The sequence below is a fragment of the Panicum virgatum genome, chromosome 3K, assembly GCF_016808335.1.
Source record: "Panicum virgatum strain AP13 chromosome 3K, P.virgatum_v5, whole genome shotgun sequence".
Lineage (NCBI taxonomy): Eukaryota > Viridiplantae > Streptophyta > Magnoliopsida > Poales > Poaceae > Panicum > Panicum virgatum.
In genome coordinates, this window is record NC_053138.1 from 30,450,815 (window position 1) to 30,520,419 (window position 69,605).

General features: G+C 46.2%; 5 protein-coding genes, 2 long non-coding RNA genes and 3 other non-coding genes across 14 annotated transcripts in view; 6 read left to right on the top strand and 4 right to left on the bottom strand.

Moving 5' to 3' along the window:
• Nucleotides 1–2,242: 2,242 nt before the first annotated feature.
• Nucleotides 2,243–17,997, top strand: LOC120698915 (cysteine-tryptophan domain-containing zinc finger protein 5-like). Of its 2 annotated transcripts, none has more exons than XM_039982697.1 (12): nt 2,243–2,431; nt 8,243–8,315; nt 8,407–8,528; nt 8,606–8,926; nt 9,014–10,209; nt 10,312–10,661; nt 10,744–12,119; nt 12,186–12,346; nt 13,151–13,311; nt 13,958–14,112; nt 16,682–17,266; nt 17,533–17,997. In XM_039982697.1, the coding sequence occupies exons 1-11, from the start codon at nt 2,258–2,260 to the stop codon at nt 16,883–16,885; spliced, it is 4,293 nt and encodes a 1,430-aa protein (XP_039838631.1). In that variant the 5' UTR covers nt 2,243–2,257; the 3' UTR covers nt 16,886–17,266; nt 17,533–17,997. The 2 variants fall into 2 exon arrangements, with proteins under 2 accessions (XP_039838631.1, XP_039838630.1); XM_039982696.1 differs by having other exon boundaries at nt 16,682–17,171.
• Nucleotides 17,998–18,780: 783 nt separating this feature from the next.
• LOC120701649 lies at nt 18,781–18,886 on the top strand. Its single transcript, XR_005686212.1, has one exon. It is a non-coding gene; the product is annotated as a small nucleolar RNA R41 (small nucleolar RNA).
• Nucleotides 18,887–18,976: 90 nt separating this feature from the next.
• LOC120701664 lies at nt 18,977–19,058 on the top strand. Its single transcript, XR_005686226.1, has one exon. It is a non-coding gene; the product is annotated as a small nucleolar RNA Z155 (small nucleolar RNA).
• Nucleotides 19,059–19,191: 133 nt separating this feature from the next.
• Nucleotides 19,192–19,303, top strand: LOC120701677. The gene has a single exon (XR_005686238.1). It is a non-coding gene; the product is annotated as a small nucleolar RNA snoR100 (small nucleolar RNA).
• A 722-nt stretch (nt 19,304–20,025) lies between these two features.
• On the bottom strand, nt 20,026–22,546 carry LOC120698916 (probable esterase PIR7A). The gene is made up of 4 exons (XM_039982699.1): nt 22,109–22,546; nt 21,340–21,477; nt 20,525–20,832; nt 20,026–20,387 (listed from the first exon to the last, which is right to left on the bottom strand). The coding sequence occupies exons 1-3, from the start codon at nt 22,490–22,492 to the stop codon at nt 20,539–20,541; spliced, it is 816 nt and encodes a 271-aa protein (XP_039838633.1). The 5' UTR covers nt 22,493–22,546; the 3' UTR covers nt 20,026–20,387; nt 20,525–20,538.
• Nucleotides 22,547–23,287: 741 nt separating this feature from the next.
• LOC120698917 lies at nt 23,288–26,903 on the top strand. 2 transcript variants are annotated; one of them, XR_005685101.1, is made up of 3 exons: nt 23,288–23,445; nt 23,518–23,791; nt 25,696–26,903. It is a non-coding gene; the product is annotated as an uncharacterized LOC120698917 (long non-coding RNA). The 2 variants fall into 2 exon arrangements; XR_005685102.1 differs by lacking the exon at nt 23,518–23,791.
• A 695-nt stretch (nt 26,904–27,598) lies between these two features.
• LOC120698918 (pentatricopeptide repeat-containing protein At1g20230-like) lies at nt 27,599–30,219 on the top strand. Its single transcript, XM_039982700.1, has one exon. It carries the CDS (start codon nt 27,802–27,804, stop codon nt 29,800–29,802), a length of 2,001 nt encoding a protein of 666 aa, XP_039838634.1. The 5' UTR covers nt 27,599–27,801; the 3' UTR covers nt 29,803–30,219.
• Nucleotides 30,220–33,716: 3,497 nt separating this feature from the next.
• Nucleotides 33,717–36,174, bottom strand: LOC120698919 (subtilisin-like protease 3). The gene has a single exon (XM_039982701.1). It carries the CDS (start codon nt 35,807–35,809, stop codon nt 33,902–33,904), a length of 1,908 nt encoding a protein of 635 aa, XP_039838635.1. The 5' UTR covers nt 35,810–36,174; the 3' UTR covers nt 33,717–33,901.
• A 555-nt stretch (nt 36,175–36,729) lies between these two features.
• LOC120698920 (PHD finger protein ALFIN-LIKE 5-like) lies at nt 36,730–40,325 on the bottom strand. The gene is made up of 5 exons (XM_039982702.1): nt 40,198–40,325; nt 39,655–39,687; nt 39,323–39,545; nt 37,338–37,437; nt 36,730–37,243 (listed from the first exon to the last, which is right to left on the bottom strand). The coding sequence occupies exons 3-5, from the start codon at nt 39,448–39,450 to the stop codon at nt 36,944–36,946; spliced, it is 528 nt and encodes a 175-aa protein (XP_039838636.1). The 5' UTR covers nt 39,451–39,545; nt 39,655–39,687; nt 40,198–40,325; the 3' UTR covers nt 36,730–36,943.
• Nucleotides 40,326–64,534: 24,209 nt separating this feature from the next.
• LOC120698921 overlaps nt 64,535–69,605 on the bottom strand; it is a 10,385-nt gene continuing 5,314 nt past the window's right edge. Inside the window, exons 2-4 of one of the 3 annotated variants that reach the window (XR_005685105.1) lie at nt 66,006–66,942; nt 65,145–65,271; nt 64,535–64,626 (exon numbers count right to left, since the gene is read on the bottom strand). This is a non-coding gene — a long non-coding RNA (uncharacterized LOC120698921). Of the gene's footprint in view, nt 64,627–64,927; nt 65,272–66,005; nt 66,943–69,605 lie in introns of those variants that run through there. The other 2 variants (XR_005685104.1, XR_005685103.1) reach the window with 2 other exon arrangements.

The following is a 69,605-nucleotide window of genomic DNA, read 5'->3' on the forward strand; positions in this document are numbered from 1 at the left end:
TGTTCTATTTTTCTAACTTCAAACTTAGACGAATTAACTAGTGAGAAGACTTTCATTAGATCCAATCATATTATATAATTTCAATGTTAACGTTCGAGGTGATATCTCGCCCGCCGTATGTTGCTGGCTTGCTGCGGGATTTCTCAAATAAAATTTTAAGGTGAAAGTTGAAAGTAAAAAGATGCGCATTCAAACATGACAGACCTATGATTTTGCTTCCCGAATATCGTGCACAAAAGAAGAGCCAGTACATACAAAGAATATATCCAATTCCAATGCCTGCGCTTTTCTATAAATATCCCCGAACAAGTCTGCCATGTTTCCAGGTATAGCCATACATAGCATCTTTTACCAGGTTGTTGCATTCCGTACGTAATCACGAGGCATCCGTCACTGCCGTAGTAGTCACTTCCTCCGTTTCAAATTATAAGTTATTTTAAAATTTTTGAAGAGTCAAATCATTTCAAAGTTCGACCAAAATTATATAAAGAAATATAAAAATTTATGACATCAAATATGTATACTATGAAAATATAGCTAACAAAAAATTTAATAATACTTAATTGGTATCATAAATATTATTATCTTCTCATATAAATTTGGTCAAATTTAAAAAATTTTGACTTTCCAAATTTTTAGAATAACTTATAATTTGGAACAGAGGCAGTAGCATAGTAGTAAGTTATTACTAGAAACAACACGAAAAGATCAGCCGCGCGATGCCACACGTGCACCATGCACGACATGACGCGGCCCAACCACGGAGGCTCGCTTTGAATTCGTTCTCGCCGATCGCCGCCGCCTGCCCCGCCTCACATTTTTCCGCCTGGGCGCCGGCGACCCCCGCACGAGCGGCGGCGACACGTCACGCGCATCTAATGAGCCAGCTCGGCTCAGCTCGAGCCAGTTTGTTATCATAACAAGCTGGCTCGGCACAGCTCATTATCTTTACGAGTTAAAAATGAGGCTCGGCTCGGTTCGTTTAGCTAATGAGCCAGCTCGAATACAAGACAACAGGAACCATGGCCGCGGCCTCGTGCGGAGCAAGGACCTCGAGGAGGCACGGAGCGGAGCCTGGGTGCCGGGGCGCACCACTGGCTTGCCAGCCAGGTAGAGTTGCAGACGACATGCGAGGGAGGGGAGGTCGGCATGTGAGGCGACCGTGCGGCGCCGGCGGGGTCGGCGACCGTGCGGCGCCGGCGGGGTCGGCGACCGTGCGCCGCCGGCGGGAGGTGAGCGGTCGAGGGCGTCGCCGGCGGGGTCGGCGACCGTGCGCCGCCGGCGGGAGGTGAGCGGTCGAGGGCGTTGCCGGCAGGGGCCGCGGGCAGGGGCCGCGAGCAGAGGGACCGGACACCCAGGTGGCCGTGCAGCGCCGACAGCGAGGGGGCGCGCCGCCGGTGCGGCACCGTCCGGGCACGCGCGGCCGCGCAATCCTTGCAGCTGCCTTTTATCTTCCGTGCGAGCGTCGATGGGATGGAGACTACGGGAGCAGCGGCCGGCGTCATGCGAAGGAGGAACCAGGGAGGAGGGAGCAAGACGACGCGAGCGGAGCGGCGGCGGGGCAGGGGACTTCTTATTCGGGTGGATTGGACAGAGTTGTTGGGCTCTCAAAAACAAAAAAGACTTGTTGTTGGGCCGAGATTTATAAACTACAGCTATGCCGTCTAGCTCGTTTGAGCTCGCGAGCAACTTGCGAGCAGCTCGAGCTGGCTCGTTATCTCTACCGAGCTAAAAGTTGAGCTTGGCTTATTGACAAATGTGAACAAGCCGAGTCGAGCCACTAATGAGCCGAGCCGACCCAGCAAACTACTGAGCCAGTTTTTCGTCCACCTTATCCACATCCCCGCCGTCCGACGCGACGCGCACCCACCCCCTCTCCACCACGTGCGCGGAGGAAACCCTGAAAACCCGTGTTCCCCGGGGGGCCTCCTCGCAAAAGCGCCGACACCGTCGGATACGGGCACCTACCTGAGATCCCCACGAAATTAATTGTCTGCCCCGCCCTGTACTCCTACCGGAAAAACAGCCTCCTACTGGTATTTCTCCTTTTCTTTTCTTTTTGCCCTTGCTCTCCTCCTGACCACCTCCGAGGAAGACGCACATCACCACCGAGGGCGAGGGGGGGGTGGGGCAAAGGAAAAAATTAATAAAAAATCTAAACCGCAGGAAAGGACAAAAGGAGGGGGGGCGGGGGGGCGAAATACCCTAGGCCGCGCGCGATCCCGGCGGCGCGGCGCGCCTCCGATCGTCGGCGGGGATGGGCGCCGGCGCGGGAGAGATGCTGGGGCCGCACGGGGACATGGCGTGCGAGGAGGGGGAGCTCGAGCTGGAGGAGGGCGAGGCGGCCCCCGGCGGCGCGGACGGGTATGGCCGCTACGGTAACGGCGGCGGCGGCGGCGAGCTCTTTGATCCGGACGCGATCTCCTACATAGTAAGAGACGCCCTCCGCTCCTTGTTTCGGCTGTTTGTTTTTCCTTTCGGATCGGATGGGTGGCGGACGAGCTGGTGGTGTGCGGTTTCCTCCTGGTTTCTGCGACGTGCTGATTGTTGTTCCGGTCGTCGCACCGTTGCAAATTTTGTTTTTTTCCTTTCTCGTGTCGCGCTGATTGTTATTAGCTTGGTATAACAGCGCTGTCGAATTCAAGATCATTTTTTTTGCAGTGTAATACGAGGTGGTTACTGATTATTTTTCCCCCCTTCGAATCTAACATGGTTTATCGTGGTTGCCGGGTGAATGTGGCTTTTACGGTTTTGCCAGTTAATCGCTGGCCTCAGTGGGGGAATTGAGGAATTCAATTAACATGCCAGCTCTAGCTGGTTCGGGAGGAACCATGTAATGTATTGGACCCGGTGATTCAATGTGAACCAGTTCGTGGTTACTTACACAATCCTTGAATCGTAGTACTGCTTTAAAGCGATTTTTTGTACCCCTTTGGTGAACTAAGGAGCTTTCAGTGGGAGTATCTCTGACACAACACCTAAATTTCTGTTACTTGGAAGATGTTAGCAGGTGGTTGGCGGTTATAGCATGGTTTCGAGGTTGACTCACGGGCACATTGCGGTTTCATTTGCTTTGGAATGATTTATTGTTTCATGAGCTTTTGGGTAAAAACTCTGCAATGTTATGATGGATAGTGTATCAACAGGATGGAGTGATGAACGTGGTAGTTGATACTATTTTTAACAAGTACAAGACTTACTGTGCATAGCTCGTGCTGTTTTCTGGTTATGATTTGAATTTGATATCTTTCAATATTAGGTTTCCTAGATCATTTGATCCACATTCTCAATTGGGTAACAGAAGCATGCACCTAAGTTTTAATGAGGATAGAGCAAAAAGGTTTACAGTTTTCCTGTTCTTCTTGGCTAAATCCAGAACAGCTTCTTTTGTACCTTCTCGATGTACCCAAGTGGAGCTCGTGCTCCAAAATATATTTTTTTTTACCATAACACAACTTTAATAATACATAGTACTGTATGACTAATGAAGTAAAACTTGAAGTATTTTCTTTTTCTGATGGTAAATTGTATGAATAGATTCTACTATGGGATCGGTGAACTTTGCTGTATCTACCATAGTAAGAAGAACCGTATATTTGGTAGGCCACTGTGCTTTACGATTCTTAGGATCATACAAATCCATTTCTGTTGTCTAGATCGGTGCCGTATGAAGATATGTAAATTCTTCTCTGTTTTACTCTGATTTTTTCTGTGGAATTTATTTTATGTATTCTTATTTTTAATTAATTTTCCGTTTTTTATTGATGTAATTGTTTTTAGCTAAATGCTACATCCGTTCTTAAATATATGACACCATTGACTTTTTCCATTTGTTTGGCCTTCTGTCTTTTCTATAAATGTTTATACAAATACATAAATCTACAGTCAAACTTAATTTGATGATTAATCTAGTGGTATGTATTTCACTTTACTGAACTAATTGAGTAAATAAATATGGTTGGTCAAACTTTGAAAAAAAGTCATTGGTGGCATATATTTAGGAACGGAGGGAGTAGATTTGTGTGGGGGACTATTACTGCAACAGCAAAGTCACTAGTCTAAGCAAATTGGGTTAGGCTAGAATTGAAACCCAACAAGAGCCACATAAACCAAAGAGAAACAATGAACGAAAAATATATTGCAATAGAACTTAATAGTGATACTAATAAGTACTCCGTCTGTTCCAAGTTATAGGTCGTTTGACTTTTTTTGACCCCAAGTTTGATCACTCATCTTATTCAAAAATTTGTGCAAATATCACTTCTTTCGTTGTGGCTTGATTAATCAACACAACTTTTTCAAGAATGACATAAATTTGACTATGACTGCATAAATTTTTTGAATAAGACGAGTGGTCAAATTTGAGGTTAAAAAAGTCAAACGACCTATAATTTGGAAGGGGGGGGGGCTAGTTAAAGGGTTTGGGTTTCTATGTCTTTGTTGTTATGGCAAGTGGAGCCAATCCAGGGCCCCACGCGGTACTGTAGTATGTGTACAGTACCGCGTGAATAGTGCACAATCCGATTTGATTAGATTGATTTGGTCTATTAGGAAAGAGATAAGATAGATTGATTCGGTTAGGATATTGCTTAGGGGTCAAGTCAGTCGTCTCTATAAAAGAGACTATCATGTATCTCTTTGAGGCAAGCAAGATTAGAACCAAATACTTCCCAGAGTCTCCAACGTGAGGGCGGGTAGCCTCTAATCCTGCTATCCACCATATCATTTGGTATCAAGAGCCTTCGTTCCTGCGACCACCAAATCCCACCCAATCCCACCCATCGATCCTTTCCCTTGTGCCCAGATTGGATCGATTTCACCCCTGTTCTTCCACGAATTTCATCTAATTCCACCCTAGATCGCATTTGCTGTCATCTTTGACAACCACCATGGGAGTTCCCAAGTTCCACGTCCCAGACTTTGATGGTAGTTCCGATCCCTTGCAGTGGCTGCACCGCTGCAACCAAGGCTTTGATGCATGGAAGACTACAGAAGAAGACAAGATGTGGTTTGTCACACTCCGATTGACGGGCGTGGCTTATCAATGGTACTGCAAGATCGAGAGGAACCGTGGCATGCCGACGTGGGAGCAATTTGCCGGCAAAATCAGCCGCCGGTTTGCGCAGGTCCCAGCACCGGTCAAGCCAAATGCTCCATCAGGCACTGTGGCACCAGAGGCAACTGCTGCTGACACCAGTAGCCCCAAGGGCACCTCTTCCGGCAGCAGCACCTGGAATCGATGTCCTGCTGGCCTCCGCATCTCGGCAGCCGGCCTTTGCTTCCACCCCGGCAACCCCGATCTGCTCGCAACGGCAGACCCCAACTCAGCTACTGTTGGAGTTGCCACCTTCTCCACCAGCATCTTCACTCCTTGTGCCATCACCGGCGAAGCCTGCTGCTCCGTCATCGCCGCCAACAACCCCGGTGGCGCCTCCGGCTATTCATCCGTTCGCAGCCTCTGGTGACTTTCAAAAGCTCCTCTTCAGCGACTCCACCACCATGGCCGGCTGCCGTATTAATAGCCCGTCCTCAGGAGGAGAGGAGCGCACCCTGTTTCTGATGACACGAGGGAACCCGATGCCGGAGCCGATCTGCATCTTGGGGACCATCTTCGACTTCGGCGGGATCCATCCGCATCACGACTCCGGCCGGTCCATCGACAGGGGCGCCTCCGCCTGGAGAGGCACCAGGGGCACCACCGGACGGACGGCGCTCGCGCTTGCGCCCGCACTGCATGCACGTGCGCCGGCGCCTGCATCCGTCACTCTGCCCCGAGCACCCTGCCGCTGGAGGACTTTGCAGTCCTGTAGGCGCCCACCGTGTCGTCCTTGGGACGCTGGGAGCCTGGGACCACTATCAGCTCGACGGCACGAGGTACAAGGGCGTCGTGCTCCTATGCGGCGGCGGCACCAGCGAGTCCGCCATCACCACCACCGACGCCGATGAGGCCATTCCGTCCCGCTACCTCGACACCGGCGACAAAGCTGCTTTCCCCTTCGCGCTGCCCACCATCCGCACCAAGCTAGAGAGACGGCTTGGTTTTGTTCCTCTGCTGTTACTACGGCCATGGCTACTACACCGTCGCCGTCTGCAAGAACACCATTGGGGAATTGCAGCCTGTTGTTCTCGCAGCTTCTCTTGCCTTTGTTGCTCAACTTCAACATTGCATGGCAACCACCTTGGGCAGCATCCATGGCCATTTCCATCTGACAGCTCGAGGACGAGCTGTCTTCGAGGGGTGGTGAAGTGTTATGGCAAGTGGAGCCAATCCAGGGCCCCACGCGGTACTGTAGTATGTGTACAGTACCACGTGAATAGTGCACAATCCGATTTGATTAGATTGATTTGGTCTATTAGGAAAGAGATAAGATAGATTGATTCGGTTAGGATATTGCTTGGGGGTCAAGTCAGTCGTCTCTATAAAAGAGACTGTCATGTATCTCTTTGAGGCAAGCAAGATTAGAACCAAATACTTCCCAGAGTCTCCAACGTGAGGGCGGGTAGCCTCTAATCCTGCTTGTCGTTACCCTGTAGGAGGGATACCCACTCCTACTGCAGCAATGCAGGACCCGCATGGTCATCCGCGACTAACGCCATAAGGGGCGGAGCAGCCGGGTCCCACGGGTCAGGCCCTTACCTCACCGGGCCTACGACACCGGACCCGCTCCCCGCCTAGGGACGGGTCCGGAGACGCCACGTGTCCCTGAGGAAGGGAAGCTCCGAGCTGACAGCCGTGGGGGTCCGAGACCTCCCACGTCCGTCCGTACCTCCCACGCGGTAGAACCAACATACCACCCGGGGGGTCCGGAGCCGCCACGTGTCCCGCAGGCGCGGGTACAGGCTCGAGCGCGAGTCTTCCGCTGGAAGACTCGCCCACCCACCGCATTCAATGTGGGTGGTTCAGGCGTGTTCTGCCGCCACGGCACGCGCAACAGCCTTTGTTAGGTCTCACTGTGGATCGCGTATTACCAAGATACACAGTGCAGCCGTCTGTGCCGCACCCGCGCAGAGCCCCACTGCCGCATTAATTGGATACGACGGCACAACACTTTTCCATCATGCCGGCTACGCCGCAAGCTACGCGGCCCGTTCAGCTACGTGGCAGGCGGCGCCGCTAGCTACACCTCGCGCCGCTCCGACAAGACAGCGCCTGGACATGCAGAACGGGGGATTCCTGGAGCAGGCAAGGAAATCCAGGAGTATGATCTCCTTCGCCTGCAACGCCATAATGTATGAACAGTATGTTACTGTTACTGCATCGGTTGGGCCCACCTGTCGGGGACCCAACGGCCATGTACGCGCCTCCCTTGAGATATAAAAGGGTAGCGCTCGCTGTACACCACAAGCACACAAGAATTCACACAGACACACGCTGGACTCAGCTCCAACTCTTCAGTCTTGAGCAATACAACACACAGTGGACGTAGGGTATTACGCTCCGGCGGCCCGAACCACTCTAACCTGGCTGTGTTCATCGTGTTCTTGAGCAAGGTCGAACTAGTCGCTAGCTAACCCCTGAGTACTCACCCTCTGGGCTGAGGCGGGTGCATTCCGCAACCCGGCTGTGGTTTGCCACACCACGACACTGCTATCCACCATATCATTGTTCTGGCACGTGGATTGCTTGTTCCCATCTGTCTATGCAAAGACTACTATCATCGTGTGTTTTTATTCTAGAATTTGGTTTGTCATTCATAACTATGGCTACATTGATATTGCTCACTTTATTGTGCTGCTTGATTTCCCTGTGTGCAAGAGTAGTTTTTTTTGGGTTCAAAATACCATATTGTCAGCTATTCATAGGTGAAGTCCAGCTTTTAGTTATTATTAAGAGTGAGGGAGTTCATTATGCATCTAACGTACGTGGGGAGGTAACTCATACAAGCTTGTTTGGACTCAAGGGATTTATTTTTTTTATAAGAAAGTTTTGGGGTTCTTACCTCTATAATTATGTAAGTGGATAATCACTATTTTTAGGGCAGAATTATTCTTGCTGAGTTTATGCTTCACTGCTTCTATTGATAGTTCTGTGCCCAGAAAGAGTGCATTTAACTTTGTTGCTCCATGCCTACATATGCTTCAAGACATATGCTTTCTCATTCTATGCATACTTTATCTTTTTGGTATACACTCCAATGATACAGCTCTGTCCTTATGGAAATCAACTTTTAAACTTTTACGTACTCCTATAAAATACGGTCCTGCTGCTAAAAGAACAAAGCATGTTGTATCAATTTTTCAGGACGAAAAAGTTCAAAGATTGTTGGGCCATTTCCGTAAGAAATTTGATGGCCCAATAACTTTTGAGAATTTGGGTAAGAGGACAAAAAATTGCCACACCCTTTTTTCTCTGCAGAGTCATTGATCTTTTACTTGCTTATGTGAAAAATCATTCACAATACATAGGGCCGCTATATGGGAAAAGTGGTTCGTTCTTGCCAGCATACCTGGCCTTTCCTCAATATAGGAGCTCTGCAGATCCACTGAACTATGCCAGTGCCTCTAGATCACCATATTTGTCAACAGAGGTACACTTCTACAAAATTTATGTATGCTGACTTACTAGGATTACTGCCTAAATGTGACTATTACAATGTACTTTCAGGCTGCACAAAAGAACCATTTTGTTAAGACCAAATTAGACACCAGCAGGAAAAGTGACTACTATCAAATATCCAATGAGTGCAATGGTAATCTCTCAGGACAGATGTTAAACAGAGCAATCAATTATTCTGAGCAGAAAGCACCGAAAATACGTATCAAGGTGAATAACAATAAATGTTTGGCAAGAAGTACTGCTGCTATATACAGTGGTTTGGGCCTTGACATTTCCCCATCATCATCCACGGAAGACAACCTAGATGGGACTGCTGGGGCTCCGGTGCCTGAAGTTTTGCCTGATGAATCTCCACGTACCATTTTTGAGGTTAAGTTTTGCCCTACTTGTGTTTATCATGGTAAAGGATGATTGTTTTGAGAGTTAAGTAGTTAACGCATTGTGTTGCTTGAACAGATAATGACCTGCCATTTTATTCCTGGAGGTCACTTGCTCTCACCCCTCACAGGAAATGTTCTGGAACTGAGACAAAAGCCTAAAGCTGTGATAAAACATGAAGCACCTGAATTTCATGATGGCAAAGCAGAATTGCACAGAGGTCGGGGCCAAACAGCCTCTGCTAGGCTGGATATCAAAGATAAGAATGCCAAGGAAGTCAAGTATGATGAAAAGAAAGATAGGGTTCCCAAATTCAAGAGTTCAAAATGCAGAGTTAACAAGCCATCTGCTGTGAATAAGGGAACCAGGCCTCATGTGCATAATGTTTCAGATGATACTGGTTCAGATTTCTTACCTACAATCATCATAAAGACAGAAAATTCAGTCGAGTCTGAAAAATTTACTGGTGAGATTTCAGATCAAATGCAGGGATCAAAGAAGGGTCCGTTAAAAGGACACGTTAGTGACAAAAACAAAGACAGTAAGAAAGAACCTTCACTTGATCATAGATTTTCATATAAAAACAGTTATAACTCTGAAGAGTACAACAATCAACATTCTATCAGTTCTAGTCACCTTGAAAGCATTCCTAGCAAAACTTTGTCGCTGGAGAGGGACAAGGAAACAGCAGTGCATGTAAAACAGGAAGTATCTCAGTACAAAAGTATGGAAATGAGAAGCCTGTTTAGTGCAGAATCCGTGGAGTTGGAAGGAAATGTTGATAGAAATTATTCAGGGCCGATAAAAGGGAAGAACAAGAAAGTTTCCTCTTCGCAAGCTGCCCTGTCTGGGAAGAAGCTCAAGTTCAAGGCACAGAAACAATTGAATGATGACAGAGACAGAAAATCTCATGGTGAAGATCAAGATTATGCTTTGGACCATAGAATTGATTTGGCTAATTCATATCCAAAAGATAAGAGTGTGAAGCTTGAGAAAAAGACCATTTCATTTGGGGAGAATGGTAACAAATCAGGAGTTGGAAATGGTGGTGAGCTCAAGATCTCTACCTTGTTTGATAACAAATCAGATCCTTTGCCGTTAGTATATAGGAATGGGACTGCAGAATCATCCACAGCCCTGACTGTGCCAGCACCTATTGTAATAAATGAACAATGGGTGTGCTGCGACAAGTGTGAGAATTGGCGCCTTTTACCCTATGGGATGAATCCAGATATACTTCCCAAAAAATGGCGGTGTAGCATGCAGAGTTGGCTGTAAGTTCATCCATTTTATTCATTTCTTGCAAGTACTGTTATATGTGTTGTTTGATGTAAGGCTATAAGCATGATTATTTTGATATTTGCTACATACTGTAGGCTTGGAATGAATAGCTGCAAAATAACTGAAGATGAGACCACAAGAGCCCTTCGTGCTCTTTATATGGTTCCTGCACCTGAAAATAATATTAAGGATGGTGGTCATGATGCTACGGCAGGCATAGTCGCAGCTATTACTCCAACTTTGAATGGAAATATACAGTACATCAGTATATCGGGGAAGTTGAAAGGTTCCCATGATGGAGCCAATGTAGAAAATACTTTTGACTTGGCTGATATGTCAAAGCCCTCAAAGAAGCCACATGTTCCTTCCAGTAGAAAACCTGATGGTGTTGATTGCTTCCCTAAACTCAAGGAAAAACGGAAGATAGCAGAATCATCAGATAAAGGTGAACCACCTTAGTATTGTGATTTGTGAAGTTTACTAATACCTTTCTGTTATTTTGATTCTAATGGTTTACGTTTCTGCAGGAGAAATTGTTGAAAAAGATCAGTCAAATCCAATGAGGAGTAGTGTAGGGGTTGATCGTGATAACCTGAGAGCATCAAAGAAAATGAAGAAAGAATCCAATGGCCCTGTGATGAAGCATCAGCCCTTGGAGTTTGAAATAAACAAAAGTAGTCCTCCAGCCAATGTGATTCTGAAAGACATGCAGAAGCGTAGTGGTATTTCACCTGGCATGGGAAAGTATGGTTCATCTTCAGAAAACTCTGGTCTTCCAGATTCGTCTATTAAGAAGAGAAAATTGAAAAGAAGGCAGTCAAACCAGCATGATCATGACCCAGGGCATAGCAATGCCGACATAAATGTAAAACAAAATATTGTTGGAACTAGTGTTGTGAAGAAAAAACCCATGCCAGAACTGAAGTTGTCAAAGACAGATAGGACAGCGGCCCATTCTAGAGACACATTTGCTGAAACTGATGATGTTAGAATATCTGCTGACAGAGAGTGTTTAAGTGAGCAACATCAAGAAAATACCTGTTTCCAGTATCCATTGCTATCTGAAAGCTCCACAAGGAGGAATGCAGGTCATGCCCAAACATCTACAGCGGCCACTTCGAGTTCATCCAAGGTGTCTAACTCCCACGAGTGTAAAGTTGTTTCTCAGGAAATGAGGGCCTCACCTGTAGACTCAGTTTCTTCCTCACCCTTGAGAACTTCGGATAAGAATCCTTTGGATAAACATAGAAGCTATTCACGGGCAGAAGCAGAAAATGTGCATTCTCAGGAGTCAGGGAAGAAAGGTTCTTCATACTCCAACAGAAACACAGCCGTTGGATCTGATTCTGATCAAGCTAAGGCTCATGTTTCTGGTTTATTCAATGGAGACACAGGCCAGCATGTTCAGAATGATAGGGAGTTGCTGAAAGATAAACAAGACTTGACGAATGCATGCCTTATAAACAAGTGTTCTGGGCTCAGTATTAAAAATGTCCAGTTGAATCCTGAACGTAAAGTTAATCGAGATGCCCTGTCATTACATGATAAACGTGATCACAAGCAACCAACAGGCCGACAGAATGGGAAAACACCGCCCCATTTTGATTCAAACCGAAGCGACCATGCAAACTTGACTTATGGGGATATTAAGCCTGATAATATACTACATAGTGACCTGAAAATAAATCCATCTACAGTCAAAGGAAGCAAGCAGCATCAATTATTAAACAATGCATCAAATGGTGATGCCTCTTACAAGGAAAACCGAATAGAAAAGTCTGTTATTGAAAATTTGGAAACTAGGAAGCAAGTAACTGATGATGGTGATGCTTCAAATCTAATAAATGCTTCTGTTCTGCTGAAGGAAGCTCGAGATTTGAAGCACTTGTCTAAACGTCTGAAGGTTCGATTCCTCAGAACATTTCTTAATTCACTGTTCTTCCTGTTCAAATCATGTCTCTTATTGCAGGGAAAAGGGGATGACTTTGAGAGTACAAGCATGTGCTTTGAGGCGGGTCTGAAATTTCTCCATGTTGCTTCTCTACGGGAGGGTCCAACTGTTGATAGCTCCAAACAAGGGGATTCTGTACAAGCTATGAAACTATATTCTGAAACAGGAAACCTTTGTGTGTAAGAAACATACTTACGGCTTTATTTCTTTATGAGGCAGACCACAGTCAATCTATCAACACTTAAGTTGAATTATCAATTATTAATGATAGTTGTGCCTGTTTTCCTGAGTTTAACATAAATTTTTATTTTGTTTAACGGAAAGTTGATTAGATTGGTTGACAACCATTTTACAAATGATGAGTTTCTAAAGAGATATCTGTTATGAACTGAACCAAGCTTGGTTGGTTGAGGTTTTCTGATGTATGTTGGGTGCCATTCCATCTTAATAAAAAGTTGTCTAGCTCCTCCTAGACTGGTCTCTGAAAAAGTTGCCTAGCTCCATCTGATGTATGTGGTTCTAGACTTTACAGCATCTCCAAGAGACTCTATATCTTTCCTAGTTTACAAGAATAAGTGATTTTGGTGAAAAAATGCCCTCCAACAGGCTCTTCAATTGGATATCTAAATATAGACATCCTCTATTCCGGATTTCTCACTAGCCAAAGATGAAGAGCGAGAATGACTCTCTAGAATATGCACACGATATAGAAAAGCTGTTGGAAAACATAAAGATATAGAAAACGATCTTTACTCAAATGACTCTCTAAATGATGATTTAGAGAGTAGATTTTAGAAATGCTCTTGGAGATGCTCTTAGTATGTTAGAACTTCCATCCTTTGTAAGCCTTTGTTGCTGACGTGCCATAGTTTAATTTAATTGTCATTATGGTACTTATTTCTTTAACTCTTATGTGCATTATCGTTTGGTGCTTACGTGGTATGATTCACTAATATCTCTGTTGGCTTTGTTGTATTCAACAGATTCTGCGCTTCAGAATTTGAGCGACTTAAGAAAATGGCGAATGCTGCATTGGCATATAAATGTGTGGAAGTGGCGTATATGAAGGCAGCTTTCTTTAAACATCCTGGTGCAATTAAAGATAGGCATGCATTGCAGGCAGCATCTTTGATGGTTCCTCCAGGTTTTTTCTTTCACATACACTTTAGCTCAAGTATCTGCAATTCTGCATAATCATTTGAATATATCTGAAGCCATTAGGGTTGTTATGACCTGTTTGGTTTGAGGAATGGCCTCCTTTGGGTTATCCCAATATGGCAATATCCACTTGTTTTTATGGATTGACCTTATTATCTGTTTTATCGGAAATGTGGTGGATCCATTCTCAAACCAAACTGGATTTAGAATGATCATACATTCTTCAAACAAAGCTCGGAAAAGTAGGGGGTGATACAATTCTGAGGATCTGGTCTGTTTTATATTCTATCATAAGTTAGGAAACATCATTTTCAAGAACTTGTCTTGGAGAACTTATATTTTTGTGGTCTTGACTAAGTTAAGTGCTTAGCGCATTATGTAGTAAGTAAAGTAAGTTTCCTAATGATTCTCTAATTTCATCCTTACACATGTTTTGGTGAATCTTGTATCAAATTTTGATCACATCTCTTGCTCATAAAGGCAGATGCCTAATGCAGCTTTCAGCTGCATGAAACAATGTAAATCTTCATTTGTTTTGGAGTGAGATAAATTCAATTAAGTTTATCATCCATTTTTTTTGTTTATATGGTTAACATTCTGATTCTTAAATTTTTCTCTCTTTCTTTTTCTAGCCGAGTCTCCATCATCTTCTGCTTCAGATATTGATAACTTAAATATCCAGAGCACAGTTGCTAAGGCTGTTTCTGCAAGGGGTGTATACTCTCCTCAGATTGCTAGCAATCCCATATCTCGGAACAATCATCACTTGATGGGATTGCTTTCTTATGTAAGTTCTTGGTGTCATTTTCAGTTTTATCGCTAGGATTTGCCTGTGTGCTTAATCAAGAAATATGAACGCTATCCAGCAACTTGTTCTCTCTTTCTGTTTCTTTTAAATGCATCGATCATCTCTCAGAAGCTTTTGATGTGTAATTTGTTAGCAGTAACCTTGTGTGTGCGTGTATCTGTATTGGTACTTGCTAGTGTCCAGGTCCATGGTATTTTGTTAGCAGACTTCCAGCTGCTAGTGAGAATAATAAGACAATCAAGTTAGTAATAGCTGTAAGTAGTTGCTTTCAATCTCAGGCCTTATTGTAGCTCTTGGCTGTGCATAAGTAGAGAAGAAAGCAGAAAAGGCAGCAAGCAATTGCAGCACCAAACTACTGTGTATGTGTGTTCCTCGTGTGAGTGTGTTCGGGAGACCTGTTGGAACCTTCTTGGCTTACATAATTGAGTAAATTAGTTCCATAGCCCTAAAAAAAGTTGAGATTGGCCTCTTTTCAATTGAACTTGGTTATCTGGCCCAAAATCGAATTTTGTTTTGGTCCTTGGCCCGTCCGTCGATTCCGTCCATGGCTGCCATGAGCCAACACATCCATCGCGTGCAAAAAGACCAAAGTAACCCTGAAGACAAAAAGACTATCCCGTGCTCGGGCGCTGGTTTCTTGGCGGTGGTGGGCATTTGGGCGGCATGGAGGTCTTGCTGGCACCGGATCCACGTCATCCTCGTCCGTGCCAGAGAAGGGCCGCTAGATCCACGTCGTCCTCGGGCCTGGGCGCCGGCCACGGCAAGCAGGACGCCGCGAAGCTAGGCGTTGGCCGCGCGAGCAAGGGCACCGTGGGCCTAGCTGCGAGTCGAGTGGTGCGCCTGGAGAAGCCCCAGCCGGCGACGGCGCAGTGCATGCCCCGGTCGCCGCCCCGTTCCTCGCGCCCCCGACCCCCGCTAAGAGCATCTGTGGTGGCGCGGGGGCCGGCATCGAGTACCCCGGGTATATGTCGAGCACATAGTCGTTGGAGGCCAAGTCCCAGTCGTAGAGGTCGCCGAAGCAGCAGCCAGAGCAGCAGCCGCAGAAGTGCATGCCACTGAGCGAGGTGGTCTTCGAGGCCTGCGCGAGCCTGAGCGGCGTGGGCATGGCGCACAAGCCCTGCAACAACCGCGTGGCAGCACAAGAGGCGTTCGACTTCCGCGCCGCCGTGGTGAGCCGCTCTGAGCGCCCGCTAGGAGCTGTTGCGGCGACCGAGAGGGAGCAGGACGCGTTCTTCTTGCAGAGGAGGTGGTGAGAGCGAATCAATCCATGAAACCCCTCCGTCGAGTGCCCATGGTTAATCAGCACTGGTAATAGGGATTAGTTTCCTCATTAATTCCTTGCTATCTCTGAACCCTTTCAATCCCCATCTCGCCCTTCGTGATCTCTGGTCCCCGATCTCGATCTCTCTGTTGTGCTTGCATACAATAACTTTGTGGGAAGCAGGGAGATTTCATTTCATTTTTTTCTTCTCGATCATAGTAGTGTTTCATTTGGTGCTAGGGGTAAAAGAGTAATTTCATTACTTTTAACACCATTAGCTTGTCAAACTAACGGAAGGGCTAAGAACCAAAACAAAATTAGATTTTGGAACAGATAACCAGTTCTGAAAAAGGGCCAAAAAACTAAGCTCAACTTTTTTAGGGCCAAGGAACTAATTTACTCTACATAATCTCTATCTCTACTATTTCAAAAGCAAGCAATGATTCCACGGTTCGTCAATCGTAATCAGAACCAGAACAAATCAATCCGAATCCCAATCGAAAACTGGACAATTAATACCTTGCGCGGTCACGGCATGGGTTGTACATGGAGTTTCCATCAAAAAATTAGTGGTCTCATGTAGGTATAGGTAAAATTTATATTACCCGTAGTGGTGGTCGCCTCCTATAATTTCTCCCAGGCGCGAATGTAACCTGATGAACCCCTTTGGGTGTGGTGTGTGTGGGGCATGCGTTGTACGGTTTTTTTGACCTTTTTTCTCCTGCATATTTGAGAAATTTTTTTATGGAAATTACAGGACACTGTTAAGTGAACATTCATCTAGCTACTGAATTAGGTCCCAGACATATGGTTAAAGTCATAACATGTGATCTTTCTGTTCCACATCACTCTTTTGACTTGACTCTCACATAGATCAATGATTTCAACAGTCCCCCCTTTTCAGAAAATGTATCCGTGCACTTGTTTGCATCTGCAGTCCTGCATGTCCTCTTTGTCTTTGCTATGCATCTAGATATATGTTATGTCTACGTGCATAGCAAAATTTATGTATGTAGAAAAGCTAAAACGACTAATAATTTGGGACGGATGGAGTATTATCAAAATCTTCAATCTGTTTGTTGGATATGTATAAATTGGCTTATTTGCTAATTCAGGTGTTCACTAGTTATTTATTCCTCAGATAACCCACAGCTGATGTCCCTTGGTTTTATATTGCGAGCTTGTTATAATTTTATGAAATGGTGCAGACAATAGAGCTACATGAATCTTCTATTCATGATCTGTGAGTTACCATTTCACTTCTTGAGTGTGCTTTTCATTTTACAGGCAGAGGACATAAATAATGCATTCGAGGGAACCAGAAAATCTCGAAATTCATTTTCTGCTTATCTTTCTGGTATTGGAAAGGGTAAGGTGAACGGTGTTTCTCTTGTGAAGGAAGTACTTGATTTCAGTTTTCATGACGTCAAGGGATTGCTGCAACTGATTCGTCATTCACTGGAGTTTATCAACCGTGATAGTGTTAAATAGTAGAACGAAAATACTTCCTGTGAATAAAGATCTATTATAACAAGCTTTGGCGTTTGTGCTACATTGGTAGCTCCAAGGCTCCAATATGGATGTAGAGAAAACAAGATCAGAGAGTAAATGTCTGTGAATGGAAAGGATTAACGCTGCCTTCTCTTGTGGGGTGATCATTTGGACCATGGCAGACTGCCAAAGTATTATTTTACCAAGTCTACTTTTGTTGCCTGAAAGTATTCTTGCCGATGATCATTTGACTAGTGAGCTGGCAAAGGGGATACAAAGTACAGATGTAAGTTGCTACATCCACCATTCTTGGTTTTGATGTCCTGTGAGTAACCAAATCCAAGTTTTGAATTTGAATCTAATCTCCATCTGTTGCAAATGGTAAGAAATGATTATGCAGTATATTTTGTTCTTTGGAATCTTGCCCCTGTACAGTAATATAGTAGGCGAAGAAAGACTTGCCATTATGATCATCCTGAACTAGTAACCCCTCAAGTGACTTTGCTCATTTTGTGTTTGTTTTCATGAAATGAAATGAATTGCCACTTATTTATTTTTTACTAATTAATATATGTGGGTCCAAATATCATAGATGTACTCTCCTTCAGACAATTTGTTTATTTACAGATATGTATTATTGATTTCAGTTTTGGAGATGCACTGGGAGTGTCAAAATTTACAAGTTACAGAGGTTTGATGAGGCTTGTCTGACACCAATAGTGGGTTTATATAGGACAACCTTTTAGCTGTTTCCTTCCCTTTTTCTCGATACCTGTGTATATTATACGAGAAAAAAGGAAACAATTTTGTCATAATTTTTGCTTAATGATTGCAATTGTTCTGGTGTTGCAAAATTGATTCTTTGGTGGCCTGGGGAAAGCTGGTCCAGTGGACTATCAGATTGTTTGGGTGCCGTGTATAAGTTGTAACTATAAATAGTTTTCAGTATTTGATTCATTTTTTTATGGGGGCTAACCTAACAATAAATGACGATGGCGCAATCTGCTGCTGATCTGAGTGTTGTTTGGGGGTCCTGCTTGAGCACTGCCTTTGTAACGGGGAAGTGATGTAAATGCCCGTGCTGCTAATGAAAAGAGGTTTCGTTTCCATTCTGCAATGGTCCTTTATTCAGAGTGCTTTGTTTAGATATTCTCGCTCTTCATTCAGAGGTATACGCTCGAAGTCTTGTTTCTGTTGAGAATTTTGTTTAATATTTTCTCTGGTGAGACGACTGTAATATAGCTTGGGTGTCCTGCTTGAGTAGCATCTCTTGTTTTCCACACCAGAGAACTCATTTTGTCGAGATAATGGAGATAACACTAGAGAACTCATGCACTCCTGATTCCATGTTTCCATGAGAGTACTTAAGCTCGTTTACGGAAATTAAGATGGAAGTGCAAATTTTATTTGTCTTCTTCATGATTAAGGGTTAACATTTTCATTGGATTGACTACGTGTATAAGCACATGGAGTAAATGAACTGAGTTTTATATTTGTAACTACGACAGGAAGTACAGATCAATAGAGAGCAAAACTGGGCTCTTCTGGTTCAAAAGAAAAGAAGCAAAATTGGGCCAGCCATTGCACCGAATGGGCTTGGACAGAACTGACAAATTGGCCGCAGAAGCCCAAACCACCGCGTCCGCGGAGAAACCCTAGCCCACACCGTCCTCACTATATATGATGATGGCGAGGTTTGCTTCTCATCTTCTACCTCCGCTGTCCGCTCTCCGCCGCCGCCTGCAAATCGTCCGGCCAATTCTAGTCGTTTCACGGTTCGATGCGTGGTTTCTCATCGTTTTACGGTTCGATGCGTGGCGTTCGCTTCCTAGGTCTGCCGATGATCTCTCGCTTGCCTTTGTGTTGGCGTTTTTTTTGCTTTGGTATCTTGCTGTTCGGAGGCTGTGATGCGTCATGATAAGGGATTTTCTGATGGACGGAGGCCGCCCGGTTTCCGCCCTGCTGATTGAGAGAAACCAATGGATCCTTCTGAGCCTCTCGATGCAGTCTCTTCGATTGATTTTTCTCTTTGTATTTTCTTCTTGATTTTTTCCCAGCTGGAAAAAATGTGTAGATTGCAAGATATGGTTCGGTTGATGTGAGGATGAACCTTCACAGAAACGCATAGTTGTGTTGACTCAAAAAAAATCAGACTACAATTATCTGATCAGCTGCCAAATCTTGCTAGGAATCTTCTCTTTTTTTAATGTAAATTCGAAATTTCTTTGGTTTTGAATGTTTTTTTTGTTTGCTTTCATACGAGTATTAGGAACCCGTGCACAATAAGCCGATGCTCTGGATGAAGAGGAGGAAGGAAGCATGGTAGTGTGCACGGAGAGCACACCAGCGGGTCTGCATGTCTGCTCGCCGTGACGCCTTCGGGCTTTGATCGTGCGGGCCTGGATTCGACCCACATTTTCATTCTCTGCTTACCTCCTTGTGCTCGCTTGAATTTTTCATCGACATTAAACTAGATGACATGTACCATTGCGTCTCCCCGAAAACAGGCTTGTTGCCACTATGTTCTTCAGGATCCGAAAAAAGACTCGAAGTGATGAACATTATGATAGTTATTTGGTGTTAGATTTAGAAATACTCCATAGTACCACGGATGCGTGGTACTCCTACCAAGATCTCGATGAGCTTTCAAACTTTGGCTCGCAACTGTTTCTAAAATGTTCAAATAAAATTCAGGTTTGTTTTTATAATCTGCTGAGATCGATCGTCCCAAATGGAAATGGAACACAAATGGCTTGTCCTCAGTCAAATCAAACATGTGTGCTGATGAAACAGACCAACTTAATAGACAACTCTGGAAAGCTAAAGTTCCTTTGAAAATCAAAATTTTTATGCGGTTAATTAATTCATCAAAATTCTATCCTCACTCAATATAACCTGCTGAAAAGGAAATGGCAAGGTACCTCCAAATGCTGCTTCTGTCCTGCCAATGAATCCATACATCACTGAACGCTGGGCCAGAGTGGGGGCAAGATCAGCCACATCCAACAAGCTAAGGCCTATGCAAAGGATGGAGAGATAGCCAGATAGGATTAGGAAGAGGGGATGGTCAGCTATTTTGTATGACACCGACTGAACTTAAGCTCTCCATTTTATATTTGCATGAATGAATCAGGTGATGAAGAGAATGCAAGGACCTGACAGAGTATTCCTGATTTCATGGTCATTTGCCGCTAATCAAGAATATTGTCATTATGCTTTATAACCTATGCTGCTCTATGAATACATCTCTTTGTACTCGCATAGTGATCTTTGTTTATCAAGTCACCTCCAGAATAATATGGTGGATATGAAGCACAACACCTTCGTACATCCTTAAGAAGGAAAAGGAGAAACCAGATGAGCTTAGTCATATTTACTGGTCATCTATTGCCAGCAATAATATCAATTGAACAAGTTTGCAGCTTAGCCATGAATGTGCAACCCCACCGACCATCCGGTCTGTTCATGTGCCACATTGGCAGGAAGAATCTTGTTCTGCTTCCTAAGGATGTGAAACAATTTTAGGTAAATTCAGTCATGGTGTTTGTATACTCGTATTTAGTAATGCTTCACAGTGGTATTTTGGATCCATACTCAAGTGCGACTACACACCAGCAAATGAAAGCATCATATTATTACCAGCAGTCGTTGCTTCAATTGTTGGCAATTCTGCTCAGGAGCTCAACCAGCTCCTCTGGCCGTGAGAGCATGGCCATGTGGTCAGCTCCGGCGATCTCCTCCACCTCTATGCTGGGGCTCTGCGCAACCATGCGCCTCTGGAACTCCACCGGGATGCCATGGTCGTCCTCCACCTCGACGAACACTCGCCTCACCAACCCGTACCGCTCCTCTGTGAGCAATTTCGCATCCCTCATGACCGTTTCATCTGGGTTGCCTGTTGTCAATGGATTGGCTGGCTTGATCAACATCAGGCCCAGAGTCAAGTCCTACATGCAGAGTGGTCTCAAGGGGTAAAACAACAGGAACGTATACCAGTAATGAACTTTTCTCATGCTTCAAAATTCCCCCCTTGATGGGCGACTTTAGGCTTATTTAGAGAAGGCAGCAAATATATTTTTTCGCTCTTTTTTGATACCACATTGAGTTTCATATATTGGATAGGTTGCACATGAGCCATCCATTGAAATGTTAAAGATGCGGAGCATTGTCCTTATGCTTTAGCAAATCCTAGATGGCGAAGGCTTTACAAAATCTATGGAAGAGAACCGTTCACTAGTGTAGGTTACATTTTTTTTTGGCAATTTGGCTAAAATACAAAACTCATGTTTTCAAAGTGCTAACAAACACCCAATGCAAAAATATGGAAACTTAAAGCTCGAAGTTAAGTCCATTTTGCCTAACGCGGTGCTATAATATATTTTTTTCTACAAGCAAAGCTTAAAAAGTTAAAATGAAATGTGAAATTGGGATGTAGCATCGAGTTTGAATGTTACCTCTGGTGGGCTCAATTGGTACAGCGTTTGAGCCATGAAGTTGGGTCCAAAGATAAATGGTTTGCCCTTGATATTAGGATCCTCTTGTTGGAGCTCCGTTGAGTCCAGGAAGAAATCCGGTCCAACATATGCTAATAACTGATATATAGCAAGGACAAAACAAATGTTCTGTTATTAGTACCAAACGATAGTCGCATCGAACATTTCAGGTTATAAACGCAGTACAACAAGCATCAGGGGCCCCATTGGATAATCTGCTCTTAGGCTAATTTGAGGACTAAAGTTTAGCCTTTGAAGTATCCCTCTAAAATTTATCCACTATAGTTGTTTGGATCCATGAACTAATTTGATGATTAAAGTATATATCTCAATCATTAGCTCTACCTTCCATGCATGGGGATGGAAGAAAAGTGACTTTTTGGTGGAACACATGCTGAAATAGCCCCAACAAGGCCTCCTCCAAAGGCCCACGATGTCGTCGATGAAACAGTGCTGAATCAACTTTCCTTCTCGCCTAGTGTGAAGCTCCTCCCTCTCACGCTACACGCGCCCCAAGACTCTACTGTCACTGTGTTGGCCTCCTCTTTCCTCCACGCTGGTGGTGAAGTCGGCAGTGCCGCTGAAGGAGGCCTAAGTATTTTTTGAAGGGGCTAATTTTTATACAGGGCTAATTCTCTTTAGCTCTGAATAGATCCAGTAGTTCGGATTCTTTAGAGCTAAAAGAGACTAAAAAAAGGAAAGGGCTAATTTTTAGCCCCTGTGAGGTCACCTCGTCACTGGTGGCAGCCATGGGACGGCCGACAGCCGGCTCGGACGCGGCGACGAACACGGCCGTGGCGACCCTGTCCGGGAACCTCTCGACCGCGAGCGCGACGCTGTAGCCACCGTGGCTGTGCGCGATGAGCACCACGCGCTCCCCGGGCGGCAGCGCGGCCATGGCGTCGAGCAGCGGGCGCGAGTACTCCTCGAAGCTGCGGACCTCATCGACGCGCGCCGGGTGCGTGCCGCAGCCGGCCATGTCGAGCGCCGTGGCGCGGTGGCCGGAGCGGCGAAGAGCGGTGACGGCCTTGTACCAGCACCACGCGCCGTGGCACATCCCGTGCACCAGCACGAAGTGGCGGCGGTGACCCCGCTTGGTCTCCGCGGCGGCCATTGGCGTAGTATGTGCGGGGATCTCGGCTTCTTGCAGACTGTGAGCCTGTGAGGACTGTCGTTATGTTTCGCAAAATGAATTTGCTGAACACATACATGTAATTATTATACAAATAAAGAAACCTTGCTTGCACCGAAGGCTAGATGCGCTGACAGTGACAATGGTTCCAGTTTCTTTCTGTTTCCTTTTCACGTGGTTGGTGTGCGAAGCTGTCGTTGTCCATGCAAGTATTATCTTTAGCAGATTACTCGTATCCTGTGCCTTAAAAATAATGAACCAATAACTATTTGTGCATTTTATGTGATGATAGCTGCAGTAGACTACTAAAATTCAATCACCGGTAAATAGAATAGAAGAATGCGTCCCCTCAATTTAGGTGAGGGGAGGTGTGTTTTGTTAATAAAAAAAATTAGTAATAGAAATTGGATTGGTAATTTACTAAAGCACCTCCGAACAATAAAATAGTAGTTTTATGGTATTGGAGAGAGAAACGAGTAATTTAATGGAGATACTCTCATGTCTGTTCAAGTGAGCTAAACCTAATTGCTGCAGTCTGCCTAGCATCAGTTTACTATGTTTGTTTTTTGTTCTTGTTTTAGGATAAGTTTGTTGCTATGTCCATGTTTATACCCTTTATTCCACACTGTTAGGCCTCGTTCGGCGAGGCCCGGAACGGCCCGGAATGGCCTCCAATCCGGCTGGAATGAAGCAGCCCGATTCGAAATCAGGTCCGACCCGGAATCGTCTTTCGTTTAGGCCCGGTCCGGAACGAAAACGGGCCGTTCCACCCCATCCTCGGCCCGGAATCGATCCAGACCTCAACCCTTCAGGATTCGTTCCGCGTCCTGGCGGCACGAGAGGCGGAGGCGAGGCGGCCTGGCGGCGCGAGTCCAGCGGAGGCGGCGGCGGCGGCGGCTGGCGGATTCGGCTCCCCAGCGACCTCCTTCTCGCCGGTAATCCCCTCGTCCTCCTCTTCTGTCCCTCCTCTATCGTTCTTGGATCTTGCCGGTGATGGTATTTCTTAGGATCCATGTGCTTTTGGAGGAGCCCCACGGGTGGAGGGCCGGGTAGTGCCGGCCGATGTGGGCGTGGAGCGCGGCGCCGGCGCCGGAGAAGACGAGGATGGAGGCCGCATTTGTCAGGACGAGGAGCAGCACCACAGCCCTGGATCTCCACCGTCGCTGCTGATCTGATCTGGGCTTCTTGGCGTTGTCTTAGTCCATGCTCCTCCCCATTCTCTTGATGCAACACCAAGGTGCTCCGACGCAGTGGCATGCCATGGCGCGGCGGTGTTTATAGGTGCGTGGTTTTGGCAAATTTAGGTGACGACCAGGGGAGGAACATTGGACGAGAGGTTTTCGGACTAGGATGCTTAGAGCCGAGCTGTTGCTTGAGGAGTGAAAATATAGCACGATAAGCTTTTCAAAGAAAAAAATATATATAGCACGATAGCTGGTTTGGTGAACTTTAGGGTTTTTTTGATTCCTGCCATTACAATTATTGAACTTTAGAGATATGCCATTACAATTCAGCTATTATGAAATTTGCCATTATAATTCTTCATCCATTCGAATCTTGCCATTTTATACGTCTTTCACGTGCTCAGGCCCAATGTCAGACCGTATACATATACGTATATTTCGTATGGACGAAAACACCCCTGCTGCTTCACTCCCTCCACTCAATGACGTGTGGGCCCCACTCGTTAGGTTCTTCTTCAACCTCTGTTTCCAGAAAGAAGCCATGGATGAAGCACCTGCGTACGCTGATCTAGAGCTATGGACCATAAGAGGACGAGCAGGGGGGCTCTACGGCATCATAGTGACGACGCGAACTCATCGGTGTGCATCTCGATGCCTGCGATAGGCGTCTTGATGGCTGTCCTCGTCGAACAATGAAGAAATCGATGAGATTTCTTGAATGAAATCGAGCAAGAACGGAAGAGGGTCGGGGGAGAGGGAAGGCCTGCTGTAGCTTCGAGGAAGGTCCTCACCCTCGCGGACTCATCGGTGAGCTCCTTAGCGGCTGGAAGGCAGTGACCCGGCCGATCCAGAGCTCCCGGCGGCAGGTCGGGCCATACTGGTGGAGCGCGCGGCCGCAGGCGGCAGGCGAGGGTGGGGTGCACGCCACTGGCGCGTATGCGGGCCGAGGGCACCTAGGGCAGGAGGCTTCACGTGGGGCCGAGCAGCCGCTGCAGTCATGGCAGCTCGCAGGCGAGCCATCGCCGCCACACGGCTGCGCGAGCGTGCAGCAGCAGCAGCCGCGCCGCCCTTAGGCACAGGCGCGGGCGTGCGGGCGTGCAGCCATTGCCGCCCCTCCGGCACTCCCTTTGATGGTCGGTGGATGGAGAGGTGAAGGAGGAAGACGGTTGGAGGTTGAAGAAGAACCTGACGAGTGGGGCCCACACGTCATTGAGTGGAGGGAGTGTGAAGCAGCAGGGGTGTTTTCATCCATACGATATATATATGTATATGTATATGGTCTGACCGTGGGCCTGGGCATGTAAAAGACGTATAAAATGGCAAGATTCAGATGGATGAAGAATTATAATGGCAAGTTTCAGAATAGCTGAATTGTAATGGCATATCTCCAAAGTTCAATAATTGTAATGGCAGGAATCCAAAAAACCCAACTTTAATTTGGATTGTACTGTTACCGACATTTTAGTTTGTTTTCATGCTGCATGCAAGTAGTGTTCCTCAGTTGGAACTACCTGCAGTAGTTGCTCCATGTCTTAAGGTTTGATGAGTTCCTATTGATGGTTTGACCACATTAGTATTCTTTCTGGAACTTGATTGCCGCAATTGCCTTAGAGCAACCACAATGTGCTCCAAAAGCAGTCCATAGGGACTAAATTATTCCGTATGGACCGACTGAAACATTGTGGAAGAAGCAATAGAGTGGTCTATAGTTAAAGTCGTCCATAGCACTATGGACTGCCCATAGAGAATAAAAAATATTTCTCTCCACCTGTACCGCCCTCGAGGCTGCTGCACGCCCACCCCAGCCATCCGCGCTGCCCCAAAGCTGGTTGGGATCGTGTTTTTTTTATATTTTTATATGGACCCCACCTTATGGGCTGGACATTGTGGAGGATGAAATAGCAAAGGACTACTGAAATAGCAAAGGACTACATTGAGCTTTATGTCTAGTAATGTGTGTGCATTGCTAATGTTTACCAATTTATCATCTTTATTTTTCAGGTTTTTGGAAAAGACTTCGTTGGTGTTAGGTTTTTCTCAAAAGGGTAAATGGGACCGGAAGGACCTTCAGTTGTGACTGTCCATGTTACTGGATTTAAGAAGTTTCATGGGGTTGCTGAGAACCCAACTGAGAAAATTGTGACCAATCTTAAATCTTGGAACAAAGGATACTAATAACCAATGTGATAACCATTTACCTCTGTTAGATGAAAAAGACACAAATTAGATCTTTGTAATTTTCTTTAACTCTTATGATTGTTAATATTGTTTTGGAACAAAGGATATTTAATTTAACAAAAAAATTAAGTCAGTTGTTCATAGCTGAATACCTGAAGAAAACCGAAGAATGAAAACCTTATTTCTCTTGGTATTCATCCCTCATGAATGTATAGCATCAATTAGTGGTAACTGATAGCTTTTCTGAAAACTGGATTACTGGAAATGAAAGGTCCAGTGTTGAGAATACAATCGAGATTCATTTTGCATATGATTCATAGCATACTGTTAGCTATTTCTTTGACTACGACATCATGGAACAGTAGAAAACCAGTGCGAACTCTCTGTGATTCTTGAGAAATGCCATTTTATACGTTTAATGTTCTTTTACTGTCAAATGGTTAGCAAACTCTTTGTCATTGATAATCTATTCTGTTGTCGATCTAATCGACATCAGGCCAGGATAATTTTCATGAGATCTTCCCTCCATTTATCTGAGGTGATTATATGCATGCAGGCTTGCTGGTATCCCATGTGAGGTGACTGAATCCAGTTTTGGTTGCTGTGATGTTATGTATTACCACGGTCCATGATGTACTCTGCCAATCATATGCTGTGCTGTGATGGTTTCTGATGGAGAAGGATCCATTGTTCTTTTGAAGCATCTCAATGCTGTGCTCCAAATTGCCATGCCATGCAGACAAAGGTTTTTCTTTATAAGAACAGACACATGTTTGAAAAAATCTTTGTACAGTTGATAGTTGTGGTCGCTTGTGATTAGCTTGACCTGTCATCAACACTTCGAAAAAAAATTCCACTCTTGTGTCTTTAGTCACCCGTGCAACATGATCTATTGACTATTGTAGTGTTCACTCGTCCTGCTGGTATAACTAAGATTGCCAGATCAGCGTGATTGAATTTGGAGTGTATTCGGTGGTATGTAATCAATGGATGTTCATTCGGTGCAAACTCATGGGACTTATCCTGTCGAATAGCTCTACTGTTGAGTGGACGAGTAGGATTTAATCGTAGCCTGATTGATTCCATTTGTGTTGTTCGGTTTGAGTGGATGAGCCGGATTTAATCCTGGCCGGATTGAGTGAAACGGGTGGAATCACTCAAACCGGGTCTGGAATTAAACCGGGCCTGGAATCAAAACAGGTCTGCCGAACAAGGCCTTATTTGATAGGGATAAACTTTAATCCTCTTATTTGGATGCCAATTAGAAGGATAAAATACTGTATAGACAAGGGCTAATTTATGGTTAGAATTTAGTAGTCCTAATTATTAGATCCTAATTGCCCCATGCTAAGTCCATTAACACAACGAGGACAAAACAGCTATAGCCCCTCTGTTTTAGTCCACACAAACAGAACCTTAGTCGTATTAAAATGCTCGGGCGAGAATTCAAGCCCACGGCATTTCAGGTTAACCAGACTAATATTGAGCAATTTCATAGGCACGACTATTTCAATTTCGTTGGATTACCTTATCTTGTCTCTGTATTTGCTCTCCCAGAGAACTTTACATTGAAAAAAAAATTCTTGAATCTTATCTTGTAATTAAGGTAGAAGACCAGCCACGTAAATTTGCTCCAAACCCCGAACCCCGGCTTTTGTCGGTGAAGCGAATTTTTAACACCAGCCCTTTAAATTCGCTGATTCAAACCCGCGCCTGCTCTCGCGGTCTCACTACTCGCCCAGCGCGGCAGCCGCGCAGCACAGCACTCCGCGCCCCTCCGCCCTTGCCTCGCCGGCCGCGTCCTGGACTCCCATGTCCCAGCCCGGTCAGCCGCGCGCCCCGCATGGCCTAGGACGCCCGCCGTGCTCGAGTACCCCGGCCGCCGCTGAGTAGCGCCGACGCCGAGAGGGTAAGGAGCCCGCAATCCGAATGCAACTAAACATCGCGCTGTTCCTCCGCCACGTCTCCTTCCCTCCGGACCCGCACCTCCTCCCCACCGCGCTCAAGTCATGCCCGGCGCTGCGGCTCGCCCGCGCGCTCCACGCCGCCGCCGTGGCCGCGGGCGTCGCGCAGGACCCGTTCGTCTCCTCCTCGCTCCTCCACACCTACCTCCGCTTCGGCGCCACCGCCGACGCCCGCTCCGTGTTCGACGGAATGCCGCAGAAGACCGTCGTCGGCTGGAGCGCGCTCGTCGCGGCGCACGCGGCGCGCGGGGACGCCGAGGGCACGTGGCGTCTCGTCGACGAGATGAGGCGGGGGACCGCTGGCGGCGGCGCGGAGCCGAACGTCATCACCTGGAACGGGCTTGTGTCCGGGTTCAACCGGAGCGGGCGCGCGCGCGACGCGGTTCTGGCGCTGGCGCGGATGCACGGAGAAGGGATCCTGCGGCCCGACTCCACGGGCGTTTCGTGCGCGCTCTCCGCCATCGGGGACCTGGGAACAGAGGCCATTGCTGTCGGCGAGCAGCTGCATGGGTACGCGGTGAAGGCGGGGTGCAGGTTGGATGCCTGCGTGGTCACCGCGCTCATCGACATGTACGGCAAGTGCGGACGTGCTGATGAGATTGTTCGGGTGTTCGATGAGTCCTGCCATATGGATGTTGCTTCCTGCAACGCTCTCGTCGCTGGGCTATCTCGAAACTCGCAGGTCTCAGAGGCACTAAGGTTGTTCAGGGAGTTTGTTGCCCGAGGAGTAGAGCTGAATGTGGTGTCCTGGACATCGATTGTTGCTTGCTGTGCGCAGAATGGGAGGGATTTGGAGGCTGTGGACCTTTTCAGGGAGATGCAGGCACAAGGGATTGAGCCGAACTCTGTCACCATACCTTGCGTGCTGCCAGCGTTTGCCAATGTTGCAGCTCTGATGCATGGGCGTTCAGCACACTGTTTTGTTCTTAGGAAGGGCTTTTTTCATGACATTTATGTGGGAAGTGCTTTGGTGGACATGTATGCAAAGTGTGGCAGGGTCAGAGATGGGAGGAAAATCTTTGATGCAATGCCATCCAGGAATGTGGTGTCATGGAATGCAATGATTGGTGGCTATGCTATGCATGGGGAAGCTGCAAGCGCTGTTCAGTTGTTTCAGTCCATGCTGAAATGCAAACAGAAGCCTGACATGGTCACCTTCACCTGTGTTCTTGCTGCCTGCAGCCAAGCTGGCCTGACAGAGGAGGGGCGCCACTACTTTAATGAAATGCAGAAAGAGCATGGCATTTCCCCTAGGATGGAGCATTATGCATGTATGGCTACTCTTCTAGGGCGGGCGGGAAAGCTTGATGAGGCATATGATCTCATAAGTGAGATGCCATTTGAGCCAGATGGTTGCATCTGGGGCTCATTATTGGGCTCCTGCCGCGTTTATGGGAATGTGGATCTGGCCGAGGTTGCAGCGGAAAAGCTCTTCTGTCTAGAGCCACAAAATGCTGGTAATTATGTCCTGCTTTCCAACATTTATGCTTCTAAGAAAATGTGGGAGGGGGTTAATAGGGTGAGAGAGATGATGAGGGATGTGGGCTTGAAGAAGGAAAAGGGTTGTAGCTGGATAGAGATCAAGAACAAAGTGCACATGCTGTTAGCCGGTGACGACTCACACCCTATGATGGCTGCAATAACTGAGAAGCTAAAGCAGCTTAATATTGAAATGAGGAGTCTGGGCTTTGTGCCAAGCACAGATTTTGTCCTACATGATGTGGAGGAGCAAGAAAAAGATGATATTCTTGCTGTCCACAGTGAGAAGCTAGCTGTTGCACTGGGTCTCATAAGCACGAGCCCAGGAACACCCCTTCGGGTGATCAAGAACCTCCGAATTTGCGATGACTGCCATGAAGCAATGAAGTTTATATCAAGTTTTGAGGGGAGGGAATTATCTATTAGAGATACCAACAGGTTCCATCACTTTAGGGATGGAAAGTGTTCCTGTGGAGACTATTGGTGATCTTTGTTGTGCTTCCCTGCAATACAATATGCATAACAACCTGAGGATGATGGCTATGAGAGCAGAGCATGCATATCAACAAGGTAATTGTTTAACAAATGTACTACAACTTTCATATGAAAGGAAGAAACTAATACAATATCATGACTAATGCATTTTAGAATTTAGAATTTATCTATCTCACATCTTGATCCTAACCAGGCAATTGTGTAGTGTCTTGAGCTGACAATTTTAGAATTTATCTATCTCACATCTTGATCCTAACCAATCTTAGTTTTGCTATGTTGTTCTGTATTCATGGAACTACGCACATACAGTGCCTGAGTTCTTTAGTTAACAGTTTGTGTAAAAAACTGAATTTCAAAATACATTATGTAAAGCTTAAACTTGGAATATCATAACCAAAAATCACTATTATGTAGTGTCTTGAGCTGACAATTTTAGAATTTATCTATCTCACATCTTGATCCCAACCAATCTTAGTTTTGCTATGTTGTTCTGTATTCATGGAACTACGCACATACAGTGCCTGAGTTCTTTAGTTAACAGTTTGTGTAAGAAACTGAATTTCAAATACATTATGCATTATGCAAAGCTTAAACTTGGAATATCATAACCAATGTGGTATAGCAGCAAGGTTTCATTTCCTACTTTTTAATTTTTCTTTGTATCGCATGACATTTAATTTCCTGAAACTCTCCAAAGACATTTTGTATTATCCTTCAGTATCTTTGTTATACAACAACATAGTCTTTTTTTCCCAAGCAAGTTGGGGTAGGCTAGAGATGAAACCCGAAAGAAATAAGTTCAAGGTTCAGGCACATTGATAGCTAGTCTCCAAGCGCTCCTATCCAAAGCTATCTCTTTAGAGATATTCCAATCCTTAAGGTCTCTCTTAACCGACTCATCCCACGTTAGTTTAGGTCTACCTCTACCCCTCTTTACATTATCGACCCGCTCAAGAACCTCATTACACACCGGCGCCTCAGGAGGCCTTCGTTGGACATGTCCAAACCATCTCAGCCGATGCTGGGTAAGTTTCTCCTCAATTGGTGCTACTCCGACCCTATCCCGAATAACTTCGTTCCGGACTCTATCCCTCCTTGTGTGCCCGCAAAACCACCGCAACATCCACATCTCTGCTACACTCAGTTGCTGGACATGTCGCCTTTTTGTAGGCCAACATTCAGCACCGTATAGCATCGCCGGACGAATTGCTGTCCTATAGAATTTGCCTTTTAATTTTTATGGCACCCTCTTGTCACAAAGGATGCCAGAAGCTTGTCGCCATTTCAACCAGCCAGCTGAAATTCTATGCCTAACATCTTCATCAATGTCGCCATCCTTTTGTAGCACCGATCCTAAATACCGAAAAGTATCATTCTGGACCACCACTTGTCCATCTAGACTAACGTCTCCCCCCTCATGCCTAATCGCGTTGAAATCGCACATCATGTACTCGATCTTGGTCCTACTAAGTCTGAACCCTTTGTATCTTTGTTATCGATCATGCCTTCAGTATCTTTGTTATACAAATGGTGGAAATCCTTACTTGCAAAGATACACTGGCTTGGTCTTTTTTTTTTACAATTATTTCAGTTGGAATGTGTATATATTTGATATAAGGATATCATCAGTAATAGCTTTATCCGCAGCTTGCTTCATTTGAATGGTTGAATCCATGGAAGTAGCTAGCAAGTTAGGAGGATACTAAAAAAAAAAAAAAAACTCTACCCAAGGGGAGAGACATCTCCCGAAGGCAATGCTGGAAAGGTATTAAATTTATTGATGATACACTGTTGGAGGCTAAATACAAGTTATATGGCAATCTGCAAGTTCCAAGGACGTAAACAGTAAGTTCGTGGGAATATGAATTCATCAAATGTTCCATGATTTGCAGTGTGATTGTGGAAATGTTCTTAAAGAGTTTATATTTCTTGGGTGTAGCTTCTGTTTTCAATAACCTTTCAATAATAGGTATGCAGGTATAGTTTGTGACCGTAAGCCATTTGTTGGCAATATATGCTACTATTTGGAAAAAAAGGTTCAAATATAACATTAAATTTTTTTCATATTTATCAACAAATATGATTGATAACAGCATTGGACCAATCTAATCTTCCCTGTCATTCCTATCAGCAGTCAAAGTTGGGTCTTACGGCAAACTGACACAGTAGAGCAGATATTGAATATGCAATTGAAGTTAACTTCCCCAAGAACATTATTTAGATGAACAGTAATGTTGAGGTGCCCTCGACATCTCTCTCCTCACCTGTTGGGTTCTGCAAGTATCGACTAATATCTAGATTAATATATTTTATTAACTAGCGCCGTATTCTTTGTGTACTATTAAATCTTTATTGTATCATGTAGTATGGAGATTCAAAGATGCCAAAAAAGAAGGATGACAACATTCATGAATCCCCTGCTTATCAATGAGTCAGATTTACAGATGAAATATTGGAAATCGTGTGTTAACATATACAAACCCATATCTGTGCAATATTACAAAATCCTACACTCATACCGTACAACTTTAAATAAGTGTTGATCGACTCGTGCCTCTTTTCTAGGAGTCGAAGGAGTAGTAGATGCCGTTGGTCCACTCGACGTCGTAGGTCGGGTTGTGGACGAGGTTGAGGTTGCAGCCCTTGGCCAGTCGTAGTAGAGGTCGATCAGCTGCAGCCGGCCGCCGCGCGCTCTCGCCCTCGGTCAGGTTGGTCATGACGTCGGCAACAGAGAGGGGTCGCCAGCGCATGCCGCCATGGCAGTGGACGGTGACCCCTGCGAAGGATCTGGTGGCGAGAACTGAGGAGCAGGAGAAGCATTTTTTTTAGATTAAGGAAAATCCCGGTCTTGAATATTCACAAACGAATGTCTACAGCCAACACAAACTGCAGTACGCAGACTGCACAGCATATAGCTTAATAAAGGAGAAAAACACAAACGAGATTCTGCTTTAGCAGCCACCAGAGCTTACAACCAGCAAACTATCCTCACCACAAGCTAAAAAAAACAGAGTTTTAACTCATATTAAGAGAGGACTGCTGACCATCCAAACACTTCAAAGAAGCTAAGACTCGATTCTTCTTCTAAAATTCCAGCCTTGCTTGGCATAGAACTCCAGTAGTACTCCCTCCATTCTTCCACAATTTTTAGCTATAAAATTCTCCTCTTCCTTTTTAGAGAGCTGCGACCATCTCCTTGCCCAGAAAGTCCCTCTAAAAATGACCTGCAAATACGAGTTAGGAGTTGTTTGACAGAAAACTACATTATTTCGGCAAAGCCAAATGGCCCAACAAAGAGCCACCGCACCTACTAGTAATTGTTTTCTTAGTTTAACAGAAAAACTTCTGAGCCAAGATCGCAGCAGGTTAGTTACACTGGAAGGGGGTTGTATTCCAAAAACCATCCTTACCGATCCCCACACAAATTTTGCAACATGACACTCAAAAAACAAATGTTGTATGGTCTCTTTACAAGAACAGAAACAACATGTACTATCACCCTTCCAATTCCTTTTTAGCAAGTTATCTTTTGTGAGGGTTACCCTTTTTTAAGTACCACAAAAAGATCTTAACTTTCAGTGGTACCCTTAACTTCCATAAAACACTATGTTCCGGGAGTCTGCCCGCCTGCATTATATCTCTATACATTGACTTCACTGAAAACAAATGATATTTAGGAGGCGACGGTGCCGACCTCTGGCGTGGGGTGCCAATGTGCCATAGTAGGCGAGGCGACGGCAAGGAGTTTGGGCGTGGGGTCCCATAGATTTTGGATGTTTTGGGTGGGTACACCGCAGTGGTTTTCCCTCCATCCCGACAAGTGGGTCCATTGGGAGGGTACACCACAGTGGTTTTCCCTCCATCCCGACAGGTGGGTCCAATACGAGAGTACGGTACGTAACATATGTTTTCAATTATTTTTAATCTTTATAATATAGTATAATATAGATAGATATAGACAGATAAAAAACTAAATATGATAGTATATCTATATTTGTATATATCGGATGTGCTACATGACACAGGTATACACTAGACGGGCTCATAAGTCGCACACAGGCAGTGCAAATTAACACAGTCGTGGGGGGCAATCAACTCATGAGGGTGATGCCGGAGTCGGCCACGATGGGGCTCCTCACGACGTGATCCTGCGACACCCAGCTCAGGCTCCCCTCGACGATCTTTTGCTCGTCGCTGGCCCTGTCGCTGGCTCCGGCGGCGGCGCTCACTGTGACCGTGAACGTCTTCCTCTCCTTCACCTCTGTGAACTCGAGCTCCGCCGGCTCCACTTTCACGGCCAGCCCTTTCGGCGCGTCGACCTTCGCGGTGTAGCTCGACCTCGCCGGCCCGACGTTCGTCACCGTCCGGTTCACCGTGAACGGCTCGGCGCGCAGAGGCACCACTATCGCCGGGTAGTTGAGCTGCGCCGCGCCGACGGGCTCGACCTCCGCGCACGTCAGGTTGGCGCTTGCTCCGGCTATGGCTCTCAGCGCCGCCTCGCCGAGGAGCTTGCAGATGTAGCCGGCGTAGTCGCGCACGCCAATGTCGTACACCAGGCCGGGGTCGACGGCCCTCGCCGGGACCACGTGGCCGGCGCCGACGGCGTAGGAGCTCGCCGTCTGATGCTCCTCGTCCATGATCCGGTTGCCGTCGTTGTCGACGGCGCTGGACGTCGTCATGATGGCGGACTTGACCGCGGCAGCGGACCAGTCCGGGTGCGCCTTCTTGACGAGCGCCACGACGCCGGTGACGTGCGGCGTCGCCATGGACGTGCCGGAGATGATGTTGAAGCTGTAGGACTCGGGCCCCTCGATGGGCACCAGCGACGGCCACGCCGCGAGGATGTTGAGCCCCGGCGCCATGATGTCGGGCTTCATCACGCCGGGGCTGGCCACGCTGGGGCCGCGCGACGAGAAGGCCGCCACTATCGGCGCCGGCTTCACGCCGACCACCGTGCTGTTGAACATGATCGTCGCCGTGTGGTTGGTCTTGGACGAGCCCTTCATGGCGTAGCCCATGATCTTGGTGCCGTCGACCGCGGTCACCTGCGACATGGGGAGGTTGTAGTACTTCTCCAGGACGATGGTGTACCCGAAATCGGGCTCGTTGACGAACACGACGCCGACGCCGCCGGCCTCCCGGACGGCCTCGATCGAGCTCATGGGCGGCACCGGCGTCTCGGTGTCGCACACGACCATCATGCCGGTGATGTTGGCGTCGAAGAAGTCGCAGTAGTTCATGCCCTGCGAGTAGTAGAGCGGGTACACCATGGAGCTGAAGTGCTTGTCCTGCGTCAGCGACTCGCCTTGGAACGTCTCGCCGTCGCCGAGCCGCACGGTGGCGCGGAAGCTCCGGTCCACCGACCCGGCCGCCACGGTCAGTATCCACGGCGCCTCGTTGGACAGCGTGGAGGGCAGCGGACCGCTGTTGCCGCCGGCGCACACCACGAGGACGCCCTTGGACGCCGCCGCGAACGCGCCGATGGCGATGGGGTCCTTGTCCAGCGGCGTGGAGACGCCGCCCAGGGACACCGACAGGACGTCCACCCCGTCCTTGACGGCGGCGTCCATCCCGGCCAGCAGGTCGGACTCGAAGCACCCTTGGGCGTCGCAGACCTTGTACACGGCCAGGTGCGCGCCGGGCGCCATCCCGGCCGCGGTGCCGCCGCCGGCGCCGAGGCCGAAGGCCGAGGCCCCTTCCACGAACCGGCCGGCCGCCGTGCCCGTCGTGTGCGTCCCGTGCCCGACGTCGTCGGCGGTGGTGTTGTCCCCGACGAACGACGCCGCGCCGATGAGCTTGTTGGTGCACTGCACGGGGGCCTGGCAGGCGCCCTTCCACCTGGCGGGCGGCGGCGGCATGCCCTCGTCGCGGAACGAAGGGTGCTTCTCGTCGATCCCGGTGTCCAGGAACCCGATGATGGCGCCCTCGCCGTAGCCGGTCGCGTTCCAGGCGCCGCGGCCGGGCTCCAGCCCGAGGAACGCCGGCGTGCGCGTGGTCATGAGCTGCACCCTCCTCTCCGGGAACGCGCGCACGAACCCCGGCTTCCTCGACACCGCCGCGAGCTCGCCGTCCGTCAGCCGCGCCGCGAACCCGGACAGCACGCTCGTGTACGAGTGCCGGACGCGCCGCCGCCGGCCGCCGCCCGAGTCCGGCAGGAACGACTCGTGCCACAGCCAGTGCGCGGCCTCGTCGTCCGCGTGCTGCAGGCGCGCCGCCGGCGGCGGCTCGACCAGCACGATGTAGGTTCTGGCGGCGCCATGGGTCCGCCGGCCGCCGGCGCTCCGCCGTGCGGGTCCTGGTCCTTGAGGGACGTAGCCCAGCACGGGGCACGCCGCGGCGACCAGGAAGACAAGGGCGCAGACGGCGCGCGCCACCGCCATGCCATCCATGGTTGCTTTCTGCGTAGATGCATTTGGTTGGCGGCACCGAAGTTTATATGCGCCGAGAGATCTCAGGCCGGTTTGTTCATCTCTCTGCGTCGCTCTACCGTGCACGCAGGCGTGATCCCAGGATACAAGGCAGCGCCCCTGCGCGCCCCCTGAAACCATGAACTCGCGGAACGCGTGTGCCGTCCATCCGTTGCTCCGCAGAGCCCGTGGTCAGGACTCAACAGCATCGATTTGGTTTGGTGTTGCTTGCAAATTTAGCATGATGCGCCAATTCCGACCCTTCTCCGGCCGGGCAGAACCTATGTGATCCTGATGTCCATCGGTAGGTGACATCTGCGAACAAAGAGCACATTGTTCTAGAGAGGCTTTTGTACTTCGAAGTGATGGTCGTCCGCAACCGAGACTGCAGGTGTCCATTTCAAATTCTCAGAAGAGAATTCAGTGATCAACCAGTGACGGCCACTGAAACCAACTCTTCAGCAGATTGAACAATGAAACTATGGCGGAGAAGATCAGAAGTCTCGACAGTATTTACACAGGACTGTTACAGAAACATTGAGATTAATCGACAGGTCTAATGGTTGAATAATCAGAGCATGATGCAATCCAGACTTAAATCAACAGCCGCACAAGTTCGCTTACTACCTCAGCAGCTAGTCCAACAATCCATATGGCATGAAAACAAGTCCAGAAGAGTTCACATCCACTAGCTCCATGCGACTTGGGACTGAAGGGCGTACCTAGTTAGTATCGCTTATACAGAACAGAAAGCATTGGGTCCGCATTGTAATCGTGCCCTTTCTTGTCCAAGCAGCACTCAGGGCACTCATATTTATCTATGTGCTCTGCTTGAGCAGCCGATACCTTCACACATTTACCATGGAACCAGCGATCGCACACATTGCAACAGATCCAGAACGCGTTCATACGGTAACGGTTACCACAGCTATCACATATGGTTGGCTCAGTACCACACCCTTCATCCTCGTCCTCGATCTCCTTATTCTGTGCAACAACCAACCCATAACTCTTTGCATAAGACAACTGGAACTCATTTTGTGTTAGGTGCATGCATTAGCAACTCGATTTGCAGATTCTAAGCTTTGCAAAAAAAAAAAAAAGAGAGAGAGCAGCGTACCATTTTCTCTCGATGATATATGCGGCGATATGTGTCACTAGCAGCAACTTTTTCATGAACAGTTTGCAGACTGTTGATCATAGCACACAAGCGTTGCCTGCTAGACAAAAGAAGCAATAGTTGATTATGAAACAGGTTCTCAGCTAAAGCTTTCACGAAACCATTGACATCAATGAAGGGCAAAATATTAATAGCTGAACATAAGACAAAGAGACTCTTAATGTACAATGACAATTTCAATAACAGAACTAGAAAGCAAGGAGATAGTTTCTAACTCAACATGAGGCAATAATCCCTTGGTATGATGCAGCACAAAAGAATCTAATTAATAAGCTTTTGGACTTTATAAGAAAATGTTTCTGGAAATAACTTAGTGCAACATAATCATTCAACTGAGCCAACCTTTCCATCTTTTAAGATGATTTACTTCTTGACTTAGATAATGTATGATGGTTTAGAGAAGAAAAGATGGGATCTTGACACAAGATATCACAAGTCCAAGCAAAAGAAAATCGCAACCATTGATATTAACTTCATTTGAAACTACTGTTAAAGCAAACTAACACCGAATATTTTGGTTCGTTTGCACATGATTGATAAGTACTTCTCTACATTGGAGATCTTGTTGAAAGATTCAATTTATTCACAGTATTTAATTTCATTAAAGGGCTCATGCATCACTTTTGTTTTTCTCGAAAGTGCAGGAGAGCTGCGCATTAACATATTAAGAAGAAAGAAGGGGTAAGAACCCCAAATGGTACAAACAGGGCCTGCACCAAGCCCAAAACAAAACCCTTAAGAACTATTAACAAAAACACACAAGGGGTGAGACCTGACCAACAAGAACCGAGGACAAGCACCTATACCACCTGATTTCCTAGGGCGAGGATGTGTGACACTCCTTGAGCCCCAGCAAAAGACCATTGTTGTAGATATTCTTGGGCTCATGTATCACAAAATGCAATAGTGAGCGAGCAAGTACTGCTTGTTACTGATGTAGCGCTCTACAACAGCCACAGGCATTCGGGAAGGAAAATCACATCTTCACAAACATCCAGCCTACTGTCTCAAGTTGCAGTTTGCATTTCAAAAAAGAAGTAGCTCTAGTTATTCGGGAGTTGGTTGTGCAATTTTCCTTATTTTCCCCTCTCTTTCTGTCTATTGATTTCTTTCTCTGCATATACTTTGTTTCCTTTTCTTATATTTAATATGTAATCAGTAGGGGGCACCCTCCTGTTTTCATTGAGGAACAACACCACAGGCGCCAACAATGACTCTCAGGGCCATTAACAAGTGCAAATTATGAGAAAGCAGAACGCAAGTGCATTGCGTGCCAAATTCCAACTATACTATACTCCAATGTTTCTTTTTTTACATGTATACTGCAATGTTCAGGTCATGTCCAAAAGCATCAATTCAACTCTACTAAAAATTTCACGGCCAAAGTGGAAAAGAAATCAGAGTTAACGAAGGTAGTAGAAAAAGTGCAAGAGGTTGAAACAACATAGAAGCACAAATGTCCTCACTTATCTACATGATTTTTCATGTAAATGGAATGCAAATGAACATTTGCCACTCATAATGATCCCTGAAATTCAATTCAAACCTGAATCGCTTTATAATATCATACCGTTAATCCATTGAAATAATCTTTCACATTTTAGAAAACAAAATACACAAACAGAGCATTACAATGCCTGACAAGATGTTGTAAGTGCTTGTTAGGTACTCCCTCCATTCTCAAATATATGACGTTTAGGACAAGTTATTTAGTTCAAAATGAACTAATTTTGTTGTCCTAAACGTCATATATTTGAGAATGGAGGGAGTACTAGCTAAAGGAGATGAAATATCTTGGTTTGAAACTTTTAGTTGACAGCAAAACTATTCTAGTATGTTCATTACTATCGTATCTGATCTATGTGAAGCATAAAGTTAAACTATTAGAACTGCCTACGTACTCATATAATTAAAAAGTATAATACCTTGCTTGAGTCCCCAAATTGGCACCAAGGAAGGAGATCCGAATGAGCCATGCATCACAGTGCATGGCAATGTGTCTAAGCCACTTCGGGTGTTTCATGTCACCCCTCACTAGTTTAACGCCGAGCATTCTCGGATCAGGCTGTCCGGGTGGTTTGAGCAACTTTAGCGGTCGCAGCTCCCAACTCTCATCACTGTTGCCATACAGGTACAGGGTTTCTGTACCTGCAAGCCAAACACATGGGCAGATTTGCTTGTGCACACTTCAAACATTCGAGAACTATATGAGAAGCTTGCGCACTGTCTCTGATTGCTCCGGCAAGCAGGCACTCACCTTCGCTGCACTGACGAGAGAATGTCGTCTCATCTGCGCAAGGCACAATGCCATATACAGTTAGTGGCAGAGCTAAGACGTTTGGGACATAGCCTATACAGTAGCAAAAATTGAATAGCACAATCACATAATGTTCTAATAGAAGTAAAGGAAGTAATTACTGAGAATCACCAAAGTGAAATTTAACATTTTTATCATGAACTCGTAAGAAAACGTCTAGTTTGAGGAATGTGTACTTGATCTTTGTTAAAAAATTCACCTTTTCTTCTTCTGGATATACTCCTAAACACACAAACTTACAGAAGCAGAGGAACACGTTTATAATGTTGTAATTAATAATCGTAAAAAAAGGAGAAACAAATTTATAATGCTGATATGTACGCGTTCGATCAGCACGCATGAAGAAAAGAAAACCCCACGAGGTTCATCACTTCATCCTGAGCGAACGAATTAAATGGCGAAAAAAAAACATCTGCGCGGAGGATCTCCTTTCGTTTGGATCCACGGGAGGCAAGAACGGGAGAACAAAGAGGGTTTTCTCACCTTTGGTGAGATGAGGGCGGCGCGCGGCGGCAGGTGAAGTCCCTGAAGATCCCCTCCGCTGTGCACGGCGGCGGGAGCGGGGCAGGCCGTGCGGGGGGCGGTGTCTCCCTCGGCGCGGCCGTGGCCTGGCCGTGTGTAACAACCCGTGGCCGCCGGCGATCGCCGTGGCGTGAGAAGATCACAGATAGCATGCGAGATAGGCGAGAGGGGCGGGCGATGAACCCTGAACCCCGAGCTCAACTTGTTTCTCAAGAAGATCAAAACATGTCTTCGTTACAGAGCAGCTCCGGCTATATGCGCGGGCTTGAGACACTGACCGCTTGGGTCCACCAGAACATTACCAAATGAAATAAACACAACGCTAACTAGTGATATGTCGACGACGCCTTGCCAATTGCCGCCTCCACCGTAGTGTGCGTGACACCTCCCCCGGCCGAAGAAGTTGCTTGTCCCCAAGCAACAGCATCTGGAAACCGCCCCTTGACCATGTTGAAATCTTCCCAGGTTGCCGATGCTGCGGGTAGATTGCTCCACTGCACAAGAACTTGAGGTACTGCATGGTTACCTTTCTTTACAAGACGGCGGTCCAACACCCGTTCAGGTTCCAGATCCTGGGAACTGAGATCTACCAGCTTGGGCAACTCAGAGTACACAGGTGAGTAGTTAGGAGTAAAGGGTTTAAGCTGGGAAACATGGAATACCGGATGGATGAGGCTGTGGTCAGGCAAAGCCAAACGATATGCTGTTGCCCCAATGCGCTCAGTGACTGCAAAAGGGCCAAAAAACTTGAATGCAAGCTTGGGATATGGTCGACTTGCCACGGACTGTTGCACATATGGTTGCAGTTTCAGTAACACTTGCTCACCCACTTGAAACTGACGATCAGAACGCTGTCTGTCAGCCTGCAACTTCATCCTGTTCTGAGCAGCAGCCAAGTGTTCTTTGAGAGCGGTTAACTGAGTCTCACGAGTCAACAAGAAGTCTGAAGCTGAGGAAGACTGATCAGCAGAGACTGGGAGCATTGTGCCAAGTTCAGCATCATAACCATATAAGGCCTTAAAAGGGGAACAACCCAGGGAAGTGTGATAGTTGGAATTGTACCATAGTTCAGCGAGTGGTAACCAGGACTTCCATTGCTTGGGTGTGTCATTGACTGCACATCGCAAATACATCTCTAAACATTGATTGACCCGCTCTGTCTGGCCATCCGTCTGTGGGTGGTAAGCCGAGCTCATCAACAACTTGGTGTCCACGAGAGAAAACAAAGCACACCAAAAAGCACTAGTAAAAATCTTGTCTCTATCAGATACTATTGATTTTGGAAAGCCATGTAGCTTGACTACATTATCCAAGACCAGTTTAGCCACGGACTGTGCTGCGAAAGGATGTTTAAGTGGAAGAAAGTGGCCATATTTGGTAAACCTGTCAATCACCACCAAAATGGTATTGCTGCCATCAGAAAGAGGAAGTCCCTCAACAAAATCCATGGACCAATCTCTCCAAGCTCCTTGAGGTATTGGCAGTGGTTGTAGGAGTCCAGCAGGATGAGTCAGCTCATGTTTGGCCTGTTGACAAATTTGGCATTGTTTTACATATTGTTCCACATCCCTTTTTATACCTTTCCAGTGAAAAAGTTGCTTCAGTCTGTGGTATGTGGCCTTGCCCCCTGAATGACCCCCAATGGCAGAAGAATGCATAGCTGCTATCAGTTTAGTTTGCAAGGCTGAATTGCTGGCAATCCATACTTTGGATTTGTACTTGATCAACCCTTGCTCCAGTGTGTAACCTTCCTCATCTGGGCTATGCACTGCAAGTCTAGTCAGAATAGACTGAGCTTTAGGATCTGTAACATAAGAATTTAGAACCTCCTGGATCCAAATGGGTTGCACCTCAGATATAGCCTGTAGGGACAACAAGTGCCCAACCCTGGACAAAGCATCAGCTGCCAGATTTTCTTTCCCTTTTCTATAAACCACTCTAAATTGTAAGCCCATCAATCTGGTCATTGCCTTCCTTTGCATATCAGAGTGAAGGTTTTGCTCACACAGATAAGAAAGGCTCTTGTGGTCTGTTCTGATTAGAAATTCTTGTCTTTGCAAGTAGGGTCTCCATTTTTCTACAGCCATGATTAACGCCAAGAATTCCTTCTCATAAATAAACAGCTTCTGATGGGCAGGCCCCAATGCCTTACTCAGGAAAGCTACCGGCTGATCTTTTTGCATCAAAACAGCTCCCACCCCTACCTCAGAAGCATCAGTCTCCACCACAAAAGGAATACTGAAGTCAGGCAATAACAACACTGGAGTGGTGGACATGGCAGTTTTGAGACTGTCAAAAGCATGTTGAGCTTCAGTTGTCCAACAGAACTGCTTTTTCTTAAGCAACTGTGTCAATGGTTTGGCAATTAATCCATAGTGCTTGACAAACTTTCTGTAATATCCTGTCAGCCCTAGGAAGCCCCTTAATTCAGTGACTGTAGTTGGGGTGGGCCACTGCAGCATAGCTGCTGTTTTGGAGGGGTCTGTGTCTACCCCTTTATCAGAAATAATGTGGCCAAGATACTCTAGTTGATGCTGGGCAAAAGAACATTTGCTTCTTTTCATATACAATTTGTGCTCCCTGAGTTTGGATAGTACTTGAGTCAGATGAGTTACATGAGCTTCCAAGGTGGGACTGTAAACCAATATGTCATCCAGAAAAACCAAGACAAACTTTCTCAAGAATGGGCCCAAAATGTCATTCATGATGCATTGAAATGTTGCTGGTGCATTGGTGAGGCCAAAAGGCATGACTCTGAACTCAAAATGGCCATGGTGTGTCTTAAAAGCTGTTTTGTGCTCCTCTCCTCGTTTCATCCTCACCTAGTGATAACCAGACCTCATGTCTAACTTAGAAAAATAACTGGTGCCAGCTAATTCATCCAATATCTCATCCACTAGTGGTATAGGAAACCTATTCTTAATAGTGATGTCATTGAGTCTTCTATAATCTACACAAAATCTCCAACTTCCATCTTTCTTTTGGACTAACAACACTGGAGATGCATAGGGACTAGTACTAGGTGTGATAAGGCCAGCAGCAAGAAGTTCTCGAACTTGTCTCTCTATTTCATCTTTGTGTAAAGGAGAATACCTATATGGCCTTGAATTGACTGGGACAGCTTGAGGAAGAATAGGAATGGCATGGTCATATGGTCGCTCTGGAGGGAGACCTGTTGGCTCTGCAAACACATCTTGATATTCTGCTAATAAGTTCTGCACTGGTTCAGGAATATGTTCAGGAGAACCATCAGATGGCAATATATCCACAGAAGCAAGAGCCCAAACATCATTGCCCACCAGCCATTTGTGCAGTCTATCCACTGGTAACTCCTGTAGGGACATATCCATCGGTTTGACCCCTTGCAAAGTAATAGACAAGCCTTTATGTGTAAAAGACATAGTCTTAGTGTCCCAATGATGAGTAATAGGGCTATTTGCACTCAGCCAATCAAAACCCAAAATAGCATCATAAGCAGGCATATCTAATACCCTCATGGGAGTGACAAAAGAATACCCCTGGATCCACCATTCTAGTCCTGGAACAAACTTATCAGAAATCAGAATGTCCCCATTAGCCACTCTAACCTGTTTGGGAGGTGCTGAGACAGGTACTATGCCCACTTTCTGAAGAAATGTAGAGCTGACAAAAGAGTGGGAACTACCACTATCTACCAATAGTAAGAATACCTTGTTCTTCACTAGAGATCTCAACTTCATAGCATCACCATGTTCTGTACCAGCCAAAGCATTCAGGGATAAAGTACAAAATTCTTCAGCTAGAGCATCCTCTATCTCTAATTGTTTCAAGACTTCATCAGTTAAAGTGACATCCAAGTCATTAAGAACCAGAGCATTGACCTGAGGCTTTGGTCTTTTTGTACACTTAGCAGCATGGGAAGGGTCATAAGGCTCTCGATAGTAGAAGCACAGATTGTTTGCTCTGCAGTAATCTCTCAACTGTCTCTCTCTGGTCAGGTGAGGTGTGGATACATGTGCTTTTTGATCATACTTGGGAGGAGTGGAATTGGTTTGCCTAAAGGAATGAGATGATTTGTGCCCGTGGTTTCTGGTCTTGTCCTGTATAGTTTGCTGTATCTTTGCCAACATCACTGCCTTTTCTATGGTGCCTGGGACTTGCCCTTGAACTAGATAACGAATTTCTGGCTTTAAGCCTTTGATGAACTGAGAAACAAAATAGGTATCACCCATACCCAAATCATGCATAGCCACTTGATATTGTAGGGCTTCAAATTCAGAGACATATTCTTCCACTATACCAGTCTGTTGGAGCTCCAACAATTCATCTATTGCGTGTTGATAATCATAAGCACCAAACTTCAGTTCTACTGCTTTCATGAGTTCCTTCCATGTGCCTAGACCATGCTTCAATTTGTACACCTGCAACCATTTTTCTGCATTGTCATCCATGTGCAGAGAAGCTGCAGTAGCCCACATGGATTCTGGAATATTCATCAGTCTGAAGTAATCCTGACACTTGTCCTTCCAAATTCGTGGATTCTTTCCATTAAAACGAGGGAAATTCATCTTCGGTGCAAACCCTTTTGTTGAGGAACGATCAGGTGGAGGGTCGCGGTGTGAAGCAACAGGATTACGGCCATGAGACGCAACCCGAGAGGGGCCAGAATTGCGTGGCCGGAATGGTGGAACAGTGGAAGTTTCTGAAGAAGTGGTGCTCCCCTGAATCTCCTCTTCAGTGCGCATCTGCCTGATGGTTAACTGCGCAACCGCATGCCCTGTGGTCTCCATTTGCTTGGCTAATGTCTGCTGATCCTTGATCATCTGGTCCAACACCGACGCTGAGATGTCAACCTTGGCTTCCAATTTGTGTTGCATACGGTCCACCTCTTCTACCTTGGCAAACAACAGATCAAAATTCTCGGCAATACTATCCCAGCGTTCCTTATCCAGTGTTGCCTGTTCTTCCATAGCAGTCAACAGAATCTGGGTCTGAGCGGAAGGCTTAGGGGGAGTCGTGGTGTCTGCACCTCAAGCAAGCGGACACGATCCGAGTTGACGAAACCTCTGGAACCACACGAGGTCCAAATCGAGTCGCACAAGCCGAAGGAATTCAGCAAACACTCACCGGAATCCCCGAGCGTGCGCCGAAATGTTCGATGCCGCGCCTGTCCGTGAAACCCAAGCGATCTCCACCACCGGAATGGGAGTGAGATCTGCCGCAAATCCCCCAACTCGACCCGGTCGCGAACTCCAACCAAGGACAAGTGCGGTCCCCCACTACAACCTAAGCGGCGCGATAGAACGGCGGTGGTCGACGGCGCCGGAAAGGGTTAACCGGCGATTTGCGGTGGCCGACGCCGACTGGGAGTCGGTGGTCGGGGCGGGGACGCCGGATTCGGAGTAAATCGCGGCGGAGCAGGTCGAGGTCGCCGGAATGGCTTCTCAGACCGAGGAAAGGGGATCGGTGGAGACGAACGGGGCGGAAGCGGCTGAGGAACTCTGAATCTGATACCAACTGTAACAACCCGTGGCCGCCGGCGATCGCCGTGGCGTGAGAAGATCACAGATAGCACGCGAGATAGGCGAGAGGGGCGGGCGATGAACCCTGAACCCCGAGCTCAACTTGTTTCTCAAGAAGATCAAAACATGTCTTCGTTACAGAGCAGCTCCGGCTATATGCGCGGGCTTGAGACACTGACCGCTTGGGTCCACCAGAACATTACCAAATGAAATAAACACAACGCTAGCTAGTGACATGTCAACGACGCCTTGCCAATTGCCGCCTCCACCGTAGTGTGCGTGACACCGTGCAGGGGCGTCTGCGGGGCCGGTAGCGGCGGCGAGCCTGGAGAGCTTACCGGCCGCAGAGGCAGCGGAGGACCCGTGGGCGCGCCCGTGGCCTGGGCGTGGAGAGGCTGCGCTGGCAGCGGCGAGCGTGGAGAGCTCGCGACCAGGGCCGGAGGAGGGTCCATGGTGCCCCCAGCGGGCAGAGAGATGGAGAGGCAGGAGAGCGGAAGCAGAGCCGAAGCCGAGGAAATGCCCGCTCACGGGGTAAAAGGTGGCGCATTTTGCTAGTGGTAGAGGCTTTGCCTTTACTTCTTCGGTTCTTCCTATTGTACTACAAAGTGATCCCTCGTCCTCCAACCACACTCTCATCCAACAATTGCAATCTCAATTTATCTTGCTAATTGATTATAAATACATTGTCAAGTTCTCCTATATATCTACTACCTCCGTTTTAAATTGTAGTTCATTTAATTTTTTTGACTCTAAATTTAACCACTCATCTTATTCAATTTTTTTACAAACATTGTCAAATTTAAGTCATTTTTGAAGATCTTGTATTGATAATAAAGCAACCCACAATAAAAAAAATAATATTTTGCATAAATTTTTGAATAAGACAAGTGGTCAAATTTTGGGTCAAAAAAATCAGACGATCTATATCATATCAGAAGGTAGCACGAAATTCCTCTTGTATAATTTAAGGTTCTATAGAAAATGTAGGATAAAGAGCGGCATTGAGTCATGCAACGTGCTCAAAAAATGACCAGCTTAATATATTCCTTTTCTCAAACATTTAAGTTCAATCGAAGGAGATACTACTCAAACAGTAAACAAAACAATACCCTACAAACAAACAAAAGACTACAATGAATCCTACTACACGCTTGAAGTCTGCTAGCTGCATCATTGACTCCGTTTTACCTATAGATGGCCATGCAGCCCGAGTCCATTGGCCCGGCCCGGAGCCCGGTTTTTTTTTGTCCAGTCCAAGCACAGCCCGGCCCGTTGACCTACGAGCCTGGGCTGGCAGGCCGTGCCTGGACCGCACCTCAGGCACGTGGCCCGGCACGGGCACAGCCCGATCTCAATGGGCCCGTTGGCGGCCCGATACCCCAACTGCTCCCTCGGCACAACCAGCCCACGAAACCACTTCCCCTAAAAAAAATTGCCCCGGCCACTACCAGCCCACGAGGCGGTGCCGCCGGTCCCCGACGGCGACGGCTTCCCGTCGTGGACTGCGAGGTGCGGCTCGGGGTCTCGGCGTCGCGGGGGCTCTCGTCGGTGGACGCCGTGGCACGGCTGCGCGCGCACGGGCACAACGAGCTCGCCGAGCACCCGGCCCCCTCGCTGTTGCAGCTCCTCGCGCAGCAGTTCGAGGACACGCTCGTCCGCATCCTGCTCGCCGCCGCCGCCGTCTCCTTCCTCCTCGCGCTCTTCTCCTCGGCGGGGGAGGTCACGCTCTCCGCCTTCGTCGAGCCGCTCGTCATCTTCCTCATCCTCGTCGTCAACGCCGCCGTCGAAATCTGGCAGGAGATCCAGTCCGACCACGCCGCCGTGCTCTGCGACGGGGAGTGGCTCCCCGCGCTCCCCGCCAGGGAACTCGTCCCTGGGGACGTCGTCCAGCTCCGCGTAGGGGACAAGGTGCCCGCCGACATGCGCGTCGTGCGCCTCGTCACATCCACGCTCCGCATCAAGCACGGCTCGCTCACCGGCAGTCGCCGTCGCACTTCCTCCCGCCGCACCTCTTCCTGCCGCCGCCATCCGCAGTCGCCGTCGCACTTCCTCCCGCCGCACCTCTTCCTGCCGCCGACATCCGCAGTCGCCGTCGCACTTCCTCCCGCCGCCGCGCCCCGGACCTCCTCCCTCCGGCACCGCCACGGTGCCACGTCCCGCGCCTCCTCTCACCGCCAGTGGGGGTTGAGGAAGGAGAGGAGATTCACAGGCCGGCACGGCACGTTGTTGAGCCGTGCTTCACGGGCCGGCTCCGCACGAAAAACGGCCCATAGGGCCGTGCCTGGGCCGAATGCCAGGCACGAAACCCGCATCGGCACAGCCCATGAGGCTTATCTGCCCGTGTCGGCCCGACCACTTTCGAGCCGTGCTGACCCGACATCGTGCTGGGCCGGGCCGTGCTGGCCCGTTGGCCATCTATAGTTTTACCCACCTGTTGCCCACGCCCTGTCAAGTTATTAAAGCTCGTTACGGCAGCCAGCTGCTGACTGTTAGTAAAGAGTTTAAACTGCAATATCAATTGATTGAACAAGTACTATATATCACAAGACAACTAGCAAAAAAAATTATAGAAATGGAGCTCTTCATTCAAGTTTAACTAAGAAAAGAAAGTAAAGTTGTTTTTTAATGGTTTGGCACTTTTGCTTTTGCCTATGTTTCGTGGGTCCCATATGTCAGAGTCAACTTCACCGAACATGCTTTAGTGGACCCACATGTCAGAGCTCCTCTCTGCACACGTGTGTGTGAATCATTAAAATTTAAAATCACTATAATCACTCGGCTGGCTGTGTCTAATGACTAGTGCTGATTTGCTGTGAGAGAAAAATACTGCTGGCTAACTGGTGGCTTGTGACTGGTGCTGATTTGGTGCGAGAGAAAAAACGGCTACTTGTTGCCAGCAGAACAAAGCGAATAATAAAAAAAACATTTTGCAAGCAATTGAATAATGTGCTCGTGGCTAAATAATCAGTATACATGCTAAATCAAGTTTCACCGAAAAAAAGCAACAACATCCACCGTATGTTAAAAGGAGCAACCCTAACAGATATTAAATGAAAACCAAAATGACCCATGCATGGGATTATAATACACACAAACCTCATACCGAAGGGCACACATGCATGTCTTGTATCGCTTGAACAAGCTGGCCAACATCAGGTACACGTCATATAGTCACGCCACGTAATATAGTCACGCCCTGTCTTCCGAGAGAGAACTTAGAGTGCCCTATGCATTCAGCTCTAGTATACCTGTTATCTTTCCATATTTTTATTTTATAAGACTATTCACACTCATCATACTCTAAATTTATTTTATAAAAGAAATATTCCATCATCGAGATTCTCTCCTCTATACCATTTTGTTCCACACACATCCATCATCTATATCTCTACTCTGTACCAACTATTAGATCTGGGACCCACACATCACAATTATTCTTTTTCCTTTTTACACTCCACAGCATCCATTTTCCGTCCCCACACTCTCTCTCTCTCCGGCGCCACCCTCCAGTGCTCCCCGCCGGCAGCGGCGGCGGCGCACGGAATCGGCGCCCTCCCCGCCGCTGCTCCCTTCGGCGCCACCCTCCGGTACAGCCCACGAGCACTCCCCTGCTCCCACGCGGCGGAGGACCGGCGCGAGGGGGCCGCTCGGCACGGGTTCCACCTCCCGGCGGGGTGGGGGCAGGTAGTTGATGATGGCGGATGGTGGCAGGATACAAGATTCCGCCAGATATAGAGAGGAAACGAGAGGATACTGGACGGTGGCGGGTTCCACACTACTAAAAAATGATTTGTAGCAATACCTCAATTTTTTTAGGGGCGGATCAAAAAATCACCCGTTCCTATAAATGGGGCGCGCACTACTAGAAAAACTGCCTTTGTCACCGGTCGGAGAATGCCTTTGGTACCGGTTTTTTGAACCGGTGCCCCCAAAGTGGTACCAAAGGCTGAGCCTTTGGTACCGGGTAAAACAACCGGTGCCTAAGCCTTCAAAATTCACGCAAAATATTCTCTTTGGTTGGGACTTGAACTCGCGACCTCTAGCCTCGCACGTTGCTCCTTTACCATCTCAGCTACACAGTTGTTCTGATCGAGTAGGAGATATTTTCCTTTTAAAGTAACCAATGGATGAGCCTAAGGTACCGGTTGGTAACACCAACCGGTACCTAAGGCTCATCTATAGGTACCGGTTGGTGGTACCACCCGGTACAAATATAAAAGTTATCACCCGGTACCTATGGAGAGCCTTAGGTACCGGTTGATAATACCAACCGGTACCTAAGGCTCATTCATAAATTTCATCCACCCCAAAAGTACCGGTATGGAGATGAACCGGTACCTATGCTAGCATAGGTACCGATTCATCTCCATACCAGTACTTTTGGGGTGGACCTAGCATAGGTACCGGTTCATCTCCATACCAGTACTTTTGGGGTGGACCTAAGACTTGTTTTCTAGTAGTGGCGGGTACTGTAGAAATGAATCGCCCCCAAACATGACATCTGTAGGGGTAGCCCACCCCTGAAAATGGGTGTGATTTTTAGGGGCGGGTGGGGGGTGAGCCGCCTAGAAATTCATTTATTTCAAATGGGGATGCAAAATACTTCAAAACAATGTGCAATTTTTACCATAAGTATTTACTGTCATGTAGAACTATAAAACAATATAAAAAATACAATTCAATACGTTTAGTGTTAAAGAGTGTTGAAAACACAAAGTTAGACTTAAGTTGTATGATATAGTAGTGTGACATAGGTATACATTGTTGTTTCAAAACTTTTATTCATTATATGCTCTAATATATGATTTTGATATTTTTCCTATGTTACACATATCACAATATGTCCATGGTAAAAGTTTCACAATTTTATCATGTGTTTACTATTTTATTTGCATTAATCAATTTTTTTGAATGATTTTAAAAAATATTTGTAGGGTAGGGCGGGCGGGAGCTGTTGGCGCTCCTTAAGTACCCATTTTATCCCTTGTTTATCCTTGATAATGGCATGAATTTAATATCAAAATCACTAACCGTCCTAACCCCGGCCTAATTATTGGTCATTTTCACGTTTGCACATATATTTTGGAGGAACTTCGTTTTTGCAGGTTTTTGGCCTATTTTAGAGCATGAAATGACGAGGCCCGTGATCGAGCGCCAACACGGAGAAAAACGAAGGCCAAAGCCCAAAGGAAGGACCAAAGCCCATGTTGATTCGAAGCCCATCCATGCACATCCATCCTCCAAGAGAGCCCAAAGAACCAAGACCACAAAGATGAGATCAAGATACTTCGGGATTAAGCAAAGCAAATGAAGATTTAAGGAAGGATTCCCTATCCCATATTTTTCTCGAAGATATCTCCAAGATAACAACGTCCAAAGGGGTGCAATCGTGAAGAACATAAACTCTAGAAGATGCGAGGAGTCTACACGCGAAAGATGAGACTGAGGCGGGCCCGAAAGAGGGTAGGCCGGCCGGCCTAGGCCCATGGGGCCGGCCGGCCTAGCCCGTTTCCAAGGCGGTTCGGCCTCCCCTTCGACCGGTGGCTTCCTCGGCTTATAAATAGCTCGCACCATATTCAACTCGGGGCATCCATCCACCCAGAACTCAATGAAAACCTAGGGCTAAGACCGGAGGGAGACGACGGCCGCCACAAGTCTTCGAAGTTGTCTAGGAGATGGCTTTGGCCACCCCTAGCCGCCATGGCCTCCCTGCGTTGTTGTGCCATGGTGGAGTTCATGAGCTAGTTGGAGTCGTCAATGGTGTATACGCGGTGGTGACGATCCAAACGAATCTATTATGTGAGTAATGTCTTCATGTCATCCGATCTATTCAGCGATCATGTCTCTCCTCTTTGATTTCGTTCTTGCCTTGGGTGCGCTTATTCCTAGATCTATTTTCGAGATAGATTGCATGGGGTGTTATTGTAGCTATGGTGGCTAAGAGTTCATACCGGATCTACCCAAGTGGGTTCGACACTAGCGTGCTTCTGGGTGCCCTTGTCCAAAGGGAGTGTCGTGACAGGGCGTGGCCTGAGTAGGGGGGTTCCCGAGGGGTCGGATTGGAGGTTTTGGTTTAAAGAGGCTTTGGATGAGATGCATGTTGTGCTTACTCGTTTAGCTAGAACTACAACTAGAATGCGTGTGATAGGTTTAGTCATGACTTCGGTCATGCTTTATCCTTACCGATGTTCATGGATGAGATCAACCTTTGTACATCACTCATATCTATCAAAGGTTTACCCTTTATATGCAATCAATGCTTCATGTTAGGATAGATCAGTTAGATTAGATGGAAAACCTTAGGTAGTTCATTGTCGATCCACGGATTGATAAACCTTGGGAGAATACTATAAGGGAAAAGTTACCACGATCCGTGCGCTTGCGGTATATAAATTGGGGCGCTAAGGAGCGTCAACAAGCTTTTCTGGCACTATTGCCGGGGATCGGCAAGTTGAACCCTAGGGCGATCTATCTAGTTTTTTTTGCACTAACCCTAATTTTTATTATTGCATATATCCTGTGTTTCTTGTTTGTGTCCATGAATGCAGGTAAAACCCTAGACTCAAAGCAATTGAAAAGTTCTCAACGTCCGTACTTTGACAAGTCCAATCTCACTCAAGCAAGTTGAAGGCTACGTGAAGACCCGCTCTTTAGTGGTAGGTGCTAACTTTTGTTAGTGGCCCAGCATCCGCTATCGAGTCCCCACTCCCCAAAGCAAAAGATGATAAATAAGGTACGCCGCCGTATCAATTGATTTTAAAGACTGATGTTTTTGGAAAAAAATTGTTTGTTCAAGCAATAGGTATGAAGCATGCCCGCGAAGAAAATCGTGCGATCATCATCATTTATGAAGTGTTACTGTTGTGATGAGATTTTCGTCCAAGATCAGAGAAGTACCATGAGAAAATAATAGATTATTTTGAAGCTCCATCAAGTCTTCTTTCCAACGCATCAAGAATCGTGAATTTTGGAGAGCGGTGTGAAGAGTTATGGTAAAATCTTTCAACGCTGCGCGTTCTGAAATGTCTCGGGACAGAGTGTAGTGCCGGAGTAAAACGACCTTAACTTCTTCATCCGGAGTCCATTTGGGATCAATGACCACTCGTTGAAAAGTTAATTTCATAAGGCTTTCCATGGAGTAGAATTTTGGTACATGTTCTGTGCAGGATGATCAAGGAATTCAACGAAGAAGAGGCAGCAACAAACAATGGAGAAAGTGATGACGATGTCGCAAGATGTTTGGAGGACCTTGTGCACAAAAGTTGATGATTCGAAGTTGACCAACGCTGGAGGCAACAAGATTAGAGGAACCATGATGCCACCCATCTTCTCCATGGGATGCTCAAGAAGCTTCTAGTCGAGTGCAATCAAAGAAAGAGACCGCTCTGATCATCGACACAAAGCATGGGAGCCTCCTTCGATCCCGACACCTTAGGCAAAGCAAGAACCATGGAGACAGACCATTGGAGCCATGCTACTCGCTGCTGAATCAATGGTGATGACCTCGAAGCCAAGGATGCACAACAAGACGCTACGAAGACCACATGATCGAGATCATTGACATCTTCGGATGAATTCACAAGAAGATATTGTTCTCATCAATGTCCAGCTCGACGTCAGAAGAAAATAGCAGCATATTTTTTTTGGATATTCAAAAGCTCCACGAAGTTCCCGTTCCAACGAATCAAGAACCAAGTCAATAGAAGTTTCCTATAAGAAGTTATGGCCAAAACATCGAAGGTCGTGCACTCTGAAATTTTCTGAACAGCACGCAGCGCTAAAGTAAAATGGTCATAACTCTCTCGTTTGGACTCCGTTTAAAGCAAATGACCACTTGTTGGAAAGGTAATTTCATAAACTTTTCAATAGAGCTATATTTTGGTATATGTTCTGTTGAGTATACAAGATAGATTCCACGAAGAAGAGGCAGGGGCAACACGATGAGAACAAGATAGAGAAGATAACGATGACAACAACGAGGAGGAGCTTGGGCGACACTTTCATCAAGCGTACATGATAAAATTCAGAGGCTTGGAGTAGAGGAAGAACCCCAATGACATTGGCAAATGAAGGTACAAGCGGTCGACCTTCGACAAATGAAGATGTTGCAAGCAAACCGCGATGGATTACAAGAGGCGACATCAAGCTGCATGGACAATTCGAATTCTCGCACGAAGGACCATGGCTTCACATTAATGAGAAGGTATGCGAGAAAGTCAATCTCTATGACTTTAAATGAAGCGCTTTGCGGGAGGCAACCCGTTCATTTTATTTATATATATTAATATGACCGTCTACATTGCACTCTTTAATCGGAATATCAAGTAACATTGTACCATTGCTCTAACAAAAACCACAACTTCATGTTGTTCATTCTAAATGTTATTGAGGGAGCACTTTGTTATTTGATCTTGGAAAACTTGTAGACCTTTTTGTGTGCCTATTAGTGTTTTCAGTCTTTTTAGAGAGATTTATGAAGCATTGCACCACCCTTTGATTCTAAACTTGTGGCTAGTTAACTTAGGCTAACTTTTTGTTTTGTTTTAGACCACCTCATCATGTCATATCATTTTGTTCACCCATCCCGTGTTGCATTGCATACCATGTTGTTCGTCTCACCCTTGCATTCACTACTAGAAAACGGGCCTTGGGCACCGGCTGAGAAGGACCAAAGGCACCGGTTTCCCAACCGGTGCCCCGCAACCGCGACCAATGGTCTCGCCTTAAGACACCGGGTTTTTCAACCGGTGCCTTAGGCTTCCATTGGTACCGGTTGGTACCAATGGCATTTATTTTTGTCAAAAATATGCATGCAGTGGTGCCTGGGATTCGAACTTGGGACTTCTTGCGTCACGTTCACCTTTCTTACCATCTCACCTACACATCACTTGTGATGTGAAGAGAGATATTTTCCTTTTGAAGTAACCCTTGGATGAGCTTTAGGTACCGGTTGGTAACACCAACTGGTACCTAAGGCTCTTAAGGTACCGGTTGGTGTTACCAACCAGTACCTAAGGCTCATCCATAGGTACCGGTTGATGGTACCACCCTGTACTAATGTAAAAGTTACCACCCGGTAACTATGGTGAGCCTTAGATACCGGTTGGTGTTACCAACCGGTACCTAAGGCTCATCCATAGATTCCATAGATTCATTTTGATACCGGTACTTTTAGGGTGGACCTTTGGCTTGTTTTCTACTAGTGATTGCATTACATGTTGCATTAAAAAAAAACTTTTTCTAAAAACATTGACTAGCCTCGCTTTTGAGATCTTAAAACCCTTAGGAAAACCATTCATAGAGCAATCCTAAAACCATAGGTTATGTTTTTCATTCAAAAAAAAAATCTAACTTTTGTTTCTCTCTAGTTTTTTTTTGAAACCACCTTAGATAGAATTTCTATACCCAACACTCTCTCTTCAAAATTTGTGTTTTAAGCCAAAAAAATATAGGAAACCCATAAACTTACTTCTAAAACCTTGTTAGCTCGGTTGCTTGGTCCTTTTTCGATAAATAACATTTTCATTGACAAAACCCTCACTTCTTATGAAGTGTCGCGAAGGCTTTTTGTCACTCTTAGCAATTGTTTTTGAATAAGCTAGTTGCGGAACAACATCGAAAGGTCCTTTCAACTTTGCTAACACTTGTTTTTGCTAACTTTGCATTTGCACTTTGCATCCATTCCATTGTTCATGCCCTCATTTTGCTAGCTTGGTCTCAATCTTATTTATGTATGCTTTCCTATCTATGTAATGCTAATCATGATAGCATTTACTTTTTGCAATCTTGTGTAAACGTGGTGTTTAAATTTGTTTGCGGACCTCCATCTTTAAGTTCTTTTGACCAAGATAGCAATCTATTTTCCTCTCATTCGCATACATACACCTCCCACTTGCATTCACATACACCCATTAGGTTTAATTTTCACTAGACTAATTATGCCACAAGTTAAGTATCTTAGGGGATGTTTTTGGTTTGTTGGCGATTGTTTCTACTCCCAACTGTCACCTTGGGGGTAGATTGTGCATTTGAATTGTTTTGTAGGCATGACAAAGCGTTCCCATGAATTCGTGAACAAAGAAGAAATCAAATTCGTCAACATCTCCAAAGTTCGAGAGCAAGCCCCGCTGTTTTCATCAAATTTTGCACATGGACAGAGACGTACGAGGAAGAAAAAGTTGATATTCAGAAGCTCCATGAAATTCCCGTTCCAACACATACAAGATCAATGAATTTGAAGACCCGTACAAGTAGATATGGCAAGAACATTGGACGTTGTGTGTTCTGAAATTCGTCGGGACAGATTGCAGCGTTGGGATAAAATGGACATAACTCTCTTGTTCAGAATCAATTTTGGGCGAATGAGGACTCGTTGGAAAGGAAAATTCATGCACTTCGCAATGGAGCAATGTTTCAGTGCATGTTCTGTTCTGGAAATCGAAAGAAAAATTCGTGAAGATGAGGCAGCAATAGGACAATGAGGAATTGAAGGAGGCGACGACGATGTGAAGCAATGATTGGGACCATGACTTAGTACAAGAAGAAGTTTAAGGAAATTGAGGCAACAAAGGTGAAGACACATTGAAAATGATATTCATACACATGAGGGAAGGACTTCAAGAATTGCAAGATGGTGCATCTTCTCCTTCCACGCCTAGCATCATGCTAAGCTTGGGGGAGGATTTCGTGGACAAGGAAGAAAGATCTCATGGAGTAAGATAATCACGATTGCCACAAGATGCTCATGATTCTTCTTCCATGCTTATCACAATGCTTAAGTATGGGGGAGGCTGCGCTACACTTCATTACGAGCATCGAGAAGGACGGTAATTCTTCCTCAACTCTCTCTTTTTCAAAATGCTTGTACATATATGACTTCAACCATAGATGCAACCTTTGTTTATCTCTCCCTATAATAACATGGCTACTAGGAGTACAATCTAGATTTGTTTTTGTTTTCAATGAATGATAACCACCATCACCTTGAGCTCACCACGATGATATTCTTATATGCTCTTGCTTATGGAAAAGTGATGAAAGTTGCTGCTTTGTTTTACCTACGCTATGTTGTATATGACTTGACCATTTGCTCTCAATTAAATGGAATTAAAATGATTAAATACCGGCTCTTTTATTTGTGGAGGTTAAATGACTAAATTCTAGACCCACATATTCTATGTTGCCTTTTGATTTAAGTCTACCGATGACCTTACACCTTGTGTTGTTTAATTTTAAAACTTAATTCCTATGCTATCTACATTTGTGAATCTCTTGTAAAAGTTCTACCTACCAAAGCCTATACATACATATTCTTTCATGATGAAACCTTTAGATTGCAAACTTATATTTTGATGAGTTGGATTAAGATTGATTTCTTTGGTATGAGACTAAGAAGCTGGTCATTCCGTTTTTTTTGTGTAACCTTCTTTTTGCTAGCCTATTTATCCATGCATTGTGAGTTTCTACTTCGGAAATTTTGCAAACCTCGCTGGATATCCACCCTAAACAAAAAATATCTTTTTGTGATTACCTCCTTGACCACAACCCAATTTGAGTATGGATTATCATTTCGACGGAATCAAAAGAATCAAGGGCACCATATAAAGAAAAGTTTTGGGAGACAAGGCTCCCCGGAGATTCAAGCGGTTCTACGAAGAAGAAGGTGAATTTGAGATACTTACCCTAGCTAGTTGGTTCTCCCACTATTCATACTCGAGGACGAGCATTCGTTCAAACATGGGGGATGGCTGGGTAAGTATTCTATGTTATCAAAAGTTCTAAGGAGCAAAAAGAAAGAAAAAAAAGAAGAAAGAAAGAGAAAAATAGAAAAATGAAAAAAGGAGAAAAGGAAAGAAAAAAGAGAGAGAAGAATAAAATGCTCCTTAGCTCTTTTTGGCTTCATTAATTTTCCACGTTACTTTGAAGAACTATTCCATACTCAAATCTTCAAACCATGTGCAATCCGATAACGAGAACTTCATTTGTATCTCGGGATCATCCATTTGCCACTTGCACATGTCCACCTATCTAAATGTGTGTGTCTCATCTTTCTCCCTCTCCAGCATTATTTTCCAATGGTCTTTTTGACTAGTCTCGGTAATTCCATTAGATCTCTCTCTTAGTTTGATAATATTTCAAGTATAATGTTTTGCTAGGATTGTTTTTACCTACCAAGCTCCACATAAGCCTTCCACTTTTATATATGAGTAGAATAGGTTGAAGACAATCTAATGTAGGCTTGAGCGACTTGATGAGATGAGTATTTCCATGATCTTTTGCAAGAGAACCTCACTTATTTTTGATATGCATTCTTTTGAAAACTCTTCACGATGAAACAAGGTAAAGGTTTGGAGTTCGCTTAAGTTTGAGAGCATTGCATTTATTTATTATTGTGGCTTGTTCTTTAATTGCTAGTCTATCTTCCATAATGAAAAAGTAGCCGGTCACAATATGAACTTAAATGCTAAATACTTGAGAGAGCAATATGTCTTGTTATGTATGACTAAGTGCAGAGAGGACATTGAAGGGCAACGCTGATTTCTTTATAAGCAAAGCTCCTGGGCTTACTCGAGGACGAGCAAGGTTTAAGCATGGGGGGAATGTTGGCGCTCCTTAAGTACCAATTTTATCCCTTGTTTATCCTTGATAATGGCATGAATTTAATATCAAAATCACTAACCGTCCTAACCCCGGCCTAATTATTGGTCATTTTCACGTTTGCACATATATTTTGGAGAAACTTCGGTTTCGCAGGTTTTCGGGCTATTTTAGAGCATGAAATGACGAGGCCCGTGATCGAGCACCAACACGGAGAAAAATGAAGGCCAAAGCCCAAAGGAAGGACCAAAGCCCATGTTGATTCGAAGCCCATCCATGCACATCCATCCTCCAAGAGAGCCCAAAGAACCAAGCCCACGAAGATGAGATCAAGATACTTCGGGATTAAGCAAAGCAAATGAAGATTTAAGGAAGGATTCCCTATCCCATCCTTTCCTCGAAGATATCTCCAAGATAACGACGTCCAAAGGGGTGCAATCGTGAAGGACATAAACTCTAGAAGATGCGAGGAGTCTACACGCAAAAGATGAGACCGAGGCGGGCCCGAAAGAGGGTAGGCCGGCCGGCCTAGGCCCATGGGGCCGGCCGGCCTAGCCCGTTTCTGAGGCGGTTCGGCCTCCCCTTCGACCGGTTGCTTCCTCGGCTTATAAATAGCTCGCACCTTATTCAACTCGGGGCATCCATCCACCCAGAACTCGACAAAAACCTAGGGCTAAGACCGGAGGGAGACGACGGCCGCCACAAGTCTTCGAAGTTGTCTAGGAGATGGCTTTGGCCACCCCTAGCCGCCATGGCCTCCCTGCGTTGTTGTGCCATGGTGGAGTTCATGAGCTAGTTGGAGTCGTCAATGGTGTATACGCGGTGGTGACGATCCAAACGAATCTATTATGTGAGTAATGTCTTCATGTCATCCGATCTATTCAGCGATCATGTCTCTCCTCTTTGATTTCGTTCTTGCCTTGGGTGCGCTTATTCCTAGATCTATTTTCAAGATAGATTGCATGGGGTGTTCTTGTAGCTATGGTGGCTAGGAGTTCATACCGGATCTACCCAAGTGGGTTCGACACTAGCGTGCTTCTGGGTGCCCTTGTCCAAAGGGAGTGTCGTGACAGGGCGTGGCCTGAGTAGGGGGGTTCCCGAGGGGTCGGATTGGAGATTTTGGTTTAAAGAGGCTTTGGATGAGATGCATGTTGTGCTTACTCGTTTAGCTAGAACTACAACTAGAATGCGTGTGATAGGTTTAGTCATGACTTCGGTCATGCTTTATCCTTACCGATGTTCATGGATGAGATCAACCTTTGTACATCACTCATATCTATCAAAGGTTTACCCTTTATATGCAATCAATGCTTCATGTTAGGATAGATCCGTTAGATTAGATGGAAAACCTTAGGTAGTTCATTGTCGATCCACGGATTGATAAACCTTGGGAGAATACTCTAAGGGAAAAGCTACCACGATCTGTGCGCTTGCGGTATATAAATTGGGGCACTAAGGAGCGTCAACAGGAGCCTGCCCCTACAAATAGATTTTTGGGGGCGGGTGGGGCCCGACCCGCCCCAAAAATATATATGTAGGGGCGGGTTGGGGCCCAGCCCGGCCCTACAAATGACATTCTATATATACTGTAGGACTTAGTGAAAATTTTCATCCCTCCACCCACCTCCTCATCTGGCCCGCCGCCTCCTCCTCCTCCTCCTCCGCGCCACCACCACCACCTCCTCCTCCTCCGCGCCGCCGCCTCCTCCTCCTCCTCCTGCGCGCCACCATCTGCTCCACCTCCGCCTTCTCCTCCTCCACGCTCTCAACCTCCTTCTCTGCACCGCCACCTCCGCGCCGCCACCACCACGTCCTCCTCCTCCGCCTCCTTCTCCTCCTCCTCCTCCTCCTCCTCCTCCTCTGCCTCCGCCTCCACCGACGCCGCTCGTCCTCCTCCGTGTCGCCGCCACCTTCTCCGCCGCTGACGCCCCGGATCCGCCGCCACCGATGCCAAGGATCCACCGCTGCGCCCCGGATCCGCCGCCGCTGACACCCCGGATCCGCCGCCGCCTCCTCCTCCGCCACCGACACCCCGGTTCCGCCGCCACCCGAACCTCCGACGCCGCTCCTTCGCCTCCTCTTCGACGTGGTGAGCTCCCTCCCCTTCCTCCCCCTCCCCTTCCCCTTGCCGTGCCTCATCCCCACGACGAGCCAGCCATGTTAGGGTTAGGGTTAAAACATGTGGGGCTCTGCTGTCGTCCCCTGTTAGGGTTAGGGCTGGGATTTGGGTTAGAACTTTTTTCATTTCAATGTGAATTAGTGAATTTTTGTTACACTACAAATTTCATTACTCATATTTACTCAATGTGAATACTGTTAGATGTTTCGTGGTGGTGGTCGTGGTAGGGGTCGTGGGCTTATGGACGATCATGATGCTCAACAGCCAGGCATACACTTCCATGAAGCCATTGCCTTGCCACCGGGTGATCAAACGCGCGGATCAATTCCAAACGTTGTAAGATTCATTTGTTATTTTCATGTAGTTTTACCTACACTTCAATAAATTCTAAATTTTCTCACATACAATGCAGATTATCAACCTTATTAGATGGCTTAAAGATGTTGTTGAAGGTTTGGGTGGTACTACTCTTGTGGTTCGACTCGAGCTTGTTCGGCAACCGGATATCAAAAGGGTACATATTTCTTTTCAAGTACCCGTTCGACATGTAGATTTCTCCTCGATGGAACCAGGAGAGGATCCAATCTCCTCGACGATACCCATGGTTTCAATTTCTGCAAATGAGTGGAGAGGCACATATTTGGACAACTTATGAGAGGCTAGCGGTGGAGGCCTACCTGCAGCAGCTTAAGGATCATGGGTACTTTGTGCCCACTTTTCATATTTTCGAATTAAGTAGCTACAGGCGAGAGAAGGCAATATTATTTTGACTACAGAGAGGTTTTGTCGGCTTAATCGACAAGACAGAGTATGAGTTTTTCTTTTTAGTCATTGTTAACTTTAGTAATGTTGCATTGTTCTTTCAACTTTCATAACGTTATTATCACCTTTCAGGATGTCATCAATGGTGAATTTATGATTGCGACAGTTAGCTTTCGGGCTATTCTGAATCAAGTCATGGACAACTTCAGTTTGACTTACATGGGTGGAGTGCCATATTTCACAAGAGATTTAAGGTTCCAAAGTAAGCTCTCCTTTTGCAGGACAAGTCAGCATAACACTCCATTGTTCAATATTTGTAGTTCTATATGTGGTAGGCATTGGGAAGTGGAGGAGAGTGCACTTGTTCGTGCTCTAGTATATTTTGATGAAGTTCTAGGATGGACGATTCGAGACCTCAACTATTTTAGATATCTACAGTTGCGAGCATTTCAGTAGCTTCAAATTTGTAATATATTTGTAATATGCATGGATGTACTGCTACTATTATCATGGAACAACTTGTACTGCTACTCCTTTATCTTATGAAATTTAATTGCATTGTTATTTGAATGTTGGATCCGAATGGGTCAATATAGACCTAGCTTGGTAGATATATATAGCGAGAATTCAAATTTTAAAACACACCACAAAACAAATTAAAAACGACGCGACCCGCCCCTGAAAATGCATTTCCGAGGGGTGGCCCACCCCAAGAAATGTGTTTTTAATTAGGGGCGGTTTCGTTACCTGCCTCTAAAAATAAGTATTTCTAGCAGTGAGAACTAGCGATGGGCGTGGTTTCCACCCCAAAAAATACGTTTTTACCCGCTCCAACAAATGCTTTTCATAGTAGTGCCACCTCCCGGTGGGGTGGGGTGGGGTGGGTAGTTGACGATGGCAGACGGCGGCAGGATACAGGATTCCGCCAGATATAGAGGAAATGGGAGGATACTGGACGGTAGCATATGCTTTAGAATACACCGCTGCAGATGTTTTTACTCTATTTTCTTATTACAGCAGTAACATTTACAGGCTCCCGGTGCAGATAGCCTAAGGAGCACAAACATTGCATGCAATCCAGAACCCGTTTGCATGGTACCGATCAGCACAACTTGCACAAATCATTCTCTTCATAGGATCACTATCTCTTTTTATAAGATAACTCGAACTCAGCTTGTGTTGCATTTTAACATTGATATCTAGATTTGTGCATATAGGTCTAAAACACATGAAAGACACTGTTTCTTCTAGTTGACATAGGCGGATACATTTTGCTGGCAAGGAATGTTTATTGGACAGTTGGCAAACTGAAAGTGCATTTGGCCCCCCTAAGTGGGTTTTGGTGTTAATGACATGCACAATTATAATTGAGGAGCTAATGCATTTATTAAGCAATGAACAAGTTTAAAAATTATTGAAATGAGAAAGAGCAATTAACGATCGCTAAAGAGACGGTGTTTGAGCTCCATTGAAGATCTTTTATAAATTTTTGTTTCTAATTTGAGTATAGGAAACACCGTACTATTAAAGAGGGATACGAAAAAATGACTTAGAGATGCTATAGTGGCTAATTAAAATGCTAACATCCCATGAGAGTCACAAAGCACTCACATGTGCACTTGTTCCTGCAAAATCTATTGGGGTCGGAAGTTCCAACACCCCTCGTCAGAAGTTGCAAATATCTGCCGATAAAGGGTGCTCGGCCTGCTGATTAACTGGGGTCGGAACTTCCGACCCCCCACCTCGGAAGTAGCTAACTTCTGCCAATAAAGGGTTCTCAGCCAAAGGTTTTAATTGTGTCAGAAGTTCTGACCACGTTGTTGGAAGTTCCGACAATCACGTAACTGCACAACAACGGCTAGTTTTGGGGGGGTCGGGTATATATACCCCTCACCCCCTCTTTCATTTGTTGTTGACTCCGAAACCAAAACACAGTCTTGAGCTTCTAAAATTTCTCCCCAATCCTGCCAACAGTTAAACTTTGTGAGGATTCGAGCTAGGGTTTGGGGGGGGGGAGAGCAAGATTTGAGTGTGAGCTTGAGCCTTTGACTTGTGTGAGCAGTCATCTCCGTATCATGAGCACTTGAAGCATCTCCCACCATCGATTCGCATTTGTTACTCTTGAAGCTTGCTTCTAGACGATTAGGCGTCGCCCATAGAGCGTCATCTCGTGTGTGTGTGTGTGTGCGCGCGCGCGTCCCGGGGAGTTTGTACTTCACCATCTCATAGTAAGTGACCTAGCTAGATCGTGGGATCGCTAAGGGGAGGCAAGATAGCTCAAGAAGAAAGTGGTCTTCTTGGGTGCCTCAACGGATACGTAGCTCTCTTGTGGGGGAGTGAACTTCGGGAAACAAATCGTGTGTGTCTTGTTCTTATTGTTCATCTCTCGTTCTTATTGACTTTGAGTTTGTTTTGTCCCGATCTACTTTTGTGGGCTGTTTCATTGTCGGAGTTCACTTGTATGTTACTCTAGGACCTATTGGAAAACTTTTGATTCAAACACTTTTCCCAGGTTCATCTGAAAACTTGTAGTTCGTTCAAATTCCTTACTCTTGTCGGAAGTCCCGAAGTCCGGACAGACTGATCCGCTGCGAAGAATTTTTTTTAGGTTTTTACAAGTTCGCCTATTCACCCCTCTCTAGGTATAACCAAGATTCTTTCACAAACTATTGACAACACTGAACAAGGGTTGCCTGCAAGAAAAAAATTATAATTCTTGAATCAGCAATGGTGATTGAGCTAATGCTTTCACAAAGACTCGACATAGATAGACTTTATAACCGAAGCGTGGCATATCAAAGTTCGCGACGACATGTGTTGACTAAAATGTCAAGGTTGAGGAGATGGCAGGGGCGCGAAGACAGAGATGTGTCATCAGGCGAGGCTCCTATTCCTGGCTTGTGACTAAAAGTTCCTCTTCATGTTCTGGAAAATAAATATTGAAGATTTACAAAATTTAGCAGTTAGAGAGGGCGCAGTACGACCAATGCCTTTTTAAGATATGAAAATAAAAAGAGTAGCATAAGATGAATCATTTGTTGATACTTATGACAAAGAATGTAAATGGCACATTCAGTCACGGTGTGTTATTGACACGATGTGACATGCCAAGACTGAATAGACTAAACGTGGGATAAATTGGTAGTTCATATCGAAGTAATAACCACGCATTTACATGTGTATTTCATAGTTCATATGAACAATTTCTACCTATTTACTTGAGCTAGGGAAGAAATTAAACTCTTGAGATGTCAGGGGCACATAATTTCACCATTCAGATCAACAATTTTAGGTTTTTACTTCAGCTATTGGGAGAAGGGAGAAATTAAACATACCTGATGTAAGCAACTCTACGGCTTCACCGCTGGTTTGTAATAAGGGCCATCACCACGGCACCACCAGTTCAGGCACCTGTTGAATTAGGATCGGCGGTGATGAGATGGTTCATCGACTGACCATCACTGGCCAGTAGTGATAACCTTTTGAAAAACTACGTAAAAAATTTATAATGATGGCAAGGGGTTAGGTTCCATGTGAGGACAAACATGACACATGAAGCACACGCATAAGATTTCTTGATGTTGGAATATATGGTCTTGGCCCATTTATTTACAACTAGTGGTTATGCACGTGCCCAGGCATGTGTTTGAAACTAATTTCTATATCAACTCTACAAGAAAGTAATGTACACCATGGTGCAAGAGTTCGTGGATAGATCAAGAATATATATATCACGTGTTGGTGAGCACATAATTAACAGATCAATAGAAATAAACAAAATAAAACTAACAGTAAGCGCGAACATCATATCAGATCCACCATAAGAACTTGTCTTAATCCATTACTGATACAAGAATTTAAAACATTGCCTAATTGGTGCAACACCACCATGCAAGACATGACAATATGTGGGAGAGATCCATCCATACTTCTCCCTCAACTTCTGTACGTGCACACCATAGGCCATGATTTAACCTTTAGGTCAGGCCACTTGAACCCAGCAATCTTTGTAACCTCTGTAACGCATAATGCTATATCAATTTGTCTCCGCAGCCCCTGAACTTGTCAAAAAACAGTGAGGGTCACTTTATAAGAATAAGATCCTGAATGCCTGATAGTATAGGGAATATATAACTATAATACTTACAGCATATATTAGTTCATCACGATGCACTAATCCCAATGAATCAATAACTTGTATCTCACGTTTCTTGGCATTTATGACTGCTAAGTACCAGTGACTTTGTTCAATGTTTACAGGGACAAATATCTAGTAGTGCAAACAGATACGTTGTAACTTGTAAGGTTCAATATCCTTTTTCCTGGTAGCACTAACTGAACTATTAAATATAGGCTCAAACATTAGAACTTGTTCTAATTTTCATTATGTCCACCTAGATGGAGTTTCAGTTTGCCTAAACGGGACTGAATCCTCCAACATTGGATTGTCAATATTAAGGTTCAGGTTCATAGAATGCAGCTTGTAATGATGAGGATTCCAGCGACTGATGGCAACACATGCAAGAAAATACCACTGTCATGGGACAATAATGAATCCGTTTCACAAAATTACAGCAAGCAAGGGAGCAGCGACGGTTACAGAAGGCTCTTCCTCGAAGAAACTGAAAATAATTATGTCACTTACCACTTGAATACTTCGGAGAAAACTACTTATACAAAACCAATTAAGCATATTCATTCAGGAAATATACTTTAGAGCAAAGCAGAAAAATATAATGTTTTGATTTAATCTGCAAGAATTCAGACTGAAAGAATAAAGCAATCATTACCTGGTGTTGAGGGAGATATAGGCACTCTTCGTAGCACATATCAGCCTGTAAAAAATTGTAGAACACACCATTTGCAGAGCTAAAGATGTAATGCACCAGTCATTTAAAACCAACCTGTCGACATAAAGTTCATGAAAATTAACATGAAATATTTGGACCATGTACCAAAGCCAAAAGCCTCAAATGCATTAGATATAATGTGTCTGTGAAACAATTATATCTTCCAGGCTTCCTCCACTGCCAGAAGAAGCTTCCTCACTTGTCAACAGTGAATCTTTTGACTTGTTCTGAAAATTGCTCCTTTCCCTCTTAGTACTCTTTGTTGCAAATGTTATTACCGCCTTCAATACAAATAACGTTTTTATGTTATATGCATACATAGAGAGCCACTAAAAATCAGTCAGGTGGCAGAGCAGTGCTTACACTATGTTATATTTTATTAAGGATATAATCACCACGCAACAATCTGAATGTGACATGGTGCTAGGTCATGCATTTCATCAAATATGTGCAGCGCACACACCAACAATCAAGAAGCTCGATAGGTTAGTGAACAGTCAAGAAGCTCATTAACTCACAACTCCTTCCCTCTCCTTGCGACAGCGCACCCCGCCGCCGTCTTGGGCTGCGGGCGTCACCTCTACCTCTGCTACTCGGGGAGCACGCCCCATCACTGCTGCCATTAGGGTGAGTCACGTTGAGCCACCGAAGTCGCCTCGTGTGAGCCATAATCCCCCTCCTCCATGGCAGAGAGGTTGGCAACGATTGCCGCGGCCTTTCTCCTCCCACGCCGTCGAGCACGAGGCTGCGCCGTGGCTCTCCGCCCTTCTCCCACACCGCCGTAGGTCGATTCGTGGTGCCAGAGATCAATTCGCGCCACCGGACGTTGATTCTCGTTGCCGGAGATTGATATTCGATTCCTTGGACGCTGCTATTCCTGCAGAAAACGTGAAACGAACATGGCATAATTTATGCCATTTCGAGTGATTTTAGTGATCGAATGACAACACAACACTTGGACTAATATGATTGTTAAGATGACTATTCTCAGGGTTTTAGGTTCAAGTGATGACAAAGAGAAAGAAAAGATAGGCGTAGCAAGGCCCGAAGGGCCGCCCCTACGGGGGTTCCGCTACCCGGTTAGCGGACGGGGGTCGAGGGGGAGCTGCCCCTCGCGGGTCTCAGGGCAGCACCCTGAAAGCTCTTCGGTCTGAAGCACCGGAAGAACCGACGCATGAAGCATCGGTGCATCCGATGGTTGTCGGAAGAACCGACGCCATGGCAGGAGGAAATCAAAGCCAAGTCAGCTTATGGGCACCGAATGAACCGACGGGTCAAAAAGGGGCATCGGTGCATTGGGCGTCCTATGTTCCAGAGACGATGTCAAGAGCCCAGGAGAAGATCCTTAAAGCACCGGATGAACCGGTGATGCATCGGAACAAAGCATCGGTTCAATCGATGATCATTGTGTCAGCTGTCAGGAGTTCAACGGCTACTTCGGTTTATGAGTGACCGGATGAACCGACGCTACCCCTGCCAGAGGCATCGGTTCATCCGGTGATATGCAGATTTTCTGCTGACCGTTGGAGCAACAGCTATAAGACTTGGTGGCCTATATATACGCCTCACCCCGGCCATTTGAAGATTGCTGGAGTTGCTGAACATCCCACACACACCCAAGAACATCTTCAAGCCATACAAAAGCATCAAGATCATATCCTTAGCCCTTAGCACATCTTGAGAGTGTTGTGTAAAGGATTAGCTCTTAGTGAGTGAGATTGCAAGGCCTTGAGCCTTTGTGCTGTGGTTCTTTAGCGAACCAAAATAAGTGCTTGGTGCCCTGGCACCTTGGAGCGTGAAGCTCGCCGGCAACGTCATCGACCCTCCGACTTGGTGTGGAGCGGCGACGACATCTTTGAGCGGGGGACGTGGAGACCCCCATCCTTTGTGGAGAAGCTCCTTAGTGGAACCCGGGGCCAAGGTGACCGTGATTGTGTTCACGGAAGAGACTTGGTGGCCGAGTAGCAATACTCTTAGTGAGTGCTACAACAACGTGGATGTAGGTGTGCCTTTGTGGCTAATCGAACCACGGGATAAACACCCGCGTCAAGAGTTTGCTATCTCCTATCCCGCTCTTTAAGCTTCCGCATTTCATACTAGCATTTTATAAGCCTTTAATTTCATGGAATAGTTCTTGATAGGAAAGGCTATAGGTTGCTAAACTCTTTTGGGATAGGGGTTTCACACTAGAACAATCTAGTTGCACATCTAGATAGCTATTTTAGTTTAAGCTTTGTGCAAACTAGTTGGAGCCATAGGTCTAAGTTTTTATTAGTGCCTAATTCACCCCCTCCCCCTCTTAGGCTAGAGCACCCGATCACTTTCAAAACGACTGCCCAATTCATATACGTGATTGACAGGAGCAAGGAAGGAAGCAACGAAGACCAGCACAAGGAAAGAAACATTTTGGCTGTGAAAAAGAAAGAAACTGAGTGATAAACAATAATATATCCATTGTTCTTATTCGCAAATTAACAACGCTAGCTTTTGTGACCATGTTTGTCAATAGCAATTTAAAGGATCCTCGGTGCTTCATCATCTATCTTGATGACAGTATTAAGATCAACCTTTGAGGGTTGTTTTTTTTTCTACCCAAATTTCATAGAAGAGTGCACTGGACACCAGGACAGATCATGTCATCCCAACCATTAGTGTTTACTACACCTTTTTGCTATTGACCAGCCTAACCCAAATAAAAGTTCGCACAGAGCAATGGCTACTGAAGGCGAACTACCGAGTGTCCGAGTCAAAGGATCAACCACACAGGTAATTCGTAGTGTTTGAGGAACCTAACATTTCAGTAGCACGACAGACAAGACATCACCACCTAGGCGATCGCGACCCCACCTTCGACCTAGCAGCCACGCCGGTGGTGCCAGGTCCGCAACGTCGCCGGCCACCCGGCTGCGACGCCCACGCCCCGCTTCCCGACACTCCAGTCGACGGCGGCCACCGCACATCGTCGGTTAGCCAGTTTCCGGCGCCGACGACCACTAAAACCCTAGTCTGCGCCGCTTAGGTTTTCCTTGGGGCGAGATCTTCCTGTGAACGATCATCTTGGATCAGTGTCACTAAGTTTGCTGCGACCCTTTCCATGGCGGGGGTCGGTGGCTCAGAAGAAGAGAGGATGGCGGACATGTTGGATCGCCTGAATCTGACGAAGGATGAAGGAGAGAGGTTGCCGCTTTCAGTGATGACGAAGGTGGTGATGAAGCGAATGGAGCGGAATGCAAACTCTTGGGGAAGGTTCCCTCCCCAGCTACGCTCCATATCGCTACGATAAGGAGTGCGATGAAGTCGGCATGGGGCAACCCGTGCGGCCTCAAGCTACGGTCGGTTGGTGACAAGGCGGAGAACTTGTTCATCGTTGATTTTGGGGCACCGCTTGATAAGCAGCGTGCGTTGGAGGGATCCCCATGGATGGTGGGGAGACATGCTGTGATTCTACAAGAGTATGACGAGTCCCTTAAACCCTCGGATGTAAGTTTTGCTAGAATGGAAATCTGGGCGAGAATCCTAAACCTCCCCTTTGGCTGGATG

Excerpts from the sequence above, each read along its gene's own strand:
- LOC120698919 (XM_039982701.1), bottom strand. The coding sequence starts at position 35,809 with ATGACCACGCGCACGCCGGCGTTCCTCGGGCTGGAGCCCGGCCGCGGC.
- LOC120698918 (XM_039982700.1), top strand. The coding sequence starts at position 27,802 with ATGCAACTAAACATCGCGCTGTTCCTCCGCCACGTCTCCTTCCCTCCG.
- LOC120698915 (XM_039982697.1), top strand. The coding sequence starts at position 2,258 with ATGGGCGCCGGCGCGGGAGAGATGCTGGGGCCGCACGGGGACATGGCG. Across the intron at positions 2,432-8,242 it reads CGGACGCGATCTCCTACATA|GACGAAAAAGTTCAAAGATT; the intron begins GTAAGAGACGCC and ends TCAATTTTTCAG. Across the intron at positions 8,927-9,013 it reads CTCCACGTACCATTTTTGAG|ATAATGACCTGCCATTTTAT; the intron begins GTTAAGTTTTGC and ends TTGCTTGAACAG.
- LOC120698916 (XM_039982699.1), bottom strand. The coding sequence starts at position 22,492 with ATGGCCGCCGCGGAGACCAAGCGGGGTCACCGCCGCCACTTCGTGCTG. Across the intron at positions 21,478-22,108 it reads TGGCTGCCACCAGTGACGAG|TTATTAGCATATGTTGGACC; the intron begins GTGACCTCACAG and ends GCTATATATCAG. Across the intron at positions 20,833-21,339 it reads ACCAATTGAGCCCACCAGAG|GACTTGACTCTGGGCCTGAT; the intron begins GTAACATTCAAA and ends CTCTGCATGTAG.
- LOC120698920 (XM_039982702.1), bottom strand. The coding sequence starts at position 39,450 with ATGCTCGGCGTTAAACTAGTGAGGGGTGACATGAAACACCCGAAGTGG. Across the intron at positions 37,438-39,322 it reads AATTTGGGGACTCAAGCAAG|CAGGCAACGCTTGTGTGCTA; the intron begins GTATTATACTTT and ends TCTTTTGTCTAG. Across the intron at positions 37,244-37,337 it reads TATATCATCGAGAGAAAATG|TTGTCTTATGCAAAGAGTTA; the intron begins GTACGCTGCTCT and ends AATGAGTTCCAG.